Source organism: Drosophila miranda (assembly GCF_003369915.1).
Source record: "Drosophila miranda strain MSH22 chromosome Y unlocalized genomic scaffold, D.miranda_PacBio2.1 Contig_Y2_pilon, whole genome shotgun sequence".
In the NCBI taxonomy this organism is placed as follows: domain Eukaryota; kingdom Metazoa; phylum Arthropoda; class Insecta; order Diptera; family Drosophilidae; genus Drosophila; species Drosophila miranda.
The window spans coordinates 35,907,270-35,979,107 of NW_022881614.1; the positions used below are offsets into that span (position 1 = coordinate 35,907,270).

The 71,838-nt window shown below is 47.1% G+C and overlaps 3 protein-coding genes and 1 pseudogene across 5 annotated transcripts in view; 1 reads left to right on the forward strand and 3 right to left on the reverse strand.

Annotated features, from left to right (window-relative positions):
* LOC108160677 (voltage-dependent calcium channel subunit alpha-2/delta-3) overlaps window positions 1-502 on the reverse strand; it is a 136,106-nt gene extending 135,604 nt beyond the window's left edge. For all 3 annotated transcript variants that reach the window (XM_017294824.2, XM_017294828.2, XM_017294827.2), the window contains exon 1: window positions 1-502. This exon is cut by the window's left edge and continues 85 nt beyond it. In XM_017294824.2, coding sequence (XP_017150313.2) covers window positions 1-31 — 31 coding nt within the window. In that variant the 5' untranslated portion in view covers window positions 32-502.
* An 810-nt stretch (window positions 503-1,312) lies between these two features.
* Window positions 1,313-10,137, reverse strand: LOC117193374 (annotated as a pseudogene).
* A 10,767-nt stretch (window positions 10,138-20,904) lies between these two features.
* On the reverse strand, window positions 20,905-34,824 carry LOC108158065. Its single transcript, XM_033398469.1, has 3 exons — window positions 34,559-34,824; window positions 32,319-34,487; window positions 20,905-21,410 (listed from the first exon to the last, which is right to left on the reverse strand). Exons 1-3 carry the CDS (start codon window positions 34,814-34,816, stop codon window positions 21,192-21,194), a joined length of 2,646 nt encoding a protein of 881 aa, XP_033254360.1. The 5' UTR covers window positions 34,817-34,824; the 3' UTR covers window positions 20,905-21,191.
* Window positions 29,242-31,162, forward strand: LOC117193744 (cytosol aminopeptidase-like). Its single transcript, XM_033398470.1, has one exon. The coding sequence runs from the start codon at window positions 29,503-29,505 to the stop codon at window positions 31,072-31,074; it is 1,572 nt and encodes a 523-aa protein (XP_033254361.1). The 5' UTR covers window positions 29,242-29,502; the 3' UTR covers window positions 31,075-31,162.
* Window positions 34,825-71,838: the final 37,014 nt, after the last annotated feature.

A 71,838-nucleotide genomic window follows, 5' to 3' on the forward strand; every position in this document is an offset into this window, starting at 1 on the left:
GCCACCAGGGCCATGCCCAGGACCAGGTCATGTTTCTTCCTGCTGCTCCACTTGTACTGACTGCTGCTGCTGCTGCTGCTGCTCCTGCTCCTGCTGGCGGTGGTGCTTGAAGATCGGGCGGAAGCGCGACATAAATACGAGCCAGAACTTATTTTGTAGTCTATTTTTCAGCACTCACACCGGGCACCGCACACGCACAGACAGGCACCGCACATGTACCACACATACCATTCCCCGTTAGCCCGTTAGCTCGGCTCAGGCCACCTGTCCTGGCCATCCACACACATATCCAGCTCACTGTATGTCCAACCACTTGAAATCGGAGTCCCTAACCCAAGCTCAAGCTCAAAACATTTTCCGACAAAAGATCTGCTGACGTTTTTTTCCCGAATTTTCTCAACGTGCCTGCACTGTGCTGCTGATGTGTGTGTGCGTGAAAATTTCGTGTTGTTTGGCAGCGAAAACTTTTCTCTCTACACTGTCGACGATGTCCGTTCTGACGTTTCTTTGGCGTTTGGCGATGAGTTCATCGCCTGGTTGCCACTAGCCAGAGCGTGACCACAGCCGGGTTCCAGCATTAAGCTCTAGCTGCACTGCTCTGGGCTGCCACTGCGCCTGCCCTGACAATTGACGCTTCTGCGCGCGAGCTTTGTTTACCTCCTCGGGAGTCCTCCAGGTGTCTGTTTACCCTCGTTAGCGACTGCGCAGTGGCTTTGTTTACAGGCGAGCATTGACAGCTGGGCGAACATCTGTTGCTGCAGCTGACAGATATAGTGACAATTTGGCAAGGAGCTGGGACTGGTGTCAAAGAGGAACGTACAAACCTAAGATGTTGACCAATAATATGTCTTTTAACGTTATGCTCTACCTGGTTTATACTCACACAATTGATCCTCTTACCATTATACTCTTCACTGATTGTATTTTATTTATTAACACTAGATAAAATTAAATCTTTACTTTTAATATATGTAAATATATCCCAAAATCGAATTCAATCGAATTCCTTTCGAGTCGCTAACATACTTTTAATGAGTCGGTTGTGTCGCGCTTACGCAAAATGAAGTAATTCTATTCTGTGAGCTTTTTTGTAAAAAGAAATACAAAATTGAATTCCTTCATCTGGCGCGAATAACGTAAGATCTGAAATTACGTAAGCTGCAAAAGCTTTGAATTAGAAAAGCTTATATTAACCAAAGAGCTTTGCATAAAATACACGCTAGAGGGTACAGTAAAAACTTTCACAAGCTTGGAAAAACACACGCTAGGGGCTGCTTTAGTTTATCAATACTTTTTATTGGTACGGTACTCTCGCATATTGTAAAGTTTACACGTTTCTCAAGAAATCCACACTCCACTCCTAGTACTTGTAACCGCCGGCACCGACGCCACCGCCACCGCCACCGCCCCCGCGCGCTCCAGGCTGCGGTCCCTGGGGAATGTAGCCTCCCCCTCGTAGCTTACGTCTGCATGGTAGCCGGTCTTCCAATCGGCCGTGTAGTGCACCACCTGGGTGCGTCCGTCGGGCATCTGCACGCGGTATTCGCCTGTCACCACATCCCCATCGCTGGACGCTTTGTGCGCGTAGTCATTGGCGGTCTCCGGGTCCTGAACGGCGTACTCGAATTCGTAGGGCATGCCTGGCATATGGACGTGATCCTGCAGAAGAATGAAATGATACGTCACGGGAGTGGATTATGTTGGTGTTCGGTATTTGGAGGAATGTTACTCACATCGCCTGGCTGGCCGGGAATGTTGCGTGGTTGGCCGGGAGGTGCTGGTGGACGAGGTCCGGGCGCCGGTCTGCCAGGTGGACCTGGTTTCTGCCAAGTGTTGGGAAAATTATGGATTACTTAAGGCAATTTAATTGTTCAAAACGACTGAAATAGTACTGGATACGTTTCGGTATAGGACCAAAAGTTGACGATTGTTTGAATCCCTTTTGGTGATGGATCTTTCAGCCTTTGGTTCAACGATCAATAAAGGTTAACTGCAACTCATCGCAGGCCCTTCACCATTTGAAAATGTTGCACAGCCGACAAGTGCAACATCATTGTGGGTCGACATTCAAGATGCCCATCAAAAGGTGGATGAGGTGGCAACATTTATTGCGGCCTGATGCCGTCTCTGCTGTGTCTTTTGCAGATTGCCAACCGCAGCTGGAGTGATAAATGTGGCGACAAGCCAACAGAGTGAAAGGGTCCCCAGAATGATGGCTGCAATTAGCCTGTTGACTTGGATTCAATTTGAAGTGGTTTGCCAGACAATAGGTCTTCATTTGACATTCGTATGTACATATATTTAATATGTTTTACTTACAAATGGGGTCTGCGGCTCGGAGTAGTCGTAGCCATTCTTCGTCGGCGGCAGGTACGCATTCGAGCCCGGGGCGACCTGGGCGTAGACATAGGCACTGATGGCAGCGAGGGATAAACTCTGAAAGGCAAAGAAGAGGCAGAAGAGGCGGAGTGCATTTAGTGCAACATTCTTGCGGTGACGTCGACTTAAAGGTTAAATGAAGAGTAAACCACCAAAAAGTGAGCGGTGGCAAATGGAAATAGAAGCTGCGATAAGATCGCGGCTGACATTCAACCGGGGCCAGAGCAGGTGCACCGCCAGCTCAATGGCCACTCAATTGAACAGAAAAACACCTACTTTGTTTTTAAGTACCACTATTAAAATGGCATTACATTTTGAAACATGTTAAATGCAAAACCTTTCATTTAAAATATTTAATTACTTCTGAATCAGCTGTTAGTCAGCTGCATTAGTCAGTGCTGCAAAACACCGCTCATTGTCTTTCAAACGCAGATAAAGATATTTTCAGCCGCGAATTCATCTCACAGGTAGAGTTCGAGTTCAGCATTGTATTTATTATGCATTTTGACTTAATTTAATTCATTGCGAAGGCGTCGATTACGCTTCCAGTCTCGCACTTTTTCACGCTGCATATCTTGACGAGTGCGTCGCTGCCCAGTGGCTGCAATTTATTTAGAACGTGCCCCAGAGGCGTCTTCTGCTCGATGCCCCCACAAAAGGGCAGCAAATGGCGGAGGTTATGCCGCAAGTGGCAGGCGGCAGTGCAGTGGCCCGTCGTTAGACACGGCTAATTGACACATGCACATGACAGCAGCAGACCATCAACGCGTTCACATTGCAGCCATCTATCCATCCATCCATCCATCAACTGTAGGACAGCCACTGACCAAAAGCCACTTGGCTGTATGCTGCTGACTGTCATCTCGTGTCTGTTGTTGGCCATTTGTTTATTATTATTTTTTTTGTGTAGCCTCCTCGTAGCGGATTGCGGAAATATTTGCAGTCTCTTCGAGAGCACTAAATCACTCGAGGCTTGAATATATTCTATATTCTATGATGACTTATGTTTGTTAGTTGCTGTGGTTACACATACGACGTGTTGGCCGATCGTGGAAGCGATTGGGCCAAGGAAAGCTGGATTTTTGCCGGAGATGATACGAGGCTTTCTCAAAGTTGTTTTTTTTTATGAATAGAAATTAACTTGAAATTGTTATTTATATTGAGGGAAAATGTATTCATGAAAATGTTCATAAATTGAATAGATATATGTATCCAGTTTTCACAGATAAACTCCCCTCCATCTACATCTGATATACTTGTATATCTGGTAAATTATCTGTTAAATTGAAATTAATCAACTTCACCGAAACCTTCAAGATCTTCAAGTACAGAGCTTGTAATGGAAAATAACGAGCAAAAGAGAGATCCAATGAGCATGTCAACGGTAATTTTCCGTGTTAAACAAATGCAATTACCGTTAGCCTGGCAACAGCATTAGCTCCAATAAAATAAGGGCCAACGATTCGCGTGTAAATTAAATTACAAATAATTTGCGGCAACTTGCCGACAGCCGAAAAGAAGAGCTGCCACAATGCAGCAATGGAGCAGACGGACACAGAGACATACACAGATGAAGATAAGAGATGGAGTTGGTGGAGCTGGTGGAGCTGGAGCTTTCTGTTGGAAGATTGAGACGGAGATTGGTGCTGAGGACAGGCACAGTGGGTGAAATCCACAAGAGTGACCTGAGTTCATATAAATATCTTCTTATATGATGCCAAATCTCGGCTCAATGAATGTAATTCAATCAGTCCATATTAATGGCCATAAACTTAATTTATAGTTCAGCTTTTTCCATTAATTATATATCACAGTCAACTGCAAATCACATACGACTGTTGTGTGTGGTTTCGGTTATGTTCTCATTGTAATTATTCTCTAGTTTGAAGGTTTGAAGGTCATGGTCTGTGGTCACCTTCAACAGCTTCAAACAGCTCGTCAGAAGTTCGGCAGACATTGATCTTGCCAACACTTTAAAACATACAAAATAAAGCTACAAATATGTGTGTACATATGTAATTGCTTCCACCGGCACGCAGGCTGGCCTCTGGAATACTCCTGCCACAAGGGGGACATTGCATTGAAGCGTCGTCATTAATCGCACATAATCTAATAAATTAACAATTGTTTGCTTTGTCCGGCTTACTATTGTCAGCTACTGCTGTTATGCTGCTGTCCGTCGGTCAGCTGGGATGTTAATTACCCGAACATCAATGAGCATTATACAAATAATTGATTTCGATTTGTTCGATTAAATCAACATGTTTTGTTCAAGCATTTCGATACCATAATTAATCAGCAAAGAATCGCAGCTAAAGCGGAAGCCCATAAAAGCTACATAAATGAAAATGTTTCAAGTATTTGTGTGCTTCAACTAAGAAAAGACTCTATACGCCCACTTGCTACATGCCACATGCCACTCAAGTTGAAGGCTACGCAAAATATACCATAACATACACCAGAGTAGCCGCAGGGTGGAAACTATTTTTGAAATATTTTGTAAAGCTTATTCAAAATGTAATGTTTGAGGAAAGAAGGAAATAAAGACCGTAAAGATAATTGGTCGGAAAGAATCTGTCTAAAATCAGACTGCCATGATATGGGTATTCCATGATATTCGATACCTAGTACCCACATAAAGATCTCTTTGAATCAATGCCCAAAGATCACACAGCCTCGCCTCAACACACTGTAAATCACATATCTGGCTGTATCTCAGCCAAGCATTTGGTACAATCGTAAAAAATGAATATAAAAATAGGTTGTAAAATCGCTCACATTTGTCTGCTGGAGAGCCCAGTCCACAGTGCCCGGTCCCCCTCTCGCATTAGAGCACGACCCAGTTTACAAAGCGTATGATGCCAAATTATAAAAGCGGCTTGGGGCGAGCAGAATTTATGACAATTGCATTTTGAATGCAGTCTAAATGGCAAATCCGAGTGTCTCGATCTGCCGCCTGGGAGTTGATTTATTAACGCTTAGCATTTAATAAGTTCAAGCGGATCGGATCGGATTGGATCGGGCAGCCAGAGCACTTCCAAGCACTTTATGGTGCCAATAAAAATGTTTACGCTAAAATGTCTTTATAAAGTTGTGGACGGGAAGGTGGCCGGCCGTTGCTTCTGTCGTTTCTGTCAAGCGTGATGCATTTATTTTAATTAATTTAATTGGTTGTGCATTTGGCAAAAAGAAACTGACATCTAAGCTCGGCAAGGAATTCTGTGCATTCGATGTTATTTTGCTACATCTTCGGACCGTTTGGGCCCCGTTATTAAGCCATCAGCAGAGAAGGAGAGGAGGCGAGGAGGAGCCCTGTATGTATATGAATTTTTGTTCTGTTGTATCATTATGGAGCGGCGGCACCTTAGACAAGCAACCGCCACACATTCTGCAACGCCCACAAAAAAATTGCTGTGGCTGTTGCTGCCACTGCCACCGATGAGGCAGCTGATGATGATGCTTAACGAGGTTCGGCCCGGGCTTCCTACTTGTGGCTGCAACGTGCTGCAGCGTCTTAATTTATGGAATTTTTGTATGTACCTATTTTTTGTGGTTATTTTCTCGTACTTATTTTATTATCTGCTTTTCTGCAGCTGTTCCCAGCAATTACGAGAGCAGCATCATCTGACAAAAAAGTCCCCTACATAGATGTTAGATTAACATGCACTTGCAACACACGACACGACTCTGCCGACTCTGCGACTCGTTCGGTAGAACAACAAACATTTGGTTGACCTTTATATAGCCAACGCCATCTCCAGCGCTACCCTGCTCTGCTCTGCTCTGCACTGCTGCATGCTGCATGCAGTATGCAGCGCTGTGCTGTGCTGTTTTTTTGTAGTTGCTCTCCCCCACTTTGGGGCATTGAAATGCAAATTTGGCAAAATAAAAGTTAATGCGCCATGTGAATGGCAAAAGCGCGGGCTCGGAGGAGAAGAAGAGACCCCAGCGGGGTACTGGAGGCCGCCGCAATGGGGACTGACTTTTATTGCCCCCGATCGTTGCAGTTCGTTGTTCGAATCTTTCGTTGCAATCCGCCCGATTTCAATCAGGCGAGAAGCATGTAAATCTCTTGCTGCAACACAAATATTCCCAAACAGTCACGTGCCCCAACGTCCTCCGACAGCCAAGGCCAATGCCAAAGATCAAAGTTTGGGCAGCTGATCCCCTCGTGGGCTCTCCTTGGGGGATCTCCGTGACGATTTAATTGTAGTTCCCCCTAATTTCCGTCACTTGGCTGCAAATGAGTGGACCCACTCGAAGCCTAAAAATCACACGCCTCCTGCCTCTCGTGCACCACATTAACCCTACTTAACCCAAATTTATTGGCCCATAACCGCCGCCGGCAACCGCATGAAGATATTAACCTTTTAAATAACTACCAAATTATATGTTACGTTGCAATCTGTTGTGTTGGCGCTGCGAATATCTCAAGTAGTTGCAAATTGTTCCACGAAAATTGCCAGAAAATGTAAATGTTAAAGGAAAAATGCACAGTGTGTGGTTTTTGTTTTCGAATTACTAAAATATACATTTTAAGCAGCATTTAAGTGGGAAATTGTTTTCTTTTCAATTGAAAGACTAAGGGTAAAATGAGGCAAAAAATCCCAATGAACTAATTTTCCAAATTCCCAGCTGCGGTGGGGATCCGGCTCCCAAAAGACATTGGCCAAATTGTACTTGCAGCCAGAACTATGCAATTAAAAAGGCCTGGCCTAAAGCATAGAACGAGAGGGAACGATACGTGAGAAAGAGAGGCAGACATTGCGCATACGCCGCATTGGACGCTGGTTGGACAATAAGCGGTGGCTGTGGGGAGAGGAGAGGTGCGGTGGTCCGGCGGGCGGTGGCTCTGCTTTTTTAATCGGTGGAAATTTCGATTTAATTAGATTACCACACACACACACACACATACTATACACTCAGACCCAGATGGTTGCTGGTTACCACCGCCGCAGTCTCCCCATTCCGCCGGTTTTCAGCTTTTCCGATGCTGCCGCTTCACTTGCCACTTGCTCAAGCGTCATTAATTTTTTGCTATTTGTTTTTTGTTTTTTTGCATTTGGTTTTTTTTTTTTTGCTTGTTGGGCCTTGCAAGCCATTGCCAAAGACAATAAAAACCGCACAAAGATACCACAAATATCGTAAAACCACAAAAATTGCATACATCCAAGCGTATAAGCAGAAAAGCTCTGAACCGACGACCCACGGCTCAATTGCCGAAGGCTTTGATCAGCTCACAGAAGCATCCGTCGGCATGAAATCTGGCAAATCTGCCAAATTATTTCAATTAAAATTGCATTTGTAATGCAGCAGTGGAAACCAAAAGGGAAATGAACGAACTCGAAATACGCTTTGGTGTGGAGGAACCATTGCGAATCAGCTTTGGCCATACGTCTCTATCTCTCTATTTGAAAAGCCATATCAAACATGCTTTGGCCGCACAATTGGGCAATCATTCACACTTGAATCGTCAGCAGTCAACAGATGGATAGGGCTCTGGCCCCGGCCTGGCCTACGATATATTGGCCATAATCAGGCGTCTCTAATCAGAAGCCAGCACAATGCAGAGTTGCGCCTCGCTGCATCCACAAATTCACAATTCGAATTGCCAAAAATTACCACAATTCAGCATCGACAGATGGAATGCAGATGGGAAAACGAACCTAAACCCGAAACCTCTGTCCGTGCCTTCGATTCTGCCACTGCCTCGGCATTAGGTTTCATTTCCGTCTTCATCAAAGTCAAATACCAAACCGTGAATATTTTATGTTTTTCATTTGAAATTCAAAAGCGTGCCCGAACTGCAGTCATCCATCGGGCCTCATCGCCGTCTCATTCAGTCGTTTTCCATTTTGGGTTCCTTTTTTCTTTTGCGTGCGAAAATGAGCAGCTGTGGAGCAGGGGAATTAATATGCAGGCGGAGGGTGAGGAGGACGAGTCGGTTTGACGGAGGAAAAGGCGAAAATTAACATGTAAAACATGCTCGTTCTGTTCTTCCGCTGCTGCTGGCCAGCAGCCATTTGTCTACCTAGTGTCTGGGCCGGCTCTGGCTCTCCACCTCTCCTTTTTTCATAGGTATTGTCCCAGGGGTAACCTGCTCGTTGGACGGTGTCTAGCCAACAGAAAAACGGGCCAAAACGGGACCAAAAAAGCAGGCATAGAGAAACGGGAATCGCTGGCGAAAAAGTCAAAAAGTTACAAGCGGCAAATTACACGCGTCTGGCTGGGCGTCCTGCCCCATCTTCACCTTGGACTGCCTCTGTGTCTGTGTCTGTAGTTATCTGCTTGGCAACACCAGACACACAAAGGCTGGGAAAGTGGAAGCGTTTCCAGACATCCAGAGTGGAGCTGTGTGTCTGCACTGCGTCCAAGGGTCGCACCAACAGTTTAACGCGCCACAGGCTGCCACAACAGCGGCTACAACAACAGCGGATCTCTGTTGGATCTCATTTTGTTGCCTGCTTTAGGGCGTTCCAGGTGGAAAGAGGCCCCTCCCTGAAGGGGCGTTCCAGGCGGAAAGAAAGCAAGTGAAAGTTTTATGGCAACTGACAAAATGGCCGTTCAGTAGCATGGCTTTGGGAAAGCGGTAGAGTATTATTCTATAGTCCTGTAAATGCCCTTGCAGGAAAAAAAGTCTTCCGTTGTGTCCTGGCGCTTCTGTCACCCTACCTCCCCCTGCCCTCCTCCCAGAGTAATGTTTATTTCGGGGCCACAATCAAATAATATTGCTTCTGCCCAGATTGGGGGCATATTTTACGTGGCTCTGGCGAGGCACAGATGCTGCTTGCCAGCTTAGGCCAGAGCACCCATATAGTATTTTAGGCCGCTGAACGGATGGAGAAGAGGCACTTAAGTGTCTTTGATTATTTGTAATAAGTTCGATTTTGTGGGAGGCTGAGGCTGATCGGATGATGATGAGAGCCTCGATGGCAGACGTGTGGCAAGTTATGCAATCGTTTTCGTTGCCATTGACGGCAAGTGTTGCCCCAAACCCAAACCCGAATTCGAAACGAAACAGTTTGCTGTGACACTTGAAACCCGCCACTCGATAAAGAGTTTCCTACGGTTGCCCCACTACCAGCAAATCCCATTTAAAGTTCACCGAACATTTTGCGAAATCCGCAAAAAAATAAGAAAAATGACATTGGAGGAGAGCAGAGCGTCTGACCATGATGTGTCCTTTGCCTGACTCTCGGCCATATACAAATTTGACATATAACAAGCTTAACTTGTTGTCCTTTCCGCATTCGTGGCTCTTGTTTTAAGCTAAAGGACATCCCAGGAAGGTCTCATGTGATTTGTTTTACTGATTTACATATGTGGGCTTACGAGTGTATGGACGTTTTATTATATTATTATGTACTTACAAGCAGCATAAACGACTTGAAGGACATCATATTGACTGCAGTTTTAGTTGAGTTTCTCAGCATCGATTGAACTTCGATTGGAATGGTTTTTGTATCCTCGAATCCGCGTGCTAAATAATTGAATTGTATAGATTAGATGTTGGGTTTTTGATGATTCGATTTTAGTTGAATTATTCAATTAAGCTCTTTTTTTTCGCACAAAAATTTAATTTGATCGAAAGTCCTTATGTTCACGGCTTATATTTAGGGACTCTCACTTTCCACTGGGAGGGAGGCGTGCGTGAGTGTGGGGGAGTTGTTCCTCTTTTAAACTATTATTCTGTTGGATTATTTTAGTGTTTATTATTTTCTTTATATGTTGTATGTTGTATCCCAGACAACCGCACAAAGTACACGAACGTTTTGAATTAGGTTAGGCGATGGAGATGCGCTGCCTTTTTATAATAAACGTTCGAGACGCTGGCTGAGGCGCTGGCAGAGACGCCGACAGTGGCAGAGGTGGTGGCGGAGATGGTGGCAGCGTTTGCCGCGTTGCCAACTGCACCTAAAAAGTAACGAAAAAATGGTTTGAACAATTAAGGCAGGTCTCGCCGTCTAACTTCTAGATCATCTTCCTCTCTGTCTCTCTCTCTCTCTCTCTCTCTCTCTCTCTCTCTATCTCTCTCTCTCTCTCTCTCTCTCTCTCTGGCTGTCTCTATGGAGATAGACAGAGCTCTCTCAGAATGAGTCAACAACTGAGCGCTCAGACGACGAGAGGGAGTCTCACAGCAGCAGCAAGTTGTGGCGTCTCGGAGTGTTGAAAAAGTGAAAAATGTTGCAGATCATCAATAGCAACAACCACAAGTGCAACAACAAACAATTGAACACGATCATGATCATGATCATTATGATGAACAAGTGAATAGATGATCATGATGATGATGATGGTGTATTTCAATAGAAGCGGATGTATAACAAGACCAAAGCCTGCAACGCCCCAAAATGACTTCATTAAATCGTTTAGCCACAGAAAAAAGGAACGAAACCAAAATTTGATATTTAAGTTTTTATGAGATGCCCTCGCCTGTCCCCTCGGGCACTGCAGCTGGAATCGAGACGGCCGAAAATGTCACTGGGAATGTCAGATGAGCATAGGGCGATGCCTATAGATACGGTCGATCCAAACTTTCAGCTGAGAGCCCTTCTATTTTATTTTATTTTTAATAGATACATGTGTATGTATATGTATTTTTTGTTTGTTTTGTAAAAACTCAGCACAACGTAGCTGAAGCAGAACTTTTGTGAGAGAGGGCGAGAAAAACGTGATGCGGCTGCCAGTGAAAATTGCACAAGCTGCAGACGTGTTCATGTGTCTCCTGTTACCCATTTCCCATGCCCCAACCAAAATGCAATCTATGACGTGAGGCTCATGCCAAAAACCTAAAAACATAAACTTATCTATTGGCTGCTGATGTTGCCCCTCTGTGTGCACAAGGCTGGAGACGTGTACGACGTGTGTCGAGGGCTCTGTGGGCACATTGGGGTTCCTTTCTTCCGTCAGGCATCAGAGCCCCAACCAATTAACCTTGAAAAATATGATTAAATAACAATTAAAAACAATGACTGATTTCAGCGAGTTTTTTCACATTTTTATCGACCACTTGTGAGGTGATGTGCTGCTGTGTCTGCGCGAGCAGACACCCTCGCCGGACAGCCATCAGCCAGCCAGCTCGAGTCCCCAGCTCGAGCCTTCGGGGGGGCAGGGTAAGCCAAGTAATTGAACAACTTGTTGGTACTTTTAACATTTGATTTCCGTGACACTTGAGCCGGCCACCGACCGAACATCTCCGCACGGAGGCCACATTGAGCCCACTGTACCCCGCCGAAACTGTCTTAACAACATAATACCCGTTAACAATGGGGCCAACAGCATTTCGTACGCTCGCTCGACACTCCATTGAAAAGTAATCATTTCTTTGAGCTCACTCGAATGTAAGTTGAATATTTCGGCGGGGCTTCGAGTGCATTTTGTGGTAGCTGCGATTACGAAAAGATTTCAACCTAAAATGTTAATAATTAGAGCAATGTAATGGGGCGAATTTGTATATAATACCAAGTGCAAGTAATGGCTATTTGAAGATTTTCCTTTGATCCGCTTCCAACAATAACTTGACATCAATTGGTCAACATTTGATGGCCAAACTTTTGTCATTGACGCTGCCGCTACCGCTGCTGCTGTTGCCAATTGCTGCTGTTGCAGTTTCTCCCAGACTTTTAATCATTTGTCAAAAAGTCTTGAACAATAAACTTTGGCAACATTTCCCGCTTAATTCATCAACTGGCCGGGCCACTCGAGAGAGTGGTAGCCGAAACGGAAGCAGAACCTATTCAGAATCCATTTTTCTTGGCAGCAGCATTTTTTTCCCTTAGCTGTTGACATTTTAAAGCTGTTTCTGCTGCCGCCACTGCCGCTGCCGCTGTGCTTATTGAATTGTTGCAGCCACAAAAATCAAAGAAACAAAGATGGAAAAAAATTAACATTTAAAAGAACAGACTCAGAAGCATTTAAAATGATTTTTATACCCGATACTCAAAATGAGTATTGGGGTATATTAGATTTGTGGTAAAAGTGGATGTGTGTAACGTCCAGAAGGAATCGTTTCCGACCCCATAAAGTATATATATTCTTGATCAGCATCAATAGCCGAGTCGATTGAGCCCTGTCTGTCTGTCCGTCTGTCCGTCCGTCCGTCCGTCCGTCCGTCCGTCCGTCCCCTTCAGCGCCTAGTGCTCAAAGACTATAAGAGCTAGAGCAACGATGTTTTGGATCCAGACTTCTGTGATATGTCACTGCTACAAAAATATTTCAAAACTTCGCCCCGCCCACTTCCGCCCCCACAAAGGACGAAAATCTGTGGAATCTACATTTTTAAAGATACGATAAAACCAAAAACGCAGAATCGTAGAAGATGACTATATGTTCTAAATCGTGAAATCTAAATCAGATCGTTTAATTATTATAGCCAGAATCAAGAAAACAAATTCATTCTTTTTCGCTCTGTCTCTCTCTATCACAAGGGTTTCATGGTCGGTTTTGCCAATTGCAAAATATGAGTTCAAGGATCTTAGAACCTATAAGAGCCAGAGCAACCAAATTTGATATCCACACTCCTGTGATATCGGACCTTGACCGTTTCGTGTCCAAATTTCGCCACACCCCCTTCCGCCCCCCCAAAGGACGAAAATCTGGGGCATCCACAAATCTCAGATACTATTAAGGCTAGAGTAACCAAATTTAGTATCCGCACTTCTGTTAGATCTCACTATAAAACGTATATCTCAGAATTTCGCCCCACCCCCTTTCGCCCCCACAAAGGACGAAAATCTGTTTCATCCACAATATTGCAGATTCGAGAAAACTAAAAACGCAGAATCATAAATAACGACCATATCTATCAGATTGCTGAATCTGGATCAGATCGGATCATTTTTGTAGCCAAAAGCAAGAAATCAATTTGCAGTGGCTGCGCAGCGCCCGACGTCACGCTCAGACTGATTTTCTGTCTCTCTCGCACGCACTCTTTGTCGTGTGGTTCAATATTAGCGGCGTCTGCCGGAGGAGAGCCATACTGACTTAGTATCGGGTATAACTGTAGAGTTGCGGTGTCCGCAGCAACTCACAACGTTCCACCTCGTTTTTTTTGTATTCAATTACTTTTATTCTGCTTTAATACTAGTACTTATATAAGGTTAGCAACTAGTTGTGAGGGTCTGGGACTGTGGTTTGTTGGTGGGGTAATGGGGCGTAGCTATGCGGTACGGCCGCAAAGCATTGCTTCGCACAGCCGTTCCTCCTTACTCCTCCGACACTTTCCTTTCCCTCTCTGATCTCCGTAGTTCCCGCATTATAGTGGCGGCGAACCTAGTGGTGGCATCCCACGCCTTGGGATTCGCTACCATGAGCGACACGATCCCTCCGACGCTAATGCTGGTGGCTAGCTCATCCTCTAGCTGGCGCCTCTCGTACTCGAAACGGTGGCATTCAAAGAAGACGTGGTGAGCGTCCTCCACGATACCTCGACCACATGATGGGCACCAGTACTCCGTTTCGTGTCCAAACCGCTTCAGGTACGATCTGAAGCATCCGTGACCGCTCAGCATCTGAGTGAGGTGGAAGTCCACCTGTCCGTGCTTCCTCTCCAACCACAGCTTGATATCCGAAATAAGCCGGTGGGTCCAGCGTCCTTTAGTCGAGGAATCCCACTTCATCTGCCACCTCCTGACGGTCTCGTGCCTGGGTGATTCTCTCTCGACTCCGGTGGGAGGATTGTGGGTGTCCCTGCGAGATAGCTCGTACACCTCGGCCCTTTCCCTCGCTTGCTCTGCTATTGGGACTATTCCCGCGATGACCAGTGCTGCGTCGTCGGATATGGTTCTAAACGCGGAGGCGATCCTGATGGCACATAAGCGGTGCGTTGCTTCGACTCCTCGCATATTGCTCGGAACCTTCGTCGCTTTGGACCACACTGCGGCAGCATACAGGAGCTGAGAGGAGACGACGCTGGTGAACAGCTTCCTCCTTGCTTGCTTTGGCCCCCTGGTGTTGAGCAGGACTCACGAGAGTGCTCGGCAAGTCTGTGCGGCCTTTGTGTTGGCGAACTCTCTAAATGAAAGCCTAGTGTCCAGCATAACTCCTAGGTATTTAAGCGCCCTTTGCGATGTAATGTCGTGTCCGCCGACCGACACTCGGGCCGTCTCCACCTTCTTCCTGCTGCTAATCAGAACAGCCTCGGTCTTGTGAGCCGCCAGCTGTAATCCCGCTATGGCGAGCCACGTCTCCACGGCACGGATTGCCCCGTTTGCAGCTGCTTCAACTGCTGCAAGGTCCTTGGCTACCCCTACGATGGCGACGTCATCGGCAAACCCCACGACCGTCGTGCCCTCGGGAAGGTTCAGTCGCAGAACTCCATCGTACATCGTATTCCACAGGAGCGGCCCCAGCACCGACCCCTGCGGGACTCCAGCAGTTACTCTATATGATCTTATCCCTTCGCTCGTCTCGTACAGCAGCACCCTCTCGCTGAGGTAGCTGTCCACTATTCTCAGGAGGTATTCCGGGATCCGTAGCCTCCGTAGGGCTTCCATCGTCTTACCCCAGTCCGCAGAGTTGAACGCGTTTTTATACCCGATACTCAAAATGAGTATTGGGGTATATTAGATTTGTGGTAAAAGTGGATGTGTGTAACGTCCAGAAGGAATCGTTTCCGACCCCATAAAGTATATATATTCTTGATCAGCATCAATAGCCGAGTCGATTGAGCCCTGTCTGTCTGTCCGTCTGTCCGTCCGTCCATCCGTCCGTCCGTCCGTCCGTCCGTCCGTCCGTCCGTCCGTCCGTCCCCTTCAGCGCCTAGTGCTCAAAGACTATAAGAGCTAGAGCAACGATGTTTTGGATCCAGACTTCTGTGATATGTCACTGCTACAAAAATATTTCAAAACTTCGCCCCGCCCACTTCCGCCCCCACAAAGGACGAAAATCTGTGGCATCCACATTTTTAAAGATACGATAAAACCAAAAACGCAGAATCGGTGAGGATGACCATATCTTCTACAGTGCAAAATCTGAACCAGATCGAGATCGAGTGTCTGCTACCTTATAGCAGACACTTATTGAAAACCTCGGCGAGGGCGGATGGCTGTAGTGCCAATGCCAGTTTTAAAGCCCTATTTGGGATTGCATCCGGGCCTGGGGCTTTTTTGCTGGGCAGGCTCCTACCGGCTTCCAGGATCTCCGCTTCCGTGATCATTTCGATGCCCGTGATCGGTGCGTCGCTTTCTAAGGGGCCTGGACGCCTCTGTTGCTCGCTTGGGAACAGGGTGTGCACTATGTCCTCGAGGGTGCTGGCCTCTTCATAACGATTTTGTAAGCTCTGCCCCAGGGGTCTTGTTCCGCTGCGTCACAGAGCTGGAGAAAGCATTCCCGCTTGCTGCTCCGAATTGCATGCTTCAGTGCCTTCCTGGCGGTCCTATACTCCTCATGCGATGTGTCGAACCGAGTCGTGCGTCGCGCTCTCTGCATAGCTCGTCTGGCCCTTAGACACGTTGTCCGGAGCCTGTCGATGTCGGCGTTCCACCACACGATTGGCTCGTGGTGCCGCATGAATGGCTTCCGCTGTCTCATGCTCCTGTCACAGGCCTCCTCCATTCGCAAGGCGAGCTGGTTGGCCGATTCGTTGGCGCTTGTGTCGCCGAGGGCCTCCCACGTCTCGAGGCTTCTGGCCAGAGCGGTGGTGTTGAGCGTGTCCACGATGTAGGCTTTGCTCCTCGCGCTTGACCTGCTGGGTCTGGGGCGTTCGCCAATGGTGCATACTATGGCTTCGTGGTCGCTTCCGGTGTACACGTCTCCTATTCGCCACCTTGCATTGCGCAGCTGCGAAGGGATCGCGAACGTTAGGTCAATGATTGACCCAGCGCCACCCCTGCAGAAGGTTTGCTGGGAGCCCTCGTTCAGCAGTGCTAGGTCTAGCGATGCTAAAGTTTCTAGCAGGATTCGGCCTCTTGCGTTGGTGACTTGGCAGCCCCACTCGTGTGCCCACGCGTTGAAGTCCCCGGCGATTAGGACTGCCCCGCGGTTTCTTGCGTCTTCAGCTAGATCCTCAATGATTCGGGCGAAGGACTCGAGGGGTAGACTGGGCGCTAGGTAGCAGCTGTATACCCGTAGGTTGCCAGCTCTCGCGCGCACAAATCCGTCTCCTGCCAGCACATTGCTGAGTTTACAGGGATCGCCTCCACATGCCCACAGGGATGCCTTCCCTGTTCTGTCGGTCGCCCAGGATTCGTTGTAACCTGATTTGTACGGCTCGCTGAGTATGGCCAGGTCCGATTTGAGCTCTCTCACCGTCTGCAGGAGCAGGTCCTGTGCGGCCCTACAGTGATTCAGATTGAGCTGGATTACTTCCATCCTCTTGTTCCGGCTACCTCTCCTAGCTTCGAGAAGGGACACTTCCGGCTTCCCGATTGATGGCCTCTGTCCTCTCGGCCTCTCCCGGCGCAGACGAAGCAGGTTGCCTTGTTTGGACAGTCTGATATCTTGTGCGCATTGACGCCGCAGCGAATGCAGCACCCAGTTCGGTCCACTGCACTATGGCAGTTTGGCGCAATGTGCCCAATCTCCAAGCACTTGTAGCACCTAGGCTGCGAGTCCTTCTCCTTGATCTTACATACCGTCCATCCCACCTTGACCTTGCCCTTGCCCTTGCCCTTGCCGAGGACCACTTGAGCATCCTTGCTCGGCAGTCCAATTACGGCAGTCTGGGTGTCCCGGTATGATGGGCGTAGGCTTCTCACATTCACCGAGTTGGCTTCGATGGCAAATTGTTCCGCTAAGGCCTTCACAAGGTCCTCCGTGGTTACTAGCGGGTCCAGGTCGCTGATCGATAGCACCCTCGTCCTTGTGTCTTCGGAAAGGGCACGTACCTCCGCTACTCCATCCAGTACCGATTCGAGGCTCTCCTTTATCTTTGTTGCGCTTACTTTATCGCCTCTGTTCAGCTCAAGGAGCAGGTTACCATTTGCGGTACGGCGGACCTTGTTGACGCTCGTACTCAGGTCCTGAAGCTGACCGTCTTCTCTCCGGGTGACCAGGGCCGGCACCTCGCTGTAGGTTTTTCCTTTCGCCTCGACGACCACGGCGTCCGGGCGGTGAGGTTTCCAAGCCGGCTTCTTAGCTGCCCTCGTCTTCTTGGCCACCACCCTCCATCCGCTGACCGGAATCTCGGGGCTCTTAGTCATAACGCTGGGCGTCGCCACGTCTTCTTGTGGCGGCAACGGGGCTTTCTTCTGCGGCCTCCTGGTTGCGTTGGCGCCTTTTGGCTGCCTTGGGCGCGTGGGGGGAGGGGGTGGGGACCCGGATCCACCAGTGGCTGGCTTAGCCTACTTCCAGACTGTCGTTGTCTGCTGCTCTTTATCCATGCTCATGCTCTTAGTGCTCTGCGAGCATTTTGAGCACAGGACTGCGGCGTCGAGGCCTTCCTGCCTGACGCTTCTGCCCGCTGCTGATGCTTGGCTTGCTTCATTGATGCTCGTGTGAAGCTCCTTCATTCGCACGAACATGTTTCTCGTCGCCATGTTGATGTGGCGCGTATTCTTATCCATCCTTCTGCTATGGACTTCATCCAAGATATTTCCCAGCTCTTGGAGGTTTTCGAGGCAGGTTGCCTCCTGGCAGGCCTTACTTCTCTTAGGCGGCGTTTTTCTTTGCAAACTCTCTGGGCTGGCTGGGTCCCGTACCCTCTTAGGGGTCTCCCGGGCGTCCGGGTCCATGCTCTGTAACTCTGCTCCTGGAGCTGACGCAGGTGCTGGCGATCGGGCTTGCTGCCCTTCATGAAAGCCAGGTTTTCGTCCTCTTCCATTCCTTTGCTCGATGTTCCAGTTAATTCTGGGTCGATTTTAATTTGAAATTTCAAATTTCGTTTGGCGCGTAACTCTGCTCCGGCACTCCGGCAGCCCTGTTCCGTACGAGGCTGTCCGGCAACACCGTCCGAGCTGCCACCCTGCGCGATCACCTGACTGGCAGCTCAGTGATCAGCTGCTGAGTGGGAGGCTCCCGGCGAGAACCGTAAACAGAATAAGAAAGAAAAATTTAAGTGAGAAAATTGTTTTGCTTCAACTCCACCAACAATGTGTATAGCGGAAGGCGCCAAACAAGAGTTCACCCCTCTCCCCCTCCTGCACGGAGCGCACTGGATATGCCCCTGCAACAGAACGGGTTGTCGGCGAGGGCGGATTTCATACGCAGTACGTACCGGTGCTTCAGTGACCTGCTCTTAACAGCTTTCCTTTCAGTTGCCAGGCGTGACGCGGATTTTTTTGCCGGAAAACTTGGAGCTCGTGATAAACACAACCGCACAAACGGTCCGTGTGTGCTCGCCGTGTGTGCGTGTGTGCTTGTGTGTGTGTTCCAGGGCTGCATTCACTGGATTTGCATATTCCAATTTCCCATTTAATCAATTTAGCCAGAGAGAGAGAGTGGGAGGTATGCATCTCCCATTGTCTGCCATCGGCTGCCTCCGCACATCATTTATGCTTGTTAATTTTTATTTAGCCGGGCCACGGCGAAATCTCAGCCAGGACCCTAAGCGATTGAGCCGTAACCGGCACTGACGTTGTTTACGTGTTTACCAGTGCATTCAGCGCACGCTGGGGCCCACAGATGCGAGTGCGGACTCATTGTCCCGGGAACTGACAGCTCGAAGACTGCAGCAGCAGACAGGCAAACAAGTTAAGCGAGCGAATGAGACACGACTCACTGCGGAGGCGACTGCTGTGGCAGGGACCCATCCACTCATGTCCACGAACTAATAACAAGGACCCAAATGCGAGAAGGATAACCTAAAACTATAAAGTCGCGCACCCAGGGAAAAAAACATTGATATTTATATATTTCCATTTGGATTGATTTGTTCCTTTTGGCTATAAAAATGATCTGATCTGATCCAGATTCAGCAATCTAATAGATATGGTCATTATCTATGATTCTGCGTTTATAGTTTTCTCGAATCTGCAATATTGTGGATGCAACAGATTTTCGTCCTTTGTGGGGGCGGAAGGAGGTGGGGCGAAATTTTGAGATATACAATCCATCAGATTGCTGAATCTGGATCAGATCAGATAATTTGTATAGCCAAAAGGAACAAATCAATTTGCAGTGGCTACGCAGCGCCCGACGTCACGCTCAAACTGATTTTCTTTCTCTCTCGCACGCACTTTTTGTCGGGTCGTTTAATATTAGCGGCGTCTGCCGGAGGAGAGCCATACTGACTTAGTATCGGGTATAACTGTAGAGTTGCGGTGTCCGCAGCAACTCACAACGTTCCCCCTCGTTTTTTCCTGCCTTCTAAATGTCAAAACAATTAAACCATCGAAACTTAGAAACTAAAAAGATCATGTTCTTAATTGCTCGCCCATTTTTGGGGGGAACAGTGGGCACCAGAAGTACCTGCATACATGCCCAAGTGTTAGCACTCCCCCAAGGTATATTTTATCATAAATTCTGCAAGATTTGCAAATTATAAATTATTCAATAGTTCCGCGGAATGAAGTACCAAACGCCTCGAAGATCAGCAAATAAATAACATATTTTCCATTAATAGCTCCTTTGCTTTTATGACCTATAAAATTCTTACAGCAGGCCGTAGACTTGCGCCGCTCACTGTGTTTGGCAGTAAAAATTAGTTAATGAGCTCTGCATGAGTTCGGCACGTCGTGGAATAGCCACAAAGCCTTAAGCACCAGAAAGACCTGGTATCTGACAAACACAAAAATGCAAAGACAATGGCTGCGCAGAGCAAATACAATGCAATAATTGTACAGAGAATAATGGCAAAAGCTAAAGTTAAGGTGCGGAGTCGGTGTCGGTGTCGGAAAGTGGCAAACAAATTGGCCAACAGCAACAAGAGCTGCTTCTGCTGCTGCTGCTGCTACTCGTGGAAGTATCTTTGTATCTTTGCTGTTTCTACAATTGCTGGCAACATTGAACTTTAAATGGTAGCAGAGATCGAGCCAGAGTCGGAGCCAGAGCCACATGTGAGTGCGATTGCATTTCTTGCGTACAAACATATATCTGCGATGACATCGAACTCGTCTCGGGCCAAGTACGTCACGTTGCCCAAGCCCCATCCACTGCCACTGGCACTGGCACTGCTTCTGCTTCTGCCCCAGCCCCTGATGATTAAGACGATGATGGCGCATAAAAAAAGAGCCATTGCGATCGATTTTCCTAGCAGGCAAATTAATTAAAGTACAAGCTTTTGAAGTACAATCTACACAAAATGTTGTTGAGAGCCAGCGAACAAAACCTTGACCTTCGGCGATGAAGATAAATGAGCGTTTGGGCGAAGATCGCAAGAGGAAAAATTTTGGCTACCGTTCACGCATTATGAAAAGTGATTGCCAACAGTTTTCAGTTAATTTATTGATTTAATTTTGTTGCACATCGATTGAGCACATTTGTTTGCCTGTGTTGGCTTGCATTCAGTATTTAATTGGTTTCCTTAACCTAAATTACATTTTTCATGGGCCTTAACTTATTTAAGAATCTCCGAGTAACGGAGATGTAAATTAATTCACATTTAATTTCACATTTTAGCAACAATCAAGAGACGTTCCGTATTGATTGGTTGGGCATCAGTGGATGTTCAGAATATGAATGGATTCAATGGGTTGGGTGAATGGTCTGTTCGTCTTACTCCTGACTAATCAACCATTTCGCTTATTGGCGAAAATCAATAGTCAAAAGGGGAAGGAAAACTAACCGTGAGGGAGTCAATGTCAAAGGCTCATTCTCGTGTCGGAGAGCCTCCACTTAACTGGCGTTTCTTTATAGCTTGGATTGTAATGGAAGTTCTTAGGACTAGCTTAGAACATAGATTGCACATTAGGCCCCTCCTCTGCACAGATCCTGACTCAGTGCTTGGTCCCGCCCTCGAAGCTGACGTCCGCATGGAAGCCCGTGTCGTCGGCGTGGTAAATCACATTCTGGATGCGTCCGTCCGGCAGAAGAATATGGTATTGACCGCGTGTCACGCCATGGAAGTCCCGGTTCTGCTTGTGGCCAAAATCGTTGCCGGTGTGGAAGTCACGTATGCGATAGCCGAAGGCATACTTCGAGGCGTACTGCTGCAGCTGAGGGCGGGGGAAATAGAGAGGGAAATAAGTTAGTCATATATATCGTATATACTCGTGGCATGTGTGCATGGATTGCTCAGTAAACCGATAAGTTGCATGCAGCAGCCCACCCCCTCGGCTGCCACAATTCGTGCGCAAGCTGAAAAATATGCAGTGGAAAATCTATTAAGCACGCTGTCATGTACAGTGAAGACAGCGAGCAGCGAATGGCGAACAACTGGCAGATGCCAGGCATTGCCATGCGAGGCGACAGATCCAGAGACAACAACAAACAAACAATAATTTCTAGTCGGATGGTTCTCTGGTGGAACTGTGAACACCCTGAGCGACTGACAGCCAAGCGGGAACGAAGGATCTTCCCATCTTCCCCCCCACCCCAACCCCCTTTGACACACTCTGCTATGAAGCGTTGATTTACCCCCTCTCTCCAACCTCCCTATTGTTCTGTCTTCTACAATTTGGGGCTTGCCTTTTTGTTGTAAGTATTCCCGCTGCGTGTGTTGGTGTGCGCTTCCGTTTCCGCTCATTCAAATGCCAGAACAGAACTCTCTCTCTCTCTCTCTCTTGCACTGCCTCTCTGTTGTTTTGTGTTGGCGACAACTGTTGGTAACTTTTGCTACATGTTTCGGGCTGTTTCTCTGCGGCTTTTATGGCCTACCCAAGATATGGTACGAGTATGCGTGTGTGTGCCTGTGTGTATATATGGGGGGCGTGGCAAACTTTCTGATATGTTAATGAGTTGTAAATTAAGTTTAATTAAGTTACATTGTTGACTAGATTTTTACTTTGCTTTTCTTTTCCTGATGGGTGGTATGGGGTGGCGGAAATGTAATTCCGCCGGAGAGAACAAAAGTTTTCGGGGCTTTCGAAGATTTATAGACCTGATTGAATAGCACTCGGAGCTCGTTTGATTGCCATCCGCCCTTCCGCAGATTATTTCTTCCTTTAAATTAAAATAAATCTCAGCAGAATTTCTCGCCAACATTTTCCCCTTCTCTTAATCATAATTAATAAATTCTCTGCTCTAGCGATTTGCCAACATTTGCGCCAGTACTTTTTTCATGCCTTTCCACCATTCTCCTAATGGAATCCAAAAGGAAAATATGCATTTTTCCGCAGTCCAACGGGAAGGGGCAGCGGCAGCGGCAGCGGCAACAGCAGCTTCATTAGGAGAATGCAAAAATGTTAATAGATTTTAACGTGCAAAGCAGCCCCAGATCCGCTTTCATTCTTCTTCCGCTGCATAAAAAAAAGACGGGAATATCTGCGGAATATGCAAATCCAGGGGATACGGGGACCCATGGCTCTGCAGCGGGGAATTTTCATTACAAATTGATTTGATTAAAGTGAACATAATTACAATGCAGATGGAACATGTCCAAGGGATGTTCAGGTGGACTCATACTCATCCACTGATGGGTCAATGTTTTCTTTAAAAAAAAAAACAAAAATATGGTACCCATCGAAGTGGAAACGGTATCAGAATCAAAATCAGAGCCAAAATCAGATCACGTGCCATTCCCTGAATAGAAAATGCATCTGCCGTAAATCCAATGACGCTGCCCAATTTTCGTGCTTTGTCCACGAGTGCCCATTAGTTGGGGAGTTCGCTGGGACAGTCGGGGGAGATCAATCCAGGCAAGGATTGGGTTGTCATGCCTCATATTGACTAGGGCGGGGGTCAAAGTTTCATCGGAACGTAACCAAAATTCCTTCACGATTTATAAGTGTACTTTTTGGGATGCTGTAGAAAAACTTCCTCCTGCATTTTGCGATTTCATCACCAACATCATCAAAGATCCCGATCCTCCGCAGCAGCCCGAATCCTTCGATTCCAAGTCCAGTCGCTATAGTCTCCTAAGTTTCCAAATTTTGCTGAGAGATTTGGTCTGTTGTCTGTCTAGAGCGTCTTCTTTTCTTAGAAGAATTGCCGTGGATCTTTCATGTTTTTTCCTTGTTTATTACGCAATTTACATATAGGGATATAGTTGGTTGTCGATGTCAACAGCGAGGGAATAGTTTTGTGCAAGATATGACAAAGGAGCTCCTTCTTTGGGGTGGGGTAAAAGTTTAGGGGAGACAAGGCCTTGCCGGGGGGAGAATTTTTGCATTTAACACGTTTCCTGTCGTTGGCTTTTAGCGAATTGTGCGACGAGGAGTCGAGTGCAAAATGCAGTTTGAGCCAAAACTACGTGAGTTCGTTTAGTTTGGTTCGGAGTGAGCGATTGGCTGGCCGTCTGGCAGGGGATGGCATCCGACCCGCTCGGAACTTTCTTTCATGGCGAAAACCCATTGGGCGGAACAACTTTTTTGGTAATTCAATGCGAAGGCTCCCTGGGCCACCCCATCTTGCACTTGTTTCGGCCAATTGAGGAGCCAAACAACAACAGGCCAGGAGCAGCGACAGAAAATGGATGCCCACTGACGGGAAATGCCTTCGGAAGTGCCCCTAATTTGCATATAATCAGCATTGTTAACGGCCTCTCGGCGTTGTGCCGTCTTTTAGTCATTAAAATGTTTCCTGACTCTCGAGCCCCGCTTGGGGCCTATCCAGGGGTTGACCGAACCCCCTTCCGCCCTGGAGGGTCGTAATCATAATCAGCATTTGGTCTTTGATTTATTTTTATCAAATTTTCTGCACGGGATAGAGATAAAAAAGCCTTTGGAGACAGCTGTTAATGGAGGATCTGCGGGCACGCATGTGGCATTGCCACAGTCTTAAATCAAAGCCATGGCATGCACTTTGTAGCCTCTTCGAATAGATCAGGATTTGCCGGAAGAGATTCTGCTCCCCCATGCGATGCCATAACACTAATCCTTGTTGGGTAACTAAGGAAGCGTGGTCCTGCTGCCCGTGCCACCACTCTCCATTGAAAGTGTGGTGCGTTTATTATTCACACAAGTCGTTTAAGAGCTGCAAACACCTCGTGCCACACCCCAAAACCCAAAACCTCAAGGGACACAGACAGGCAGAGAGATTGGGAGATTGGGCAGAGGGTGCAGGCACATCCAGGCTTCAGTGGCATCAGTGTGGCAAGTGCAGCAGTGCCCCAGTGCTGCATGCTCATTTAAAATTGAACAAGTGTGGCACTGAGTTTCGGGCCGCACAGGAGTTGGGCTTGCAACGAGGTTGGATTTGAGGCTGTGTGGGTGTGGGTGTGGGTGGGGGGCAGGAACAATAAAAGCAACAGCAACCGAGACGAGGCAAATCGCATTTAAATGGAAATAAATGTTGTGTCCAAACAATTTACAACGAGGGGGAACGTTGTGAGTTGCTGCGGACACCGCAACTCTACATTTATACCCGATACTTAGTCAGTATGGCTCTCCTCCGGCAGACGCCGCGAATATTAAACGACACGACAAAGAGTGCGTGCGAGAGAGACAGAAAATCAGTCTGAGCGTGACGTCGGACGCTGCGTAGCCACTGCAAATTGATTTGTTCCTTTTGGCTATAAAAATTGTCTGATCTGATCCAGATTCAGCAATCTGATAGATATGGTTATACTCTATGATTGTGCGTCTTTAGTTTTCTCGTATCTGCAATATTGTGGATGCAACAGATTTTCGTCCTTTGTGGGGGCGGAAGGGGGTGGGACGAAATTCTGAGATACACGGGGCAGGAGTAGGGGCAGCGGTAGTGGTAGTGGCAGGGGCAGGGGCATCTCTAACCAAAATTGAGTTATCAGTTTGTTGGCTTTGTCCTGGCAATGCGCTCGGGCTGATTGCGTGACAGCTGCTGCTGCTCCCGCTGCCAAAACCCATCCGCATCCGTCTCGAGAAGAGCCAGAACCACGGCCAGGACCAGCACCAGGACCAGCACCAGCACCAGGAGTAGCAGGAAAAAATCCATCTAACGAAATGGAAGAGCAGCAGGAAAAATGTCAAACTACGTGATTTTTATGCGAATGTGGCAGTCAATGGCACGTTGCCAGCAGCATTGGAAATGGCAATAGGATTCGGAATGTGAATGGGAATAGGACTGCCATGCCCCACCCTACAGTTTTAGCTTTCATCTATTCTGCCACGGATTGCCCCCCCGAGAGCCGTATTAGCCGGCAGGTTGGGCGGGACTGGGCAGGATGCCGGACTGGCTGCGGTTTATTACGTCCAACGGATGAAATGGAGCTAATTTAAAGCCAACCCCGGGTCAGATATATGCTGAGGCAGCGACGGCGGAAAGCGAAACCGAGCAGAGTTAGCCGTGGCCACTGGTAATTCTGAGTATTTGAATAAATACGCTTGAAATGCAGAGAACGAGCTGCAGCCATCCCATAAATATGTATGGATTCATCAATCAGCAGTCAGCCAACGAACCTGGCTGGAACATCCCACAGAGCCTTCTTTTCTCACAAAACTGATCGATAAAAAATCAAGGAAAGTCATAGTTTTTTCGAGTGTATGCCTGAGATTCCAGACACACTTTCTGGGCCTTAACCTATCCGTACTTTGAAACTGGGGACCGGGAAGGACCCCATCAATTGCACGACACCTTTGCCGAACAGAACAAAGGCCTTAAGAACTCGACGACATTAGCCACACATGTTTGTGCCCAGGAGGGATCAAGGATACCCAGCACTAAGCTGTCCCCATGCCCCCCCTTTCGTCAGCTCGTAAAGTAGTTGAACATTTCGTTTGGGGAAACCCTTTTGTGGAGTTATTTTCAATGCCGGAACCGAACTAATAATCAATACCCATATGCTGCCGAGAGGCACTGGCGGAGGAGGTGAAGGCTCCATTAAATAAAACTTAAATCTCTGCTTAGGAAGAGACCCTTCCCCGACACAATCTCTTTTCAACACTTGCCAAAATATGATTTGCTCCCACATTATAAACGAGGTGGAACGTTGTGAGTTGCTGCGGACACCGCAACTCTACAGTTATACCCGATACTAAGTCAGTATGGCTCTCCTGCGGCAGACGCCGCTAATATTGAACCACACGACAAAGAGTGCGTGCGAGAGAGACAGAAAATCAGTCTGAGCGTGACGTCGGGCGCTGCGTAGCCACTGAAAATTGATTTCTTGCTTTTGGCTACAAAAATGATCCGATCTGATCCAGATTCAGCAATCTGATAGATATGGTCGTTATCTATGATTCTGCGTTTTTAGTTTTCTCGAATGTGCAATATTGTGGATGCAACAGATTTTCGTCTTTTGTGGGGGCGGAAGAGGGGGGGGGCGAAATTCTGAGATATAAGTTTTATAGTAAGATCTAACAGAAGTGCGGATACCAAATTTGGTTACTCTAGCCTTAATAGTCTCTGAGATTTGTGGATTCCCCAGATTTTCGTCCTTTGCGGGGGCGGAAGGGGGTGTGGCGAAATTTGGACACGAAACGGTCAAGGTCCGATATCACAGGAGTGTGGATACCAAATTTGGTTGCTCTGGCTCTTATAGGTTCTGAGATCCTTGAACTCATATTTTGCAATTGACAAAACCGACCATGAAACCTGTGTGTTAGAGAGAGACAGAGCGAGAAAGAATGAAATTGTTTTCTTGATTCTGGCTATAATAATTACACGATCTGGTTCAGATTTTGCACTGTAGAAAATATGGTCAGCCTCACCGATTCTGCGTTTTTGGTTTTATCGTATCTTTAAAAATGTGGATGCCACAGATTTTCGTCCTTTGTGGGGGCGGAAGTGGGCGGGGCGAAAATTTGAAATATTTTTGTAGCAGTGACATATCACAGAAGTCTGGATCCAAAACATCGTTGCTCTAGCTCTTATAGTCTTTGAGCACTAGGCGCTGAAGGGGACGGACGGACGGACGGACGGACAGACGGACAGACAGACAGGGCTCAATCGACTCGGCTATTGATGCTGATCAAGAATATATATACTTTATGGGGTCGGAAACGATTCCTTCTGGACGTTACACAGATCCACTTTTACCACAAATCTAATATACCCCAATACTCATTTTGAGTATCGGGTATAATAACTTTTGCACCAATCTTATCTTATGCCTAAATCGTCCACATATTTAGTTTTTTTTTACCCAAAAAATTGAAATATTTTTTTAGCAGTGACATATTACAGAAGTCTGGATCCAAAACATCGTTGCTCTAGCTCCTATAGTCTTTGAGCACTATGCGCTGAAGGGGACGGACGGACGGACGGACGGACGGACGGACGGACGGACGGACGGACAGACGGACAGACAGACAGGGCTCAATCGACTCGGCTATTGATGCTGATCAAGAATATATATACTTTATGGGGTCGGAAACGATTCCTTCTGGACGTTACACACATCCACTTTTACCACAAATCTAATATACCCCAATACTCATTTTGAGTATCGGGTATAAAAAGGGGAAGGGATAGGCAAACACAAACAGCAAAAGGGTTGAAATAAAAATGAAATTAAAATATGTGAGTGGGAGCCGGAAAATATTGCACCTGCAGATGTTGGGCCCCCGACCAGCCCACAGCACACAGGACACAAGCATCTAGCATCCTTATACATAGGCAGCTCCGGTTTGGAGAGTGAGTGAGTGACGACCATTACCGACCATTTCGGCCACAATAAAATGACAAATTCCCCAAAAATCCGACCATGTCGCACACGTTACCAGTGGCAGTGGCAGTGGCTGTGGAAGTGGCAGTGGCAGGGAGAGCAAGAGCAGCAGCTGCTGTCAAACAAGTCCCATGACGAGCATTGCAACGGCATGTCGTGCCACAGCCTCTCCGGCTCTGACACCCACTTCCGCTGCTGGACCCCAGCCTAAACTCCACCTAAACTTGAGCCTAACAAGTGTCGTTTGCCTTTCAGAGATGGACAGGCAGACGGACGGACGGTCAGACGGTCAGACAGGAGCAGGACAATGTCCAGGCGGGTGCCTTTCCCAGCCATGTCCTCCCCTGCCGTGCCATGCCCTGCCACGCTCTCATCTCCCATCATGGTCATCAGGCGTCGTTTCTGGGGTTTTGCAACAAGACCGAGCAACGAGGCTCAGTGCGGGATGACGACAAGTCCGACAGGGACAAGGCAAAAGCCTATTAAAAATCATGCTAAACGGCAGTAAAACAATGTGTGTGTGTATGTTTGTGTGTGTGTGGCAGCCCCCACCCTACGGCTCCATCGGCATCAAGCACCAGCACCAGCCGGATCAGTAGCAGGAACAAGAGCCGGAGGAGGAGCACGACCAGTTGCAGGGATTGCTGTTAGGACTGTTGTTGGAAGAGTCCTTGTTTACTGCGTTCCCTGTTTAATGCGCATTAACGCAGAAAGGAGAAGAGTGTACTGTGGACTGTGAATGTCAGATGGCCGTAGATGCAGCGGACTCCCCCCAAAGCACATTTTTTCAGACGACAAATTGCCAATAAATAAAATGTAATAATCTTTTCCTCGAAATCGAATAAAAGTGCACTGAAAAACAGCTACGAAATAAAGGAGGAGAACGTCACAGCAAACTTAGCTCGAAAACAATTTTAAGTCTATTTGCGACAGTAAAACGGAGGGTCCTAGGAGAGGGAATATTATTTTGTAGTCCTTCAGTGGCACTCGTTCTGTCCAAGAGCTATTGATGGTGTCAGGCCTTGAAGCGGAGCTCTTCTAAATTCAGTAGAAGAGGCACTGCCACTTCTTGAGGGGCCAAAGCCAACTGCAAGTTTCCGTCGAAAAGCATCCGCCTTATAGCCTTGTTTTTGTTTACAAAAACTGGCCGAATTGGCCCACAGTTTCCCCAGTTTTAATGGTGTTAAAAATTGTGTTTAAAATCTGTCAGTTCTTCTGTGTTTTTGAAATGAAAAGAAATAAACTGATAATCACGATGGCCTTGAAATGTCCCACGTCACTTTCCCAGCTGACCTTTTTCTCATTCCCTTTCAGTTGTATTTGATCATTCCGAAGAACCAGAACAAATTTTAGTTCTCTGTAAAAAACAAAACACAAATTTTCAAATATTTTTTGCCGGTAAAATCTTTTGATAATTATTTAAATTCTTTCGTGCAATTCTTCTGCAAAATTCCCCCGTCACATTATTGCGTAAAATTCTTTGGTAAAATTCCTTCGGACATTTTCTCTATAAAACCGTTTTTGTAAATTTTAAATTTCGAACCATCCCTAATCGATAATCCGAAATGAAGAGGATGCCTCTGCGGAGAATGGGCTCCAACGTGCAAACCGTCCTGCGGTCAGTCCGCCAGCAGTCGTCTGGCTGCGGCGATTCCAAGACCAACACGAAGGGACTCGTGGTGGGGCTGTACCAGAAGGAGGACGCGAAATCGGAACCCAAGCTGACGCCCACGGGCCAGAAGATTGACGGACGCACGAGCGGAAAACTGGCGCAGCTGATCTGCGAGACGAAGCTAGACGGACGCCTCGGCAGGGGCAGGGTCTTCAACGGCGTCGATCCGGAGTTCAACTCGGTGACTGTCGTGGGCCTGGGCATAGAGGGCATTGCCTTCAACGAGCTGGAGATGCTGGACGAGGGCATGGAGAACGTGCGCATTGCGGCGGGAATCGGCGCGCGGTCCCTTCAGAAAGAGGGCGTGGGCTCCATCTTTCTGGACGGCATGGACTATGCGGAGCAGGCGGCGGAGGGTGCGTCCCTGGCCGTGTGGCGCTTCCCGGACAACTTGGCCGTCAAGAATGCACCGAATCTAGCGAAGGTTACTCTGTTTGACTCGCCCGACGTCGACGGCTGGACGCGTGGCATCTTCAAGGCCGATGCCCAAAACCTCGCCCGCCGCCTCAGCGACGCCCCTGCCAACTGCATGACCCCAACCATGTTCGCTCAGGCCACTGTGGATGCCCTGTGCCCGTGCGGGATCACCGTCGAGGTGCGGACCATGGACTGGATCGAGCAGCAGCGGCTGACAGCCTTCTTGATGATCGCCAAAGGCAGCTGCGAGCCACCGGTGATGCTGGAGCTGAGCTACTGCGGCGCCGCGCCCGAGGAAAAGCCCATCCTGTTCGTGGGCAAGGGCATCACCTTCAACTCGGGGGCCATCAACCTGCGTCCGTGTAGGGGCATGGACGAGTACCGTGGCAGCATGTCGGCGGCGGCCGCCTGCGTTGGCATGATGCGCGCCTGCGCCGCCCTCTCGCTGCCCATAAACGTGACCTGCGTGATACCCCTGTGCGAGAACATGCCCTCGGGCATGTCCTGCAAGCCAGGCGACGTTGTCCGCCTGCTCAATGGCAAGACGATGGCCATCCGTGACTTGGACAGGGCGGGCGTGGTGGTGTTGTCCGACGCCCTGCTCTACGGACAGACCACCTACAATCCGCGCCTCGTCGTGGACGTGGCCACCCTCGAGACGGGCGTGAAGAAGGCCTTCGGCGGCGGGGCCACCGGTGTCTTCTCCAACTCTCACTACATCTGGAAGCAGTTCCAGCGCGCTGGATCCCTCACTGGTGACCGCGTGTGGCGCCTGCCGCTGTGGCAGTACTACCGGAGGCAGGTGACCGACGAGCTGGGCTACGATCTGAGCAACGATGGCCGTGGGATTGCCAGCTCCTGCCTTTCAGCGGCCATTCTCCACGAGCTCGTGCCGTGCGCCGACTGGGTGCACCTGGACACACGGGGCACGGGACTGCTCACCAAATACGGTCTTATTCCGTACCTGACGGCCAGGCGCATGACCGGACGTCCCACCCGAACCCTGATACAGTTTTTGTACCAAATGGCGTGCCCCGATCCGAAGTGAGGCCTCCGATCCTGACGATTTTGATGCGAATATTCTATGGTTGAAAGTTTTCGAAGTAAATTACATTTTTTGGACTGCTTTAAGATAATTTTCCGGGCTAAAATGCTTCATGCCTCGACCCACCGTTTTGCCGATGGTTTATATGGTTTGTGTCTGTCCTTAAGATACTTTTCCATGCCCTTTTGGCTCGCTGAGCACAAAGACGCATTCCATTGCCCACGACTTCACTTTGTGGGGCTTGCCATAGAAATACGGATAAATTAAATGCAAGCACACCCTTTCGCCCCTCCCCCACCCATTCCACCCAATCCACCCAATCCACAGAATCCACAGAATTCCAGAAGCCCAGACGAGGAAAAACTTCTATTCTGCAGTGAAAGAAAAATGTTAATTCCGACGGACGCATGTATCTGCCGCCTCAGAGAGAAGTGCATTTCCTTTTGGGGTAAGGAAACTCTTCAAGTGCTTGAGGTTGAACCCATGAATAGCGTATACGTATCTATATCTACAGCGTATCTGGGATGCTATATATCTACCAGACAGCGCCCAAAACCAGTCCAAGGGGAAGGGACTCTGCCGCTCTGCCGCTCCGCCGACTGCTGTCTGCAGTAGTCGGGCGCATAGTAATGAAGGACGAAGTGCTCCCGTGGCGGCTACCTGGGGGCCAGACGGATGCCAATCTGTGGCAGGATTGGCCAGAAGATGAGAGTGTTGGGCGGTTGGGTGGCTGTCTCTCGTGCCTGGCTAACGACATTGAAAATGCTTGTCGAACTTGAAAATTATTCGATTAAGTGCATTACCGGCGAGACATGGATCGAACGAAGTTGCACACACACACAGACACAGAGAGAGAGAGAGAGAGAGAAATGCCCCTGCAGGAGATTCCATTGTTGTGACTACCGCCGCATTGTCGTGTCTGTGTGTGTGTGTGTGTGTGTGTGTGTGGGGTGGAGTGGCAAGTGTATGTCTGGGGCAGCTCCTCTTTTTTTGGCTGATTGTGTTTTTGCCTATGCCAATCAATGGAGCTATCCAAAGCGACAATCCTTTTGTGGCACGCCCCAAGGTGTGCTTTAATTTAATGCAACGGAAGGTGGGGGAACTGAGTCCCCCGGAAAAATGGGGGATGGGTAGCCACTTTCCACTTTCCAATATTAAATATTCATTCTATCCGGTGCATCGGATCCATCTGCAAGCCTAAACTAAAACGGAAGTGGATGTCGGAACAGATCCAAAGCGGGACTCACCGACTTGTCCTCCTGACTGTTCACCAAGTGCAGGCCATTCACACCCTTTTCCGCATCCAGCTCCGCCGGAAGAAAGGTGGCCTGGTAATGATGGTTTTGCTGCTGCTGCTCCGGATGCTGCTGCGCTGGATGCTGCTGCTGCTGATGATGATGATGATATTTCGTGACCGTGGGATGATGCACTACATGCTCCACTGTGGTCACGGGCCGCTCATCATCCCTTAACCCCTCGTACCCGTGCGACAAGCCATGGCCGGGGGTGTAGTCGATGAAGGAGCTGGGAGTTGGCAGCTTTGGGGCCACGCTGCTGGGTACGGCGGGCAGCTCCTTGACATCGTTGTTACCCGACTCAATGATCGGCACGTACTGCTTCGTCTTGGCCATGCCAATCAGTCGGCCCTGGTGCACTCCAAGGGAGCCGCCGCCCAGGTCCGCCAGCGTCTTGAGGGTGGGAACTGCAGCCGGAGCCTGCACCTGGTCGGGATGAAAGAGTATGGGGGCCGTGCTGTCCTGGGGACGATCCATCATCAGCGGCTTGCCCTGGCGCTGCATCTTGGCCTGCATCTCCTTGGCCAGGAGGTAGGTGAAGCCGTGGATCTGGTCGTCCGGCGACTTGCCAACGAGCGTCGACAGCTGCTGGAACTCGGGCAGCTGCTTGTAGTGCTCCTTGATGCTGTCCGCCTGGGCATGGTACTCGATCTTGATCAGCGGCGCGGCCGAGGGACCTGGATCGTGCTGGATCTCGTATTGGTACGGTTCCAGGGCCTTGCCGTAGAGGGGCTCCGCATGGTACTCCTCCTGCAGCGGATCCGGCTTCGAGGGCCGGAACTGGGGCACAATTACATCAATCGCTTGGGTCGGAGCGGGCGCAGGGGCAGGGGCGGGGGCAGCCAGCTCCGCCGTGTTCGTGTGGTGGTGCACTTCCTCAACCTGGGGCACAGCCTCTTGCACCACAATCGGGTGCTGGGCGATGGTCTGTGGGGCAGGGTAAACATTCGCGTAGCTCGGCTTGTAGTGGAAGTACCGCAGCTGCTCGACCACCGGCACGGGCTGGATGTGCACCTGGACGGGGGCCGGGACATGGACTGGGGCTGGCGATGATTCCACCAGCTTGGTCTGCACTGTACTGGGCATGTACTTTATGTAGGAGCTGGGCTTGAGGCCGTAGCCCGAGAGCGGGGAGAGGGGCTTTATCTTGTAGTGCTCGTACTCCGATTTCTGGGCCGGTAGATACTTGATGTACGCCTTGCCGCCGTGCCCCTCCTTCATTAGCTGGCCGATCACCTTCTGCACTTCGTGGGGCAGGCCACTCAGGGACTTTTTGCTCTTCCCGTGGACCGGACTGGGTGGCGCCTCCTTGTACACGTACATTCGCTTGGTCTCCGCTGTGTACTCGCCATTGAGGATCGCATTATCCTCCTGCCTGGGGGTGGGAGTGGTAGGGGTCTGGCTCTGGGTTCTGTTCTCCGGACGGGTCTCCATGGTGAGGAGTGTGGGCGTGGCCTGGAGCTGTTTCCCGGACCGCTGTGGCTGTGGCATAGCCTTGGCGTCCGACATCTCGAACTTGAACATCTGCAGGGGGGCGGCAGCCGATCGCTTGGAGCGCTTTGTCTTGCGTATGCGCACCTGGAAGCCATGCTTCTGGGACTTCTTTGATGGCTCTGTCTTGGTGGCCTGACTCTGGAGATCCAGGATCCTCGCCTCTCGAATCAGCTTCGCTGTAATGGGATCGGGTTCTCGGGCATCTGTCTCTTGGAAGGGAATCATCATAGCCTTGAAGTCCGCTGGCTGCTGCTGCTGGCCAATGGTGGATCGTCTCTGGCGGCGTGCCTTGCGCTTGGAGCGCTGGCTTTTTGTGGCTTGGCTGGTGATGGCCGGCGGTGCGCTCTCTGTGGTGGGGCTCTCCTTGAGAGCCCTCGAATGATGCTGCCGCAGGAGCTGCTTCACCTCGTCGCTGGGTTCCACGGCGTCGGAGAGCTCGAATCGCAGCATGCGGGGGGCGCTGGGCAGCTTCCGCTCCTCCCGCTTGGTGCGGGAGCGATGGACCAGCGACCGATCCTCCGACTGATCGTTGTACTGGTTGAAGGCGGCCAGATAGCTGTCGTCTGTGGGATTGTCGATGTGCCGCATGCTGCGCAAATTCCGCTGATCGAAGTAGCGCTGCATGTCCTACAAACCACAAAAAGAAAGACCATCAGAGGGGGGCATTCGTTGGAGGGGTAAAAGGGAGGGCATGTTACCTCATAGCTGGAGAAGGTTTCCAGGGAGGGTAGGCGGTGCCAGGTGTCCATGGCCTTAGCCAAGCCGAGGCCTGCCACCACAAGCAGTAGCTGGAAAGACAAAGATCCATCAATTACATGAGAAACATCTCTGCAGGATCTCGGGAAACCGCCCCCAGACCCATAAATAATCCAGCCGTCCCCAACTGCTGCGGCCAACACTTTCACTTTCCATCTAGCCAAATAAAGAGTATCTTTTGCCAGAGCCAGTTCGGACATAGTAAAACGAGTTGCGCACCTCTCTGTCTCTGGCCATTCATGCAACCACTTTCACGTCAACAGGTTGAACTTGTGCCGTGGCTTGGCTTTTATGGCTGTTCGGTCAAACTCCTTTAAGGAACAAGTATTCAAATGACCCTCGTAAAATAGAGAGCCTACGCTCACTTTTTGTATTTACTCTCACCATAATTGTACAAAATTCACCACTGCATTCTCTCTCTTATGCCCAGTACTCAAGTACTAAGATTTGTAATAAATAGTTATTCCCTAATACTCAACTGGATCGATCGACTTTTCTCTTTCCTGTATAGACTTTGATTCGTTTGCAGAAAAAACTAACACACCCCCATCCGTGAATTAACATCAATGCGGAAAACGCTCCGTGTACAAACATTTTGGCGCCCAACGTGGGGCCTGTGTGTTATGTTAATTCTTCTGTGAACAATTAAACTAATCGCAATCTACAAAGTCAACAATTACAACATTCGCTCGTCTCGCAGCTGCAATCGAAAGTTCCGAAAACCGTATCAGAATTGTTCGTCTAGATCGCGGGATCGTTGTCCTCGCCTTGCTCTCGCCGTTCTCGCTTAATTTTATCATTCGCTTGTCACCCACAACGCATTCAACGGCGCTTGCATTCTCGGTTCGTTCGCTTTGCAGCTACCTGCTTTGGTCCATCGATCAACGCATTCTTTCTACTGGAATTCCACCGCTTCACTTTCGTTTTGCTTTCGTTGCCGCTGCTGGAACTTTTGCTTTTGCTTTTACCGTTGGATTTGTGCTCTAGCTGCTGCTGCTTGCTGCGTTTTTTGTTGTTGTTATTTTTGGAAGCTCTAGTTCTGTGTCAGCGTAATTACACTACACAACAAAATGACGACGCTCGAAGACTTAAAACGCCAACGGAGCAATATAAAACGAAATATAACTCGGATCAAATCTGTGGTAGATGCTAAATCGGAAACCCCGATATGCAATGATGAGCTTCGCTATCGGTTGAACATCTTAGAAACGTATTTCAAGAATGTTTTAAATGTCCAAGCTAATATTGAAGACCTTAGTCCGAATGATGAAGGACGGGCAGATTTTGAGGATACATACATAGCAATCAAGCTAGCCATAAGGGAAAAAATGGGAGGAGATCTGAACGCCAGCATTGTTGCGCCGGACTACCACCCACCGCCAGTGAAGTCATCGTTACCAAGGTTGTCGCTACCCACTTTCGACGGAACATATGCAAACTATAAGAATTTCATTGACTCGTTCGAGCAAGCCTCACAGCCTAGTGGATAAGGCATCCGCTATATTAAGCTCGCTGGAGTCCATCGGCAAACCTGAGAACATTGTTCACGCTATGGTTATATATATTATAATGGAAAAGTGTGATCAGCAAACTCGGAACAAGTGGAAGGAATCGCAGGACTACAAAACTCTGCCAACCTGGCTAGCATGCACACAGCTTTTGGAACGCCACTGTCAGTTTCGTCTGGAAACTCGGCTGCTACTTCGTCACAACGAAAGGCTGAATCCAATAAGTCAAATCGTCATTCTAATCACCTAATAAACTCGTCGTTTGCTATCACTAATCCGTCTTGTACACTTTGTTCTAGTTCTGGCCATAAGATCTCTAATTGCGCTCAGTTCAAGGCTATGAACAGCAACCAACGGTACGACAATGCAAAACGCCTCGGTCTCTGCATCAATTGTCTTGGAAATGGTCATAGAGTGGCGCAATGTTCATCGACTCATCGTTGCCGATCCTGTAATCGGAATCATCATTCATCTTTGCATCACCACCCCAATCATCAGCAGGACAATCTTCAACTACTGAACCGGTACTCCAACCAGCGCAACCCTCCTGGCAAACGGCTCATCAAGCTGCTTCACACTCTCATATGGAGATCGCAGCAGATGATCAAATTTTGTTGGCAACAGCTATGGTTTTGGTAAAGGATGCCACAGGTGAATACAAACTCGGTAGAGCGTTGCTTGATGTTCATGTTCTCAGGTTAATTTTGTAACCGAAACCTTTGCACAAAAGCTTCGCCTTCGTCGTGAAAAACACCACATTGGAATTCGCAGTATAGGAGACTCCCTTACTAGTTTGAAGGCTCGTACGACTACCTCTATTAAGTCACGTACTTCCGGCTATCAGCTCACTCTCCAGTTTGGAATCACATCCCATATTGCCTACCAGCCAGATAGTGAGATCGACATATCGAATTGGAACATACCAGCTAACACTCCATTGGCTGACGAATCGTTCTATAGGACTTAACGTATTGATTTGTTACTGGGGACCGAAGCCTTCTATGGAGCTCTAGCTGTTGGCCAGATTCGCATTGGTCCAAATCTTCCCACTTTGCAGAAGACTCTTTTTGGTTGGGTTGTTGCTGGGAGGTACCAGCGGCAATATAACAGACAGCCACCATTGTGCTTGGCGACTGTAGAAGAGTCGATCGACAAGAATTTGCAGCAATTATGGAAAGTGGACTCATTTGTCGATCCAAGCGCTAGAATGCTCCCAAATCATCGTCGCTGTGAGGACCATTTCAGGGACACAACACATCAGGATGCCAGTGGGCGGATTGTCGTTCGCTTGCCATTTCAAGAAGATCCAAGTTGTCTTGGAAGTTCCTTCGATACAGCTCGAACTCGATTTTTTGCCATTGAGAGACGTCTCGCTCGTCTACCGGAAATTCGCTCGCAGTATATCTCGTTCATACAGGAATATGAAAGTCTCGGCCATATGTCCCTCGTACTGAATCCTAACTTGGAAGAACCGCATTATTATATACCCCACCATTTCGTTCTGAAACCAAGCAGTACCTCGACGAAGCTCAGAGTTGTCTTTGACGCCTCTTGCCGTACAACATCTCAAAGGTCACTTAACGATCTACTTTTAGTCGGCCCTACCATTCAGGATGATTTGTACTTGCAATTGCTGCGGTTCCGCATGCATAGGTTCGGCATCACAGCCGACGTCACAAAAATGTACAGGCAGGTACTTGTGAGTGAGAAGGATAGAAAATTCCAGTACATTTTGTGGCGAGCATCTCCAAATACGGATCTTCAAACCTACCAACTCAATACAGTGACATATGGGATTGCGTCTGCCCCATTTCTCGCAACTCGTAGTTTGCAATACTTGGCTGAGGATTGTAAGGATGCATGGCCATTAGGGCCTGCTGCTGTTAAAACTGCATTTTATGTTGATGACCTTTTGTGTGGGGCTGATGATATAGATACAGTCTTCAAACTAAAAACTGAAATCACATCAACTCTCGCTCGTGGTCAGTTTCCATTATGCAAGTGGCATTCAAATCATCCAGGCGTGATGGAAGACGAATCTACCAAGGAATTAAACATTTCAAAAAACTCAGTCAGCAGCACACTCGGCGTAACTTGGCATCAACGAAGTGATGCATTTAGTTTCACATTTAATCCAAAGGAAGTCTATCCCACTACCACAAAACGAACAATTTTGTCTACTGCGTCGTCGCTATTCGATCCAATCGGTCTGCTATCACCGTTAGTCATTGTCTCTAAGATCATTCTTCAGGAGTTGTGGCTTTTGAAACTCGACTGGGACGAGTCTGTCCCCCAGAATTTAAGCCACGCATGGAGAAAGTGTTTGGAATCGCTGAATTCACTGTCGTCACTAGCGGTACCTCGTTTTTGTTTGCAGCCTGATACTAGGAGCATTCAAATACATGGATTTTGCGACGCATCGATTCGGGCATACGGCTGCTGTGTTTATGTGCGCACGGAGAATTCGCTTGGACAGGTCACAGTGAAATTGTTCACTTCTAAGTCTAGAGTAGCACCAGTGAAGAAACAGTCTCTTCCGAAGCTTGAACTATGCGGCGCACATCTATTTTCGCAGTTGTATAACAAAGTCAAGGCCATATTCAGTAAACACACTATCACATCTTATTTTTGGAGCGACTCACAGCTCGTATTGCATTGGCTGCAACAACACTCAGTCTCCTTATCGACCATTGTTGGAAATCGAGTGTCCGATATTCAGGATTTAACGTCTGATGGAAAATGGTGCTATGTGCCAACACATCAAAACCCTGCTGATATTCTAATCGAAGATTCACTAAACTGGCCCGCTGTAGTGGTCGCTTGTCGGGCGGATAGGAAAGCATATTTGTGTTCTTCGCCTGAAAGTATGCCCGATGGTATTTGTACAATTTATATATTTATGTATATTATATATATAAATATATTTATATATATTATATTATTTATACAAGTATATATCACACCTCACCGAGATACTTATTAATTATTAAGTTTAGTCCCCATAGTTAGTGTATAGTTAGGTTGGCTTAATTTCTTGTTGTGGTGTTACATGTTAAATGTTCTTGGTCGTGTGGGGGCTAGCGCCACCTAGGGTTGACATTAAGAATATGCTTAAAGACGAACAAAAATCTCCCCACCATGTCCATAACCATTCAAGGTGAATGGCGCAGGATCGTGCAAAGGCAGATCCGGAGAACAAAATTTTTGTTGGTCAGTAGATCCGCCCAAATCTTTCTTTTTCCTCGTGGCCGTACGAGCATTCAGTTGCGCGGTGAGAAAAAAAAATAATGAAAATAAAATTAAACCGCCGTAAATAACCGTGGTGTGAAACCAAAGTGCACTCGATCGGGAAAAAAGAACCCAAGAGAGCAGATTGGGCTCTAATCGAAAACGTGAGTACCGGCCTTCGACAGTGCTAGGAGCCTCGAAGTTAGATTTTCCGACTTTTTCTGTAGTTTCCGCTTGGAGGTGAGCAGCCCCAACACAAAAAAAAAAAACACCTGGAGAAAGAAGGAATTAGCACCTCAACCCCATCCCCCTATTTTCGCAGTGCCAGTTCCAACCGGGTAAATATGTGCATGGAGTAACTGTTAGAAAAAGTAGCCTGATCAGTATTTTCAAATTCCACATTAGAATCGGCACTTAGTTTGGGAATTATCCAAAAGCTGCAGCCCGAGCTTTAAGCCCCCGCACTACGAACCAGCTGATCCACCAAGTCGCGGGCAGTGAACTTTGGCTGCGCGAGACGAGGACAGCCGTCTGAACGGGCTTAGTGCGGCGAATTGGCGTAACCGTTTCGCATTCAAAACCGGGCCAAGAAACGGAAACCGGTGCTTGCAGTCAGCGTAGGACCGAAGCCGCTTAAATGCTCCTAACGGGCGGGAAAAAATAGTGCACCACGTGTGTACATAACCTCCCGGCGACCCCTAGTGGTATCGCCTCTCTTGTTCTTCTCGTGATTCGGCCTAGCTGTTCAAACGTTTATTTAAAGTGCAGTTGAGGCCAGTGTTTGTCTTATGTGCACGTTAGTGTCATTATGTAGGCTGATTGTACCCGAAACAAATTGTAGAGATGTGCTCACATACATATGTATACACCGCCCACTGAAAGCCACTGAGGCCAGTAAGATCCCACCGTGACTCGCATTCCCTTGAACCTCGCAGTCCGTTGATATGTCTGTTTTTGTGTAGTGGGATATACTTAGTGTTAATTGTAGACAGAAAAAAAAAACAGAAAAAAAAACCCACCAACACATGGAAAGTTTGAAAATGCATTTGATAAAAGTTTAAAAGTTTGAGCTTAAAAGCGTCCTCTCGGCCGGGTCCCATCCGCGAGCTTATGCCATGCAGCACGCGCTGTACGATTTTGTTTTTGGTTTGCAGGTAAAAGTTTAATGCACCCACACACAGCCACAGCTACGAAAGATCTTTCGCCGCGGGAACACAAACAAAAACTGAGTGAGCTTTATAATATACCAGCAACATTACATTTTATTGCCTCCCAAAATTCCGCGAGCGTGGCAAAAGCTTCGTTCTTTTTTGCTAGAGCTGTTTGTCGGTCGTTGACCTCACACTTTTAAAGTAGTCACAGCTGATTGGCCTTCTGCCTTTACAATACGCTTGGTAAAACGAATAGTATGTCCAACTACTCCCTGAAGCCGATGTGCTGGGACATGTGTGCCTATATTGCGCTATAGTATTATCTTTCTATTTAAGGAAAAATCATTAGTTTATATCGCACTATAAAATATCGTATATGCACTTATAACTATTTACACTTATCGTATTTATTTATCTAAATATTCCCTAGTAATAATAGCTATATCTCTTGTGACGCTTTTCGTTCCTCCTTTTGTCCATTTAGCCTTGTCTTGGAGTTCTCGGTTAGTGTTTCTATTTTTCTTGTAACATGAATATAGTATCTGAATATAGTTTCTAATAAAATGATTGTTAAGATGAATATGTGCTAGACGTTACCGCATTTGGGGGAACCATGCAGCTCGTGAGCGAAATAGGATGACCAATACCGGACACTCCAGGGATCCTGATATTATTATTGGCTCTTTCAGGATCATGGTAGGGTGGGCGTGGCACGACTCCGTGCCAGCAAAACAGAGATGTCCGCCGCGGTGGTAGATCCCTACTCCTTCTCTGCACTATCTTTGCCCCACTATACTGTCCGTACCCCTAACTATCCTTTCCTTGTCCGTCCCCCTCCCATTCCCAAAAAGAGTACGCGAAATTTAATAAAATAATACCAGCAGTAGCGAAGCAACCTAACTGGAGGGTTACCCCAAAGAACCCATCCCCATTTCCGACCAGAGACCAGCCGTGGAAGCGAGCGCGTACTCCTTCTCAGTTAGCCGACCACCAGCTTCATCGTGCGAAGATGCTCTTCGTTACTCGTTACAGTAATAATTATTTTATTTGGCCCAACGTGGGGCCGAAAGGCCTGAAGGTCAGGGTTGACGTAATTGTAAACGTTACAAAGCGGAGTTACATTAACTTATATGGTTGTGTGTGACCCCAGCCAAACTTGACCCCGAAGCAGAAAAATTGTTGACAAAGTCCATAACACCTGCGAGCAGTGCATAGTCATGCACTGTCTTAAGACTTTTGTTCCCTGTTTCCCACCCCCCTTCCTTAAAACCTTCCTTTTGTCCTGGAATTGGATCCTGTGATGGTGGATAATTATTAGTTTCCGATAACGTTTAGCCCGCATCGGAGTATGATCCATAACCCTTGTTCGATGGTAAGCTGCTCTGGAATCGATAATAGCTTCAACATAGCTTTATTGCCGAGCAGTATATGCCATAGCAGTGAAATCTAGATGGATTCACTGGTATGTGGAAGTTGGCTGGGCACAGGGTTATTAGTGGAGTAAATCTACGACCTGCCGCTACACAGAAGCGTATTAGTGAATACATTCGCCCGTATCCCTTGGAAATTGACAGGTACCTTGGGTAGCTTTGGTTCAGTTGTCGCCGGAGTCAGCTAGAAGAATCCAAATTTTTTTTTGTTGCCGCTCAACTCGAATCGGGGTTATTAGGGTGCCTCCGTCTTTTGTTTCTCTCTCTACTTTCTAGTGATTGGTCTATTCGTGCGCCGATTTATACAGCAGGTTATCGCCGGTCGAACGTGGTACCCCTAGTGCTGGTGCGTTTCTTCGTGCTACGCTTCCGGCCCGGAACGATAATGGCTGCGGAAAAGGTATAGGTCGTAGCACGCAGAGACTATTACAAACTCCCCGTAACCGCTTCGGTAATGTTTCCTCGATGGGCGGCTGACGAACACCGTCGTGATCCTGGTATGGGCACGCGTGCATAACGTCGTCCGTCCCTATGTATAGGCGTTCGCCGCAGACAGGAAGTGGCCTAGAGCTACTACTTGGGTCACGATTGCCGAAGATACCTTTTCTTTATTTCCCCCTTTTTCGCTCTAACACGCATAGTTATTGGCAACCTTTCGGAGGGAAAGGGTTGCATGGTTTCCCCAAAATCTCTCTATCAAAGATCGTTTTTTTTTTTTGCTTTCCCCGTTATTATTGTTTTTATACCGATACTCAAAATGAGTATTGGGGTATATTAGATTTGTGGTAAAAGTGGATGTGTGTAACGTCCAGAAGGAATCGTTTCCGACCCCATAAAGTATATATATTCTTGATCAGCATCAATAGCCGAGTCGATTGAGCCCTGTCTGTCTGTCCGTCTGTCCGTCCGTCCGTCCGTCCGTCCGTCCGTCCGTCCCCTTCAGCGCCTAGTGCTCAAAGACTATAAGAGCTAGAGCAACGATGTTTTGGATCCAGACTTCTGTGATATGTCACTGCTACAAAAATATTTCAAAACTTCGCCACGCCCACTTCTGCCCCCACAAAGGACGAAAATCTGTGGCATCTACATTTTTTAAGATACGATAAGACCAAAAACGCAGAGTCGTAGAAGATGACTATATGTTCTAGAGTGTAAAATCTCAACCAGATCGTATAATTATTATAGCCAGAATCAAGAAAACAATTTCATTCTTTCTCGCTCTGTCTCTCTCTAACACACAGGTTTCATGGTCGGCTTTGCCAATTGCAAAATATGAGCTCAAGGATCTCAGAACCTATAAGAGCCAGAGCAACCAAATTCGGTATCCACACTCCTGTAATATCGGACCTTGACCGTTTCGTGTCCAAATTTCGCCACACCCCCTTCCGCCCCCGCAAAGGACGAAAATCTGGGGCATCCACAAATCTCAGATACTATTAAGGCTAGAGTGACCAAATTTGGTATCCGCACTTCTGTTAGATCTCACTACAAAACGTTTATCTCAGAATTTTGCCACACCCCCTTCCGCCCCCACAAAAGACGAAAATCTGTTGCATCCACAATATTGCACATTCGAGAAAACTAAAAACGCAGAATCATAGATAATGACCATATCTATCAGATTGCTGAATCTGGATCAGATCGGATCATTTTTGTAGCCAAAAGGAGCAAATCAATTTGCAGTGGCTACGCAGCCCCCGACGTCACGCTCAGACTGATTTTCTGTCTCTCTCGCACGCACTCTTTGTCGTGTCGTTCAATATTAGCGGCGTCTGCCGGAGAGAGCCATACTGACTTAGTATCGGGTATAACTGTAGAGTTGCGGTGTCCGCAGCAACTCACAACGTTCCACATCGTTTTTGTTAATATTTGTCTGAACTAGATTTATAGGAACGTGCTTAAAGCTAGTTAATATATAAGATAACTTTACAATGCCGGTAGACCGAAGCCCGGATTATAGGATTCAGCCAAAAGAGAGCGAAACCGTTTGCTGTGTATGCACGCAAGAAGTCGAATACCCAGGCCAACTATTAGCTACGAGCTGTAACCATTATTTCCATCACACCTGCTTTAGTGCACGTTCAGGAAATAAGAAAGTCTGTCCAGTGTGCAGAACTGCGCTGAGCAAATCGACCCTTAATTTGGCAGAAGAACTAGAAGCAGCTCAAGCCTCAGGCAACCAACCAGGGGCAGTTTCAGTGACCAGATCCCGTTCGAAAACACTTAAATCACAGCAAAACCAATTATCCGCTGCCAATATGGAGAGTGGGGTCCGAAGTGTTAGCCAACCCGAAGGGCCTAGTGTGTCCGGTCCAATGGCCGCTCAATCCTTTGAGCAACTCTTTAGGTTATCCGCCAGGGAAAACGCAGCATTACCAAACTCAGCGTCCGAGCGACCGACTAACTTGTCAGCCCCACCCGAGTCGCAGCAATCACATCAGTTGCGCGCGGATCGGATTAGCCAGATAATCGCGAACTGGAAGTTGAGATTCTCAGGGCGCTCCTCTATGTCAATAGATGATTTTTTGTATCGCGTCGAAGCTCTGACCAGCCAGACATTAGATAGCAATTTTGAATTGTTATCTCGCTACGCGAGCAACCTGTTCGAAGGAAGCGCGGGTGAATGGTACTGGAGGTATCATAAACGCGTACCAAGAGTGCGCTGGATTGATCTCTGTATTGCCCTGAGATCGCAGTTTTCGGACGGCAGAACAGATTTAGAAATCAGAACCGCGATCACCCAGAGGAAGCAGAAAGTCAACGAACCGTTTGACAGTTTTTATGAGGCCATAGTGGCGCTTGCAGACAAGCTCGTGCAGCCGATGACCGAGCAGTCCTTGTTAGAGGTGTTGCGAGCAAATCTGCTCAATGAGATACAACATGAGATTTTATATGTGCCCATACCGAACATTGTGCAGTTGCGACAAGTGGTCCGCAAGCGTGAAAGGTTCATCTAAAATACTGCTAAGCCAATCCCGGCTACTCGACGATTTGTTCCTCGCAATCAGGTGAACGAAATGTCCATCCAGACAGAAGGTCTGGCAGAAGCCGATTCGGAAGAAGCTGACGCTTTTGATATCGACGCGATGACGCTTTCTTGCTGGAATTGCAATAAACAAGGCCACCGATATCAAGAGTGCGAAGCGGAGCGTAAAGTATTCTGTTATGGATGTGGTAAGCGGGACACATATAAACCATCGTGCCGAAAATGTAGCTCGTCAAAAAACGAGTTGGCTCGTGCACCGATATCGAGTGCACGCAAATTAGTGTCGAAGGCGACGAATACGGAGTAACCGGGGCTACGTCAAGCTCACTCCCCCTACCTCCTGACATGATAACGACCACTATGATACCAGTGCTAGCAAAACTCGAGACCGTAAGCGTAGGAAGCTGTTCCGCACGCAGAGTAAAAATGCGCGCAGAGCATTATTAGCCTCTAATAATATATCTGATCTACGACCCTACGCCAATGTCACTCTGTGTGGCAAGACGATAAGTGGATTAATGGACACAGGCGCCTCAATCAGCTGCCTTGGGGGTAAATTTGCAGAAGAGTTAGCTCGAACAAACCCTGAGGTCAAGCCGATGAAGTCAGCCGTGCGAACCGCAGATGGGAAAAAGCAAGTTATTCTAGGTAGGATCTCCACACTCATTTGCTTTCGTGGAAATTCCAAACGAATATGCCTTTATCTTGTACCATCGTTATCGCAGGAGTTATATCTAGGAATAGACTTTTGGAGAAGCTTTAATCTACTGCCGTTCTTCTTAATGAGCAAAGCGAATAATAACAGTTTGGCGGCTATAAACTTTGACAACCCGATGCAAATACCTTTGTCGGAATTACAGCAGAAGGAACTAGTAGCGATAGTACAGATGTGCCCTTCGTTTGCCGAAAAAGGATTATGAAAGACAAACTGGCTTACATATGACATAGAAATTTCAGTGACTCGGCCCATAAAACAACGTCACTACGCAGTGTCGCCTGCAGTCGAAAAATGTATATACGAAGAGTTGGACCGAATGTTAGGCCTTGGGGTGATTGAAGAATCAGACAGCCCGTGGTCTTCCCCTGTAGTAATTGTGCGTAAGCCAGGTAAGGTTCGCCTTTGCCTTGATAGCCGGAAAGTTAACGGAGTAACAGTCAAAAATGCTTACCCTATGCCCCTCATTGATGGCATTTTAAGTAGACTTCCAAAAGCGCAGTTCATTTCAAGCATCGATCTTAAAGATGCTTACTGGCAGATTCCGCTTACTCCAAGGGCACGGAAGAAGACGGCTTTTGCTGTGCCTGGGAGGCCGCTATATCAATTCACGGTGATGCCGTTTGGTTTATGCAATGCCCCACAGACCATGTCCAAACTGATAGATAAAGTTATCCCAACATCTTTGCGAAATGAGATTTTCATTTATCTCGACGACTTATTGGTGATTTCGGAGTCCTTCGAGAAGCACATGTCCGTGTTGAAAGCGCTGGCCGACCGGCTGTCTCAAGCTGGACTGACGATAAACGTAGAGAAGAGCAAATTTTGCCTGAAGGAAGTGAAATACCTGGGCCACGTGATAGGGTATGGGATGATACAAACGGATCCCGAAAAAGTTGCTGCTATTCGGGAGTTTCCAGTGCCTCGATCGGTGAAGCAAGTGCGACGATTTTTGGGTCCACTGGCTGGTACCATAAATTTATTAAAAACTATGCCGGAATTGCTGCCCCAATATCAGATACACTAAAGCAACGTCGATCGTTTGTATGGCCCAACGAAGCGCAAAGGTCGTTTGAAAGTTTAAAAGACCAAATGTGCGAGGCACCAGTCCTACATAGCCCCGACTTTACCATTCCATTTGCCATTCATTGCGATGCCAGCCACACCGGAGTTGGAGGCGTGTTAATGCAAACTGATAGCGATGGTAATGACATCCCAATCGCATTCATGTCTCGCAAGCTGAATCAGTGTCAGCGAAACTATTCAGTTACGGAGAAAGAGTGGTTGGCAGCCATAATGTGTGTGAGGAAGTTTCGAACTTATGTGGAAGGACACGAGTTCTTCATCCATACCGACCATTCATCATTGAAGTGGCTATTGTCACAATCGGTTGCTGATCAGATCGCTGACGACCTGTGTTGGAAGCTGTGGGTTCCAACGGAGCTGGTGTCCGAAGTACTAAAACAGAGTCACGAACAGTCGCTAGCAGCTCATAGCGGCATTAATAAAACGTTGGAGAGAGTTCGACGTTATTATTATTGGCCAAGTTTAGTAACCGATGTGAGAGCGTTCATAAACAGCTGTTCGGTCTGCAAGTGCACCAAGTACCCGAATCGTTCGTTACGACCCCCATTAGCTCCAGTGAAGGAAACTCAACGAGTGTTTCAGAAGTTGTTCGTGGATTTCCGTGGATCCGTATCCACGAAGCAAATCCGGAAATATCGGTATCTTCATTGCTTTGGACCATCTTTCAAAATACAAGTACAATTTAAGTCCCATCACTTCAATTCGTTGTTGGAAAAGTACAATGTGCAGCATTTTAATACGGCTGTGTACGCACCTCAAGCCAATGCATCGGAACGCGTTAACAGATCCGTTATTGCCGCCATTAAAGCTTACATCAAGCCAGATCAAACTAATTGGGATGAGCAGCTTAGTTCTATTAGTTGTGCCTTACGATCTAGTCTGCATTCAGCCCTAAACGACAGCCCCTATCGGGTTGCATTTGGACAGCACATGATCACCAATGGAGACACCTATCAGCTCTTACGAAATTTGCAGGTCTTAGAAGATCGTACAGTGAGTTTTGCTGGGGAAGATTCGTTTGATGTGATTCGAAAAACAGCCCAACGAACAATACAAAAACAACACCAACGAAACGAACAGCAGTACAACCTTCGAAGTCGTGAAGTGGCGTTCAAAGTTGGCCAGGAGGTCTACAGACGCAACTTTCAGCAGAGCAATTTCGTTAAAGGTTTCAGCGCAAAACTAGCTCCTGCTTTTGTAAAAGATAGAATAAAACGTAGGCTTGGTCACAGTTATTACGAGTTGGAAGATCCCCAAGGTAGACTTATCGGAAAATACCACGCTAAAGACATAAAGCAGTGACCATCCTAATACAGGTTAACGGTTTTCCTCCAAGCGTCTATCACCCTTTGATGTGATTAACACCAAAGTGTGATCTTGGCCGGGGGATTTGTAGTGGTCGCTTGTGGGGCGGATAGGAAAGCATATTTGTGTTCTTCGCCTGAAAGTATGCCCGATGGTATTTGTACAATTTATATATTTATGTATATTATATATATAAATATATTTATATATATTATATTATTTATACAAGTATATATCACACCTCACCGAGATACTTATTAATTATTAAGTTTAGTCCCCATAGTTAGTGTATAGTTAGGTTGGCTTAATTTCTTGTTGTGGTGTTACATGTTAAATGTTCCTGGTCGTGTGGGGGCTAGCGCCACCTAGGGTTGACATTAAGAATATGCTTAAAGACGAACAAAAATCTCCCCACCATGTCCATAACCATTCAAGGTGAATGGCGAAGGATCGTGCAAAGGCAGATCCGGAGAACAAAATTTTTGTTGGTCAGTAGGTCCGCCCAAATCGTGAGAAAAAAAAATAATAAAAATAAAATTAAACCGCCGTAAATAACCGTGGTGTGAAACCGAAGTGCACCGGCCTTCGACAGTGCTAGGAGCCTCGAAGTTAGATTTTCCGACTTTTTCTGTAGTTTCCGCTTCGAGGTGAGCAGCCCCAACACAAAAAAAAAAAACACCTGGAGAAAGAAGGAATTAGCACCTCAACCCCATCCCCCTATTTTCGCAGTGCCAGTTCCAACCGGGTAAATATGTGCATGGAGTAACTGTTAGAAAAAGTAGCCTGATCAGTATTTTCAAATTCCACATTAGAATCGGCACTTAGTTTGGGAATTATCCAAAAGCTGCAGCCCGAGCTTTAAGCCCCCGCACTACGAACCAGCTGATCCACCAAGTCGCGGGCAGTGAACTTTGGCTGCGCGAGACGAGGACAGCCGTCTGAACGGGCTTAGTGCGGCGAATTGGCGTAACCGTTTCGCATTCAAAACCGGGCCAAGAAACGGAAACCGGTGTTTAAATGTTCCTAACGGGCGGGAAAAAATAGTGCACCACGTGTGTATATAACCTCCCGGCGACCCCCAGTGGTATCGCCTCTCTTGTTCTTCTCGTGATTCGGCCTAGCTGTTCAAACGTTTATTTAAAGTGCAGTTGAGGCCAGTGTTTGTCTTATGTGCACGTTAGTGTCATTATGTAGGCTGATTGTACCCGAAACAAATTGTAGAGATGTGCTCACATACATATGTATACACCGCCCACTGAAAGCCACTGAGGCCAGTAAGATCCCACCGTGACTCGCATTCCCTTGAACCTCGCAGTCCGTTGATATGTCTGTTTTTGTGTAGTTGGATATACTTAGTGTTAATTGTAGACAGAAAAAAAAAACAGAAAAAAAACCCACCAACACATGGAAAGTTTGAAAATGCATTTGATAAAAGTTTAAAAGTTTGAGCTTAAGAGCGTCCGCTCGGCCGGGTCCCATCCGCGAGCTTATGCCATGCAGCACGCGCTGTACGATTTTGTTTTTGGTTTGCAGGTAAAAGTTTAATGCACCCACACACAGCCACACGCCCAGCTACGAAAGATCTTTCGCCGCGGGAACACAAACAAAAACTGAGTGAGCTTTATAATATACCAACAACATTACATTTTATTGCCTCCCAAAATTCCGCGAGCGTGGCAAAAGCTTCGTTCTTTTTTGCTAGAGCTGTTTGTCGGTCGTTGACCTCACACTTTTAAAGTAGTCACAGCTGATTGGCCTTCTGCCTTTACAATACGCTTGGTAAAACGAATAGTATGTCCAACTACTCCCTGAAGCCGATGTGCTGGGACATGTGTGCCTATATTGCGCTATAGTATTATCTTTCTATTTAAGGAAAAATCATTAGTTTATATCGCACTATAAAATATCGTATATGCACTTATAACTATTTACACTTATCGTATTTATTTATCTAAATATTCCCTAGTAATAATAGCTATATCTCTTGTGACGCTTTTCGTTCCTCCTTTTGTCCATTTAGCCTTGTCTTGGAGTTCTCGGTTAGTGTTTCTATTTTTCTTGTAACATGAATATAGTATCTGAATATAGTTTCTAATAAAATGATTGTTAAGATGAATATGTGCTAGACGTTACCGCATTTGGGGGAACCATGCCGCTCGTGAGCGAAATAGGATGACCAAATACCAATACCAATACCAAAACAGAGATGTCCGCCGCGGTGGTAGATCCCTACTCCTTCTCTGCACTATCTTTGCCCCACTATACCCGTACCCCTAACTATCCTTTCCTTGTCTGTCCCCCTCCCATTCCCAAAAAGAGTACGCGAAATTTAATAAAATAATACCAGCAGGAGCGAAGCAACCTAACTGGAGGGTTACCCCAAAGAACCCATCACCATTTCCGACCAGAGACCATCCGTGGAAGCAAGCGCGTACTCCTTCTCAGTTAGCCGACCACCAGCTTCATCGTGCTAAGATTCTCTTCGTTACTCGTTACACCGCCACTGGTGGAAAACTTGATATTGACATGGACGTGGTTAACTCGGATGTTCAAAGTGACCGCCACGATAATTAGATATTGATCTCTAACAACACTGCGCATGTGCCCTGCTGCATATCGATGTTCTCATATCGATGTTCTCATATCGATATTCTTTTTTTTTTGGCGTCTGTCTCTTGCGTATGTTACTCGGAAGCACATATAATTCTGTATACTAATCTTCTGCTGTCTTACAAATAAAATAACTTTAACAGGTTTTGGGCCCAGACACCAATTCACCCAAAAACAGTATAAAACAGAAACAGTAAGAAACAATAAACATTGTTTGGTGCTTAGTGAAAAGCAGTGCAAAAAAAATGGCATAGACTCATTAGTGTATGTGTGTACATAGAAAGGCAAAAGAACAAGTTGAACAAATTCGCATTGTGTTTTTATACCCGATACTCAAAATGAGTATTGGGGTATATTAGATTTGTGGTAAAAGTGGATGTGTGTAACGTCCAGAAGGAATCGTTTCCGACCCCATAAAGTATATATATTCTTGATCAGCATCAATAGCAGAGTCGATTGAGCCATGTCTGTCTGTCCGTCTGTCCGTCCGTCCGTCCGTCCGTCTGTCCGTCCCCTTCAGCGCCTAGTGCTCAAAGACTATGAGAGCTAGAGCAACGATGTTTTGGACTTCCAGACTTCTGTGATATGTCACTGCTACAAAAATATTTCAAAACTTCGCCCCGCCCACTTCCGCCACCACAAAGGACGAAAATCTGTGGCATCCACAATTTTAAAGATATGAGAAAACCAAAAACGTAGGATTGTAGAGAATGACCATATCTTTAAGACTGCGGAATTTGAATTGGATCGTATTATTATTATAGCCAGCATCAAGAAAACAATTTCATTTTTTCTCGCCCTGTCTCTCTCTAACACACACGTAGCATAGGCGGCTTTGCTTAGAGTAAAACATTAGCGCCTAGATCTCAGAGACTACAAAAGCTAGAGCAACCAAATTTGGTATCCACACTCCTAATATATCGGACCGAGACGAGTTTGTTTCAAAATTTCGCCACACCCCCTTCCGCCCCCGCAAAGGACGAAAATCTGGGGATATTCAAAAATCTCAGAGACTATTAAGGCTAGAGTAACCAAATTTGGTATCCGCACTCCTGTTAGATCTTACTATAAAACGTGTATCTCAAAATTTCGCCCCACCCCCTTCCGCCCACACAAAGGACGAAAATCTGTTGCATCCACAATATTGCACATTCGAGAAAACTAAAAACGCAGAATCATAGATAATGACCATATCTATCAGATTGCTGGATCAGATCAGATCATTTTTATAGCCAATAGGAACAAATCAATTTGCAGTGGCTACGCAGCGCATGACGTCACGCTCAGACTGATTTTCTGTCTCTTTCGCACGCACTCTTTGTCGTGTCGTTTAATATTAGCGGCGTCTGCCGGAGGAGAGCCATACTGACTTAGTATCGGGTATAACCGTAGAGTTGCGGTGTCCGCAGCAACTCACAACGTTCCCCTCGTTTTGATTAGATTTTTGCAGCGAATCGGACCGTTGCCGTGGTTTAAAGTCCAAAATAAAGCAGTCCCAACGGATCAAGAAACACAAAAGCGAACGGAGACTCAAGTGTGTATACCAAAAAGTGCGTATGCCAAGCCGCACAAAACCGCGAGTGTGTATACCCAAAAGTGTGTATACCAAGGCATAGAAAATCGTGAGTGTGTGTGTGTAAATAGCAACTCGGAGGGATACTTAAAAGAAAACGAAAAAACAAAAGAAAGACACGGACAACAGTATTGTCGTCGTAGTTGCTTTGTGCATGAGACGATCGACAGTTACAAATTTTGCACTGTGGGACAATAAGTATAAAAAATGAGTGGAAATATGAATTTCAATATTGAGAAACAGGACGAAAACAATTATAGCGCATGGGAAGTTTTGATGAGAAGTGTTCTCATACAAAATGATTTGTGGCCAATCGTCAGTGGTAAAATTGAGCTTAGTGAAAGTGCAACAAATGAGCAACGTACAGCTTTTGAACTAAAGGATCAAAAGGCGTTGGCGTCAATTTTACTTTGTGTTAAATCGACCCAACTAAACAATATTAAAAATTGTGTATCGTCGTCACAGGCATGGCAAAAGCTAAATAAAATTCACAGGCCAAGAGGACCAGCAAGGGTAGTGCTTTTAATTAAACAATTGTTGACGTTAAAAATGTCGGATGGTATAAGTGCACAGGAATATTTGCGGAAATTCCAGGTGGTACACGAGGCTTTAGCAGAGGTCAACATAAAGGTTGATGAAAAGATCGTATCAGTTGTGTTGCTAAATGGTTTGCCTAAATCGTATGAATGTTTTGTTGTTGCGATTGAGACGCGAGATGATTTGCCGAGCTTGAGCATGCTAAAAATAAAAATTTCTGAAGAAGCGAATAGGCAGGAAGATAGCATTAGCAAGGAAATTACAAGTAGCGCGGATCTACACGTCAGTTATGACAACAACAATTTTAAGAAAAACTTTAAGAAGGGCAAAAAGTGTTTTAAGTGCGGAAAGGAAGGGCATTTTAAGTCGGAATGCCGTGCTAAAAGCAAGCAGGAAGGAGCAAACAACAAGGGCGCAAACAGTAAAAGCGGGGAAAGATTGGGTACAATGCTTTGCGTAACCGAATATGCCAAAGTGGAACCAGAAAAATATGTACCAATCCTAAGTTTAGCTAAGCCAAATGACCAGATGTTAAATGCATGGTGCATAGACAGTGGCGCAACGGCGCATCTATGTTGTGACAAGGAACGCTTTGTGTCGTTCACGGAAGATAATCAAAAAGTATTTTTAGCCGGCGGTAAATCACTTATTGCTGAAGGGCATGGAACTGTTCAAGTAAGGTTCGGTGATAGATCCGTTACGCTGGAAAAGGTTATCTTGGTACCAGATTTGCAGTACAATTTTATATCGGTCACAAAACTATTAAAACATGGAAAAAAAGTTGTGTTTGAGAAAAATCAAGCGATGATTTTTGAAAACGAAAAAATAGTTATAAAGGCACATCTGGAAAATGGATTGTTTATGGTTCAGGACAATCAGGAAAAGTGTATGAACATTGTAAATGTTGAAGCAGATGCATTCAAATGGCACAATAGGTTCGGCCATGTACATTTTGACGCATTAAAGGAAATGGTTAACAAGGAGATGGTAATAGGTGTCAAGGGCATATACAAGCCAAAACAAGCGTGTGCAACATGCGCAAAAAGTAAAATTTGCGTGCAACCATTTCAATCGAGCACAAAAAGGTCAAAGGGCGTTCTAGACTTAATACATACTGATGTATGCGGTCCAATGCAAAAGCAGTCAATGGGAGGCAATCGATATTTCGCCACATTTATTGATGATTGTTCAAGATATGTATCAGTAAGTTTCCTAAAAACCAAAGATCAGGTTTTCGAGGCTTTTAAAGAATTTAAAAGTCAAGTTGAGTGCCAAACTGGGAGAAAAGTCAAGGTTTTACGAAGCGACAATGGCCGAGAATACATATCAAACGTTTTTGATAATTACCTAAACCAAAATGGAATAAAGCGAAACTTAACAGTGCCATATACACCTCAACAAAACGGAGTTGCAGAAAGGGCCAACAGAACATTGGTAGAAATGGCAAGAAGTATGCTGCTGCATGCTGGGTTAAGTGAATGATATTGGGCAGAAGCGATTCGAACTGCCACGTATTTGCGAAATAGAGTGGCAAGCAGCTGCTTGAGCGGGGGGACACCTTTTGAAATATGGACAGGTAGAAAGCCAGTGGTATCGCATTTAAGAGTTTTTGGCTCAGTAGCGATAGCTCTAGATAAAACAAAGAAATCAAAGTTCGCACAGAAAGGCTTAGAGTATATAATGGTGGGCTACTCGGATACGGCCAAAGCATACCGTTTTTTGGTCAGTAAAGAAACCAGGAAACTCGTAGAGAGTAGGGATGTCATTTTTGTAGAACCTGAAGGGGGCAAACTAGATGCATCATGTTCCAATGACATGGCATCAATTGAGGTTCAACAAAACCAGGACTCTGAACCCGAAATGGATAGCGAGCTATTTAAAGATCCAGAAAATGAGCCAGAAAATCAGGAGGAGATTAGGTCTAGTAATGACATTCTTGTAATTCCAGAACCAATAAGAGGACCAGGACGCCCAACCATAGTACGGACGGGCAAACCAGGACGACCAAGGAAGCAGTATCATATGCTCAATGCGATACTGGCAGCAGACGTACAAGTTCCACAAAACTACGCACAAGCTGAACGGTCTACTGAAGGCGAGATATGGAAAGCATCAATGAAGGACGAGTACGAATCTCTCGTGAAGAACGGCACGTGGTCGCTTACTAAATTGCCTAGCGGGAAAAAGTCCATTGGATGCAGATGGGTTTATGCAGTTAAGTCCAATCCGGATGGAAGCGTGAACAGGCTCAAATCACGTCTGGTGGCGAAAGGTTGTAGCCAACGCTACGGGATCGACTACAAGGAAACATTTGCACCATTTGTACGCCACGCAACTATCAGGTTGATAATTGCACTTGCAGTCGAACATGGTCTCCACCTACATCAAATGGATGTTGTCACGGCGTATCTCAACGGCGAATTGGAAGATGAGGTTTTTATGAGACAACCTGAGGGCTTCATCAGCGAAGTTCACCCAAATCACGTTTTGAGGCTTCACAAAAGTATATATGGCCTAAAACAATCAGGAAGAGTGTGGAACTCTACGTTGGATGCAACGCTGAGACGCATTGGTTTTATACCGACTGTCAACGAACCCTGTCTGTATTGTAAGCCAGGTAAAAATATGTGTCTAATAGCTGTCTACGTAGATGACATTATTTTGGCGTGTAAGGACCTAGATGATATATCTGATATCAAGATAAAGATCGCAGCAGAATTTGATGTGGTTGACATCGGGCCTATGCAATACTTTTTAGGTATTGAGGTGAAACGTGAAGGCAGTACGGGTGCGATTTCAATCAGCCAACGGAAGTATATTAGGGAGTTGCTCGAACAGTACAATTTGAAAGATTGTCGACAGACGTCCACGCCTCTTGAAGCTGGTTACCAGGTGGCATGCAACAAAGAGGACTGCCGCAGGGTCGACATCACATCGTTCCAAAAGCTAATTGGAGAGTTATCTTATCTTGCTGTTATGACTCGTCCGGACATTGCGCATTCGGTGAACAAATTAGCACAACGTAACAAGGATCCTCATTCCGAGCATGAAGCGGCAGCCAAGCACATCCTTCGATATTTGGCAAAAACTATCGACTGGGAGATATGCTACACAAAGCAAGGAAAGGCAATTGAGTGTTTTCATGATGCATATTGGGCAAGTGATGTGACGAACCGAAAGTCATTCACTGGCTATGTATGCATGTTGGCAGGAGGAGCGGTTTCTTGGGAGTCAAGAAAGCAATCGACGGTTGCCCTCAGTTCCACGGAGGCAGAGTACATAGCCTTATCATCTGCAGCAAAAAAAAGCGATATACCTTCGCAGCCTACTGATTGACTTGAAGCTGATTTCCAAGGAGTCAGCTATTCAGATGTACGGCGACAACATTGGAGCACAGCAGCTTGCTAGAAACCCCATGTTTCATGCACGTACAAAGCACATCGACGTCAAGATACATCATATTCGAGAGGCTCTCAAGAGAGGTGAAGTCAACATTGCGTATCTGCCAACCGATGAGATGATAGCAGATGTCCTCACAAAGAACTTAGCCAAGGTTAAGCACCATAAATTTGTATTCGCATTTGGTTTAAAAGATCGTTTATAAGTGCTTGACATGTTATTGAATATTAGTTAAGTATATTTAAAGTTTGTAAACATGCGTTGTGTTGAGGAGGAGTGTTCAAAGTGACCGCCACGATAATAAGATATTGATCTCTAACAACACTGCGCATGTGCCCTGCTGCATATCGATGTTCTCATATCGATGTTCTCATATCGATATTCTTTTTTTGGCGTCTGTCTCTTTCGTATGTTACTCGGAAGCACATATAATTCTGTATACTAATCTTCTGCTGTCTTACAAATAAAATAACTTTAACATCGGAGAATCGGAAAAGTTTGTTTGCTGCCGTACACGAGACAAATAATATCCTCAACATCGTCGATAATATCAGCTCGTACACTCACAGTCTGCGTCTCATTGCTTGGATGATTAGGTTCATAAGGAGATGTCGGAAGCAATCGACGTTTACCACAACGTCACCGACGCCAGATGAACTTCGTTTTGCTTCACATTGCCTTATTTGGAACATTCAACAAACTAATTTTGTAGAGGTCATCCGTTCACTTCAGAAGCAAAAACCATTAAAAAGCAGCTTAAAGTTTCTTACTCCCTTTTTAGAAGTCGTGAACGGATTCGAACTTATCAAGTTTGGTGGACGTTTGGAATACTCAGACCTACAAGACGGTCAAAAACATCCGTTAGTCCAAATTTGTATGGAACTATATTCGCCATTTGCATCTTCGGAACTATCACGCTGGACCTAAAGCCCTAGTCGCTCTCATTCGTTTGGAGTATTGGATCGTTAACGCCAGAGACTTGGCACGTAGAATTGTTCGCTCCTGTGTACACTGCGTTCGCTACAGACCGAAGCTGCTACAACAACTCATGGGCTCATTACAGCCTACGCGACTCGCTCCGGCTCGACCCTTTGAACGCTGTGGAGTTGACTTTTGTGGACCCATCAACACATATCTACGCATTCGAGGAAAGGGACCTACAAAAGCATACATAGCCGTGTTCGTTTGCCTTCTCACCAAGGCCGTTCACATCGAAGTAGTCTCTGATTTGTCAACAAAGGCGTTCTTAAACGCATTGAAACGGATGGGAGGTCGTCGCAAGCTGCCGACAGACATCTTCTGCGATAATGCCACTAACTTTGTAGGGGCATCGAATCAACTGCAGGAACTAAAAAAGTTTATGTTTTTAAAGCAGACCCAAGATGAAATCTATAAATTTTGCGTATCTGACTTTATTAATTTCCATTTTATTCCCCCAGGGCACCTCATTTCGGAGGCCTTTGGGAAGCGGCAGTCAAGAGTGCAAAGGGGCTGTTAAATCGTACGCTGGCCAACACCAGGTTCACCTTTGAAGAGTTGAGCACTGTCGTCGTCGAGATAGAATCGATCCTCAACTCGCGCCCGCTATCGCCGCTTTCGTCAGACCCAAATGACTATAGCACTCTCACGGCTGGTCATCTCTTGGTTGGCGAATCATTGCGATCACTACCTGAAAGGTCCCTCGAGAATATCAAGCTGTCAAGTATGGACCGCTACGATGCGATTACGGCCGTCAAGCAACGGTTTTGGAAGCAATGGTCTGCTGACTATGTCAACGAATTGCGATCGCGCACGAAGTGGACAGCACCCTCAACGAACCTCACCGAGGGCACGTTGGTCATCATCCATGAGGACAACCTGCCACCGCTACGCTGGAAACTAGGCCGAGTGCAGTCTACTGTGCTTGGGAAGGATGGACTTGTACGGGTGGTGCACCTCCGCACTGCAAATGGAACATGTTGCAGGCCAATACACAAGTTGGCAATTCTTCCGGTGGTTTGAAAGCAGTCCTTTCAACGGGGCCGGGATGTTCGGTCAAACTCCTTTAAGGAACAAGTATTCAAATGACCCTCGTAAAATAGAGAGCCTACGCTCACTTTTTGTATTTACTCTCACCATAATTGTACAAAATTCACCACTGCATTCTCTCTATTATGCCCAGTACTCAAGCACTAAGATTTGTAATAAATAGTTATGCCCTAATACTCAACTGGATCGATCGACTTTTCTCTTTCTTGTATAGACTTTGATTCGTTTGCAGAAAAAACTAACACACCCCCATCCGTGAATTAACATTAATGCGGAAAACGCTCCGTGTACAAGCAATGGCCATTAAACTTATTGCCAAGCGTCTGCTCTGCTCGAATTCAATTGCATTTCCCTTGCACTTCTCTCGATTTACGTAACTCCAATTATGGTGTGGGTATTGGGATTGGTTCTGCTTCGGCTTTGGCTTCGGTGATGCAACGGAAACTTATCCATAATCCATTGGCTTACATTTCGCGATGGATTCCGCGATAATGAGATGTTGTATGGGATTAATGAAAGGAAGCAAGGAGCAGCAGGCTACAAGGCTTTCTGCGGGACAGAATGCAGTTTCGCTGGAAGCTACTTCTCGGGTGTACGATAAAATAACAAAGTACTACTATACTGATGGACTGGTCCGTAGATGAAGTATATCATAACATACCTTGTGGAATTGGGGAAGAGTACCAAAAGGGGTTTATCTTCTCCTCTGGCAGTTGATAAAGTAATTCAATTCCCTTCGGCAAAATGGCTTCATTTGTGATCCATACCGCCAGGAGGCCAGCTCCCAGCAGTTGGGACCTGGCTTATCTCCTGCCCCGCAGCAGCAACAGAAGCAGCCATTTAGCAGCCAAGAGCCAGCCAGCCATCTAGTTACGGCTAAATCCAAATGGACTGTCACGGTCGTTAAAAATGCAACCGCGTAAACATTTAACGGCCGTTAAAACTGCGCCCGAGTGAATTTTTATGAACTGTACTCAGCCAGCCAACCAGGCCATCGTGCCCCTAACCCGGTGGCAGCGCCAAGGCCCATTCCACACCCGACCCCCCACCAGGCTCCTTCTGAGCCTACGAGCCTGGGATAAAAATGTGGGAGCACGTTGCTGTGGCTGCCCCACTTGCTGGATGAGGCGAGAACTGCAGTTTCCTCGTGCACTCCCTCATTTTCCACGTAACACTGCCACCCCTCGGGCTCCTGCCACTATGTGGTGCATAAAATTTTATGTGTTTTCTATTTAACACTCGGGTGCTGTGATACTTGAGGGGGACGAGGTGTTCGTTTTATTCCGCTTGGAAATGTCTTTTCATTTGGGGCTGCAATAATTATGAAATAAATTCTAGGAAAAACAACTGCCGTCCCGCACTGCTTTGATTCTCTCTAGGATTTTTCTTTCTGCTTTTCCTTCGATCCGAGCAGGTGGCTTCATTAACTGGCTGTAATTTCTGTTTGGCCACAAGTTTGTATAATTGGACAGTCTTGGACAGACCGAGACCAAGACCAAGACCAAGACCGAGACCGAGACCGAGAGCAAGTCAAGAGACAAGGCCAGCAAAATGGAGCTGGCAAAAAGGCACAGCTTGAGCTAATTGTTGGCTGGCATGCGACGGCAGTGACTGGGCGGGGGTGTGGCAGAGGCAATGGCAATGGCAGTAGCAGTGGCAGTGGCGGTAAGAACCAGTTTGGTTTTTCAGATACAGTATATGGCAAGACCCCCATCCCCCCAGAAAGAGTCTGTGAAAGTGTGGAAAGAGTGGGGGGGCAGTGGCAGAGTGGAACTTCCTTGGCCACAAGGAAAACCATCGCACTCAAAAGAAATGCCTGAAATGGCCGCAAACTTTTTTCCATCCGCTTAAATTGCAAGTTTCCCGTTTCGATTGCAAATGTGTTTTCCTTTAGTTTGGCAGTGGGATACGGATTCCAATTCCGATTCCCCGACTCCCCGTCTTTGCTTTTGACTAACTGTTAGATAACCGTTAAATGGAAGGCTCTCCATGCAGTCGAAGTCATAAAAAATCATAATATCCACTTCAATAGCGAGTGTGTTTTCTTTTTCTTTCCGCACCGCCCAAACCACACGCCGAAGCCCCCGAATTGCGTAACATATTTTCCAAGCCAGCGAATACGGCATGAAATCCAATCAAATGCAGTGGAAAACATTTGAAGTATTCGCATTCAAATGGTGATTTTTATGAACGGCAATTAATATGTTGTCGGAGGGGCGGCAAGGCGGCTGCTAATTGAAGTTAAAGTGCCAGGGAGCAGGCACGTAAAAAACGTACAACGAATCCGAAAATAAATGAGAATTATTCACGAAATGTGCGCGCGAATGAACGGGTATGGTATGGTATGGTATGAAATGGTTGGGAGTGGCCCATTCCCTGGCCAGGGCGTGAAACACACTTCAATGGCAGACACTTTTTCTCGCTTTTCCTCTCGTCTGGGCCTTTTGGCGCTTGTTGTTTTCACGCCTCGGTTGAATTTGCAGTTGTCTGTTTTTTACATATATTAAAATTTCGGAATCTGAATGATGACCCTCTTCCCCATCCAGCTGGTCATACACTTGGACTTACCATTAAGGTGGGGCGGGCATCAGAGATGGCCATTTTCTTTCGGTTGCGGGTCGGTTGCGTCGCCGGAAGTTCAAGTGAGGCGAGTCAGGCAAATGAGGCGTCCCGTTGCCCCTTGGCAGGCGGCACGTTGCACGCTGTGGCAGCACGAAATGTGGCAGCTTAATTTGCAATTGTTGTTCAATTTCTTTCTCTGGCTGATATTTCTTTATGCAAAAATATCTCGTGAAATCTTTCGGAGCCGAGGCGTTTGTGGTATGGCTTTCAATTATTGCTGCATGTGTGTATATTGTTTTATTCAATATATAAACATACCATGTTCCCTTGTCACTCGTTTTGTATCTGTAGTTTGAATCAATTTATATTGATTTAGTATTCCACTTAGGAGGCACTTTTAAATAATTGATTGCCAGGATCTTTGTGAAATATATTTTCATAGTACGCATTCAAAAAAATACGGAAACAGAAACTTTTGTCTATTCAATTTAACTTTTGCTTTGAGTTTTGTTTAAACTTGCTTCCCGTCGTAGTCCTCGCCGTAGTCCTCGTTCTTGCCCGTTTCTCATTTATTTAATGCGACTTTTAATTTGAGTTGAGTTTTCGTTGGTTTTTCCTGCTGCTGCTTTTATTTTCGGCTGTGGAAAACTGTGGAGGGAAAACCGCACGCTTGCGCGCTGCTGTTGCAACTGTGCCTCGAATTTTCGCGCCACTTGAGTTTTGTGTGTGTTCGGGGCTCCGGGATCGGGGCTCGCCTCGCCGTTTTTCGCAGCAACATCCAGCCAGTTTGCTTTTCCCTGCGTTTTCCCCATGCATTTCCCGCCAGAGTCAGGCAGACAGGGACTCTTGCATTTCTCATATTTCTCTTTTCGCTGGAGACAGCTGTTGTGTGAGCGCAGGGTGGGGATAGTGAGCGGGCGATTCAGTTTGTAACGCCCAGAAGGAAGTCGATTCGGGGAATATGGAAAAGACTCTCCGGAGAGAAAGTTCAAAGGCGAGACCCACATGGACTCTGCTCTCGAGATTGTTCGAAGAGAGCATCCCATCTTCGACCATCCCGACTTGTTGGTTTTCCCCTTCCCCTTCGCGTTTGTTGTTTGCCTTTGAACGTGTCTGCCTCTTGGAGCAGCTTTTTTGGCCATGGCTTTGGCCACTTCAGCAGACGAAAACTTTTGACCATCAACTTTTGCACAATATTTGTTATTGTGGCTCATGACAAAAATGCTTAAGTGTTTTATGTCTTTTAGGTTTTTTGTTTTTGGTTTTTTGTGTTAATTTAAGATGGTTATCTTGTGCGTGCGGCTGAGGCTGAGCCCGGCTGCCGTCATGGTTGTATAATTAATATATTAATGCCAAACGAGCGAAATGCATTTCCACGCTTTTCCTATGAGAGCCCACAGACTGGGTCTGGCGCTGGTCTGGGATTATGTGATTTATAGGAAGAATTTGGACAACGGCTAGACAATCCCCCATGCGGGCAGGGGTTCCGGGGAGCCCCTATGTGAAAGTTCAACTGGAGACGTTGTGCAACAGGCTGCAGCAGCAGCCACAGAGACCACGGGATTCACAGAACGCGCTCCTCGACTGTCACGCACGCGCCGCGGCTGATGAAGTAGCTGACAAATTATTTTTATTGCCACCAATCCCAGACAGCTCCAGCTCCAGCTGAGGAAGCTGCGCTTTCGGCTGAGGCTGGGACATATCTATTCGAGTGCATCGCATCAGGCATGGAACTGCTGCTGAGGCTGTATCAGCGGTGGCATCTGTGGTCTTTTATCTTCGGCCACATCTCTGGCTTTACCCAAGTCTCAATTGGATGGTGCGGCAGCGACGATTAAAGGAAATTTTTGGCGATGAGTGGCGGCGACTGACTTTGGCACTTTCACATTTGCTTGTGGGGCTGCAGGCAGGCTGGCGCTGTTTGGGTTGGTGTTGAATTTGAGTTTTTAGAGGGGGAAAATGGTATAAGCGAGGCTAAAGCTCCGCCCCTGGGGCCCTCCCTCGTCGGGCACTGTGCCAAGAGACGGAGATATAGTCGGAGCCCCCTCTCAAAAGCCACATAATTGCTGTAATCGTGGCGGAGATTCACAATCTCGTAATAAATTGAGCCACACACAGAGAGAAAATGCGCCAGAAGTTGCCTTGCACCCGCACTCTCCCCCTTTGTGTTGGCAGGTGGCAGGTGGCAGGGGTTGACTGCCGTTGCAATAGGCGGAAATCTCACACCGAAAGTTGCATTGCGGATGCAGTCGCCATCTCCATCTGCAACTCCAGCCCCGGCTGCAGTCCCGCTGTTGTTGTTGGTGGCAAACACTTGCATTTCTTGCGGAAGTTTAACCAACAAACTAAGTGACTTCAACTTCCAGTCTAGGCCTCAATCAGAGGCAACAATTGTTTGGCCAAATGTGTGTCTGTTGACGCTCTCCGGCAACTGGTTGCCCAATGGATCCGATGTTCCAGTTTTGACAATGGCCAGCCTACGATGAAGCCTTCCAGTTAATTGCCTTTGAATTAGTTTTACTCTGTGGTCGGTTTTAAAACTTGGACAGTTGGTCATTTGGTTTTGAGGAAATTACCCCAGGCGGCTGCCGCATCGATAGCGATCGATGCGAGTAAATTTTAATAGACTCATTCGTTGCTTCCTTTATCGGGCAGGCCAGGCCAGAGCAGGATCTCCCTCCTGGTCGAACGTTGCCTTAATTGTCTGACACTTCCCGCTCCGTGGTTTGTTGCCCAAAACCCATCCCATCCCGGACCAGAAACCATCTCCCGCACCATTCCGACCAGGCCAGGCCAGGCCAGGCCGAAATCTAATTACGCCATCGCAGCCCGAAAGCCGCGACCCGTTGACCCGTTCGAGAATGACGGAGGGACAACGTCGCGACGGAAGGAAAAAACCATTACAAATATTTATACCAAATTGCTGCTGGAAGAAGAAAGTTAACAAGCTACCAAATAGGTCCATGTCCCTGCCAAGCCTACGCCACTGCAGGCAGGCGCTGACGTCAGTTCTTCTAGGGCCAGCTTAGACCTGGCCAAATTAATTAGCCAACGGCCGAATGATAAATATGCAGGCCGCCAATGGGGGCTAATCAAATGCGGATACAATAAACCAAAATCACTCAGTGGCCATATAATTAATTAAACTTTTATCGCCAGCTTTCCGGCTAGTCGCCACAGGAGTCGCTCCCTCCTCCTTCCGCTCCTTGTCAGAGCTGAGACGAGACATTTAATTTGCTTTAATGGTAAATCCCTGTTGTATATGCTCCGTCTTTGGCGGGAGAAAAAACGGAGAGAACACAGCACGAAGAGCCAGTGCAGACCAACAGAAGTCCAAAATCTTTTAATGCCTCACACAAAATGGCATCCGCAAAACGAGGAAACTAAAATATCACTCATACGCCACAGAGGCCGTCCGCCCCGGCCGAAACCGAGCAGATTTATGCGCGTGCTGCTGCATTCTATTTGCCGGGGAGCTGAGGAGAGATGTCCTTCGACCAGAGACTGGGCTCCTTATCTAAATCTGAATGTCAACTCGAAGACCGCACGCCGTTGGCTGTGTGGTCGTGCGGCAGCGGGCGTGGCAAGTGTTTGGGCGCACATTAACTTCAATTGTCTTTTGTATGCGGCCACGCCCTCAATTTGGTTAGCGTTTTTGTAAATTTGCCCCGACAATCTGCTGGGGGGAGGGTAGGACAAATGTCACTTTAGTCCTGCGTCCTCGCCTCACATGTCTCCGGCTTCCAGCTTCCAGCCATTGTCTGCCGGCCTTTACCTAGTCGGACTCGGCTCCATTTCGATGGGGAACAATGCCGCAAAATGTAATTCGCATCGCAATCGCATTCAATTTTATTTAAAACTGTTAAAAAACCTCGTCCGGCCACTAAAGGTATCGCTTGATGGATACTTTGTTGCACTGCTGAAGGACCAACACTTGTCGGATAGTATATAGTCCCATTATCTCTGAGAAATTGCACTATCAAATCAACCTAATTATCAGGGATGTCTGTGAGGGCTCATTTCTGGTTAGAGTATCAGAGCTTCGACCATGTCGTGGAGCGAGAAAAGATTTGGATTGGAATGGTAATGGTTTGCAGTGATTTGCTTTATCGGTTGCGGTCCTGGGGCATTGTACGATGTGTCGGCTGTCGTCTGGCTGGGGCTCTGGCTTTGGGTCTACATCTGGCTAGGGTCCGGGTCCGGGTCCTGGTCCGGGTCTGGCTTTCGGCTGAACCCAAATATAAACGCCCAATGCAGCTTATGCTGATTTCATTTGTTGTTCGCCCCGTTAGCAGGGAGGCAAATATTGTAAATGAGACTGCGACAAAATCATCAGACAAAAGCGGCAATGAGACAAAGCCTCGCTTCCATTTCACATCTCTCTCCACAGAATACCCACACACATGTACGGGATTGTCTATGGCAGTGTATATATATTGTAAAAAGCTGTTAACGAGATGCACACACGATAGGGGGTTGGGGATGGGGATGGGAAATGAGAGCGATGGAAAAAAAAGGTAAAATGTGCTACTATAAAAAGCATGCCGCTTTCCCTGTCCCTTTTCCCCCTTTCCCCCTGGATGGCCACATAACAAAAGACACTCAACGAGAGCTGGGAATTCTCTGGATGAAGAAGGATCCTGTTCCAGTTCCCTGTCCCCTGTCTCCTGTCTCCCGCGTAGGACGACAGCCTCAATTGAAATAATTAAGTGTCAAAATGGCGCGCACACACCCACATGCACGTGGTATGGGCCTTCGCACAGAGATTTTGACGGAAATGAAAATGATTTTTCGTGAAAATTACTTGGAAAATGTAAAGCAAAGTTTTCCTTTGCAACAAATGTGGAAGGAGAACGGCGCCGGCAGCCAGTGACACAAAGTGTAAACAGTTTAAAGTAATTTCTGGAAAATCTGGCTTCCATAAGTAGATGGGTTTCTCGGTGGGGACGGGCTGGGCTGGGGTTCAGGGTTCTGCGGATTTTGCGGATTTGGGGAGCACTCCACTTGACACGCCCCGCTTTGATGAGGGTCGTTAAATGCTTAACTATTGCGTCTGTCGTTTGGGGTCGTTTGGGGCCCGGTCCCCGTTCTTTTACTTATTTTGGTGTAGAAATAGGATAGAAATAGGATTTCTCTGGTAATGAGACTCCAGACTCAAGATAATGCGTGGCATGAAGATTGGATTGGAGTCTGGGGATGACCAATAAACTGAATTAGTGGCCCAAAGACAAAGAGCCAAGATATTCAATGTTTCTGCAGCTGCTGAGACCCCGTTGCTTCTTTGCCGGTGTTTTGCAATTTAAATAATTTACCACAGGCAAACAACCACTTGCCTCTTGTGGTATAACACACTCACACACACACACTCACACAAAATAAACACTTGGTTGCCACTTTTACTTGACTCTGTTTCCTCAACGCTTCCCCGGATGCCGCACACTTGAGAGTCGAACATGAAAACTTTGCCAATATTCTGACAGCAGTTCCAGTTGCTAGTTTTGCAGTCTCCCCGCAAAACCAATGCCGGCCTGCAGCGGAAGTTACCTGCGTAGAGAAGGGGCCCCCCGCTGAGAGCATTTTCCCAGGCAGCTACGGCAGTTATGCAATCACAAAGTTGCTGCTGCCTTCGTCAGTGATTGAAATTCCTTGGACCGCCATCTTCACGTGCTCTTCCCTCAGCAGCAGCAGCAGGAGGATCAGGCTCAGGTTCCACACTTGGACTGGGCTAGCTTTCATTGTAGTAGTCATTATTATTATTGTTGCTGTTGTTATCTTCGAATGCATCTATGCGTGTCCTTCTCTTCTTTTCTTTGCAGGTCTTTGCCTGGACAGCCGTCGCTCATCCCTGAATCATTGTCGGATGCCAGAAGCCCTATCCCTCTGGTTATTCTTCTCGTAATTATTGTAGTTGGGTATTTCATAAAATCGGTTGCAGCTGCCGCTGCCGCTGCCTTACGCCTAAATTCCCTTTCTCATTGGAGCTTGCCAATATATTTCTGCCTTCCAGCTTTGCAATTGAGGATTTTGATTAGTTTTTAGTCTCTTGCGGAGGGGGGCTACTGATTGCGTACTTCCATTGTTGCACAGCTCAAAAAGAGCGGATGGAAAGAGAGTGGGTTGTCCAATTTTACATGCACTTTACTTCAAGCTTACCTGCGCCACATCCCACTCCTCTTTTGCACACTTTCGGGCGGACTTGTCGCTGGGAGAGCGAAACAGATTTAAAAGCTCTGCCAATCGAGCTTACTTTAAAGTCTGTTGTTGGGTGGCAACAAAAACTGCATACTTAGACTTGGACTGTAAAGTCTTTGATCTTTGGCTGCTAATGTTTTTTAAGCTTTATTGTATTCTCTCTTCCTTACACATTGTTGTGGTTTCCACAAAATGTTTGTCATTGTCTGGGGCCCCCTTTTCCTCTCCACAGATGGGCTTAGGAATCTCCTTTATTCTCCTTCGAATTCCCAATGCAGCAAAGTTATGATTTTTTGCCCTGTTAGCACGGGGCAGACTTCTTTTCTACACGGGCATCTCTTTGTTGCGGCTGCCTGCCGTCTGCTTCCTGTGCCTGTCAGTGCTCGATGCTGCGGAATTGATTGAAAGGAATTCTAGAGTTTCCCTGCCTTGTTTGCAGTTGTCGTCGCCCGTGACATGCACGGAATACGATTCTCTGGCCGACGGAATGTCCGGTCCAGACAAGTGGAAGTGGCAGAGAGCGCTACCCCGCAATCACTTCTCGCATCTTCAATTGATGTGCTCAGAACGAGGAAGAGAGCAATTTGCCTGCCCCAAAAATTGTCGCCCATTAGTGGCGTGGCGGAATCAATGACAAACAGAAATGCGACAAGTGTGACTTTTGCATAAAGTATGCATATCGTTTGACCCTTAGAAATATTCTAAAATATTCGTTTTCATTCCATAGAAAGGTCCAACGAGATCCAAAAATTAAAAGTCAATAATAACACATATCCATATATGTAATTCATATATGTTCGGAGCAGAACCCAGCCGATTAGCTGCTTGCCAAATAGCACCTAATTCTTGGCCCTCAGCCGCTTATTTTGTTTGTTACTTATGTCTATGTCACTCATTTGTTTGTTAAAGCTCTGCGCTTGCTTGCCCTGCTAAACGCTCTCTGCCAGCTCGCTCTTCGCTATCTCCGCTTTGCGTCTGCCTACCGACGTCGGCCGAGCGAAGCTGCGCTTAGCGATCGGAGCGGCAATGTAAAGGGCAGGCAAGCCACACTTGCAATTTGGATGTCACGCATTAAAGAACATATCGTAATTTTATTTCTGCGCCGAGTTTTGTTTAATTCGAAATAATTAGTCGGCCGATTGGGGATAAAAAACATTATCTCCACATAAAATTTGGTGACCCCGACGTGATCGAAGAGTTGCAGTGTCAATTAATAATCATTCGCGATCGACATTCGTTAGCCCTAGCAAATTTTCGGCGGTTAAGCACAATTCGGTGTTAAAACACACTTACATACACCTACATACACGCATTGCTGGCTATTAATTTCTCTGTCGCGACAATTCGGTCAGTGCAGTGCGGTAGGCAGTGCAGCGAACTCACTAATACACACAAGCGGAGTACAAAGCGGAATCGGACAGCTCGCACAGCCGCACAGCTAAAGGCATTAGCTGTAATCCCTTTGCTTTCGGTTCCCACGTTTATACGTATACAGGGTGTCTTTTTCGGTCGTGCTGAGTGACTCTTTTAAAACCTCAACATGGCAGCACCTGAGCCTACCAATGTCGCGAACGCAGCAATGCCGAGTGATGTAGATTTCTACAAGCACAAGGCCGAGTCCATCGCGCGCCAACTAAAGGCCATGGATCGCTTTCTTACCAAGGAAGAGCTTGCCGAGTTAGATGAGGCAGAACTTCAAGCTCGCTTAGAGCAAATCGAGCGAATGAATGCGGATTTCGATGCCGCTCAAACGAGCCTTGAAAGGCTGGATTTCCTGCAGTTAGCCCATGATGCCCGGCTAGACTTTTCGAATGTTTATGTCAAGGTTAGGTCCAGGCTGTCGCGGGAGTTGATGGCTGCTCGCACGGGAAATGTTGCCAATTCAACGGCTCGGCATACTCTCGAGGGGAATTCGTCGTTGTTCGCCTATAATAGTACAGGCCGTTCTCGAATGCCCGAGTTGCAGCTTCCGCGATTCAGTGGGAGCTACATGGATTGGCCAGAATTCCACGCGATGTTTTCGACAATGGTGCACAAAGACCATCGTATACCAATCATCGAAAAATTCCAATATCTTCGTGGATGTCTAGATGGTGCTGCGCTGGATACGATTCGTTCCTTGGAACTTTCTGAGGAGAATTACGACAAGGCGTTGAATTTACTAATGTTGCGATTCGATAATAAACTGTTACATTTTCAGGCACACGTCAAGGCTATTTTCGGGCTGCAAGGGGTGGAGAAGGGCTCGGCTATCGGCTTGCGCGCGCTCAGCGATAAAATCAATTCGCACTTGCGTGCACTTCAGACCTTGGCGACCCCGCAGGAGATTTCCGATGGGTTGCTGATCTTCATCATAGGCACGAAATTGGACCACAAGACCAAGGAGAAATGGGAAGAGAACTTGCCGACGTCAGGATTGCCTCGGTGGTCAAGCATGGCCTCATTCTTGGAAGCAAGATGTCGGATGCTGGAAAATTTGGGATCGGCTATGGTAACAATTCCTAGCCAGCAGGTGGGAGAAAGTAAACCTAGCACCCTAGATCATAATAGCTCAACATGCAAGTATTGCAAATCCTCCGATCACTACATATCCCGATGCCAGGCATTTATAGATCTCCCTGTTTTTTCTCGATACAAGGAGGTGAAGAAGCGCCATTTATGTCTAAACTGCCTCAACAAAGGCCATTCATTACAACGCTGCAAGTCAGGGGCATGTAGAAATTGCCAAGCCAAGCATCACACACTGCTCCACATGCAGTCGGGCGCTGACGCTGAGTTGCCGTCGCCGAGCACGGAATCGACCCAGCATGATCCTGCAAGTGCCCTAGTAGCAAGCAAATATATTAGCCCTCCCCCTCGAGTCAAAAATCTCTGCCTAGCCAAAACGTGCTGCTAGCTACTGCAATCGTATATGTCAGGGGCCGTTTTGGATCGCTTATTCCATGTCGTGCCATTTTAGATTCCGCTTCTCAGGTTAACTTTATAACATCGAGACTCGCCAATCAGCTGCAGTTAGATCCTCACCCGTCTCACGTTAAAATCGCCGGTATTGGAGAGTCAATTCTACCATCCAGCAAGGCTGTGGACATCGTCCTGCAATCTCAAGACGAAAGCTATCGCGGTTTCCTCTCTGCAATTATCACTGCCTCAATCACAGGAATGCAGCCTAACTTCGGCCTAGACGCAAAGGATTGGCCAATGCCAAATAACCTAAAACTAGCTGATCCTAATTTCGCCAAGCCCCAGCGTGTCGATCTATTGATAGGTGCTGGTTTGTTTTTCGAATTAATGTGCGTTGGACAGATTCGACTGTCAGACCAATTGCCAACATTGCAGAAGACGAAACTTGGCTGGATAGTGTCAGGAAGTATTAAAAACTCTGAGAAAGCCCGTGCGGCGCTAGCAGCCGTTGAAGATCCCCCTGTCATCTCCGCTTGCGAGACTAATTTGTGCGATATTGTAAGGCGGTTTTGGGAAGTCGATGGAGATTATTCGCCCTCATCAATTTCGGAGGAAGATGTTCATTGCGAACAGCATTTCGTCACAAACTGCATTCGCCTAGAGTCCGGAGCTTACTCCGTGCGTTTGCCAACCAAATTCAGTCTAGAGGAATTAGGAGAATCGTATCAGCAGGCGCTACGTAGATTTCTCAATTTGGAGAGGAAGCTAGCAAAAAATGCACAGCTTAAGGCAAAATATATGGAGTTTCTTCAGGAGTATCGTGATTTAGGACACATGTCGCCAGCTTCGCGGCAGTCAGACCTCCCGCAGTACTTCTTGCCTCACCATTGCGTCCACAAGCAGGATAGTACAACCACCAAATTACGCGTAGTGTTCGATGGATCTGCCAAAACAGCGTCTGGAGTATCACTGAATGATGCGCTTATGGCTGGACCCACCATCCAACCTAAAATTCTGATAACTCTGCTTCGTTTCCGCTTTTTTAAAGTCGCCTTGTGTGGCGATATCTGCAAAATGTACCGCTGTGTACGCGTTTCCCATCCCGATACGCACGTGCAGTGCATCCTATGGCGCAATGACCCGAAGGAGGAGATTCAGGTGTTCAAGTTGGAGACTGTTACTTACGGAACCAAACCTGCCGCTTTCTTAGCAATTCGTGCTATGCATCAATTGGCAAATGATGAAGAGTTGCGTTTTCCGCTTGGCGCTGATGTTGTTCGAAGAGATTTCTATGTCGATGATCTCATATCTGGAGGGGACAGCATTGATTCTGTCATCAAAATTCGTCAGCAGGTAAAGGAGCTACTTTCGAAAGGATGTTTTCCCATACGTAAATGGTGTTCCAATGAACCCGCTGCTTTGGAAGGCGTATCGGAGGCGGATCGCGAAAAGTTCCTTACCTTTCATGACGGGACTGAAGTAACCAAGGCGCTTGGTCTAGTTTGGGATCCCACCACGGACAATCTTCTGTTTAGCTTCGCTCACGTCGGAACCGCTGCAGGCCCAATATCGAAGCGTTCGGTCCTGTCTACACTAGCTAGGTTCTACGATCCTCTAGGGCTCATCTCTCCCATCATCACAAAAGCTAAAATATTTATGCAGTCGCTATGGAACGAAAGCCTAAAATTGAATTGGGACGAAAGCCTGCCCCAGGATCTACATACGACTTGGATTGAGCTGACTTCGCAGTTGTCGATGGTTAAAAACTTTAAGTTTCCACGTTACGTGCTTCGGCAGCAAGCCAGATTAGAAATGCACGCGTTTTGTGATGCGAGCCAAGCAGCATATGGCGCCTGTGTATACATGCGTTCGGAAGCTCTTGGCATTGTGCAAAGTCATCTCTTATGCTCTAAATCCAGAGTCGCGCCCTTGAAAAGTATGACTATCCCCAAGCTTGAGCTGTCCGCTGCCCTCGTATTAGCCGAACTAGTGTCCACCATAGTTAAGGGAT

Excerpts from the sequence above, each read along its gene's own strand:
- LOC117193744 (XM_033398470.1), top strand. The coding sequence starts at position 29,503 with ATGAAGAGGATGCCTCTGCGGAGAATGGGCTCCAACGTGCAAACCGTC.
- LOC108158065 (XM_033398469.1), bottom strand. The coding sequence starts at position 34,816 with ATGTCCGAACTGGCTCTGGCAAAAGATACTCTTTATTTGGCTAGATGG. Across the intron at positions 34,488-34,558 it reads AAACCTTCTCCAGCTATGAG|GACATGCAGCGCTACTTCGA; the intron begins GTAACATGCCCT and ends TGTGGTTTGTAG. Across the intron at positions 21,411-32,318 it reads ACAGTCAGGAGGACAAGTCG|CTGCAGCAGTACGCCTCGAA; the intron begins GTGAGTCCCGCT and ends CCCCGCCCTCAG.